General features: G+C 29.6%; 4 protein-coding genes and 1 long non-coding RNA gene across 6 annotated transcripts in view; 3 read left to right on the top strand and 2 right to left on the bottom strand.

The window, feature by feature from the left end:
- The first annotated feature begins 18152 nt into the window (after nucleotides 1–18152).
- Nucleotides 18153–26419, top strand: Vago (vago). Its single transcript, XM_075301027.1, has 3 exons — nucleotides 18153–18417; nucleotides 18598–18730; nucleotides 26060–26419. Exons 1-3 carry the CDS (start codon nucleotides 18324–18326, stop codon nucleotides 26400–26402), a joined length of 570 nt encoding a protein of 189 aa, XP_075157142.1. The 5' UTR covers nucleotides 18153–18323; the 3' UTR covers nucleotides 26403–26419.
- Nucleotides 26420–40109: 13690 nt separating this feature from the next.
- On the top strand, nucleotides 40110–50594 carry Ran (RAN, member RAS oncogene family). The gene is made up of 3 exons (XM_075298706.1): nucleotides 40110–40267; nucleotides 49405–49904; nucleotides 49976–50594. Exons 2-3 carry the CDS (start codon nucleotides 49470–49472, stop codon nucleotides 50189–50191), a joined length of 651 nt encoding a protein of 216 aa, XP_075154821.1. The 5' UTR covers nucleotides 40110–40267; nucleotides 49405–49469; the 3' UTR covers nucleotides 50192–50594.
- LOC142228316 (uncharacterized) lies at nucleotides 45564–46334 on the bottom strand. The gene is made up of 2 exons (XR_012720135.1): nucleotides 46011–46334; nucleotides 45564–45897 (listed from the first exon to the last, which is right to left on the bottom strand). It is a non-coding gene; the product is annotated as an uncharacterized LOC142228316 (long non-coding RNA).
- Nucleotides 50595–55695: 5101 nt separating the features above from the next.
- Nucleotides 55696–61760, top strand: LOC142228314 (microfibril-associated glycoprotein 4-like). Of its 2 annotated transcripts, none has more exons than XM_075298705.1 (4): nucleotides 55696–55831; nucleotides 60429–60544; nucleotides 60892–61527; nucleotides 61593–61760. In XM_075298705.1, exons 1-4 carry the CDS (start codon nucleotides 55757–55759, stop codon nucleotides 61717–61719), a joined length of 954 nt encoding a protein of 317 aa, XP_075154820.1. In that variant the 5' UTR covers nucleotides 55696–55756; the 3' UTR covers nucleotides 61720–61760. The 2 variants fall into 2 exon arrangements, with proteins under 2 accessions (XP_075154820.1, XP_075154819.1); XM_075298704.1 differs by having other exon boundaries at nucleotides 61578–61760.
- A 5228-nt stretch (nucleotides 61761–66988) lies between these two features.
- The window catches only part of LOC142228876 (uncharacterized), a 6834-nt gene continuing 1733 nt past the window's right edge, over nucleotides 66989–72089 (bottom strand). The window contains exons 2-3 of the mRNA XM_075299411.1: nucleotides 67248–67422; nucleotides 66989–67176 (exon numbers count right to left, since the gene is read on the bottom strand). Coding sequence (XP_075155526.1) covers nucleotides 67098–67176; nucleotides 67248–67422 — 254 coding nt within the window. The 3' untranslated portion in view covers nucleotides 66989–67097. The remainder of the gene's footprint in view (nucleotides 67177–67247; nucleotides 67423–72089) is intronic.

Below are 72089 nucleotides of genomic sequence, written 5' to 3'. Positions count from 1 at the left end.
GTAATGGAGATTTAAATAAAGAAAATATGGAAAATTACAAAGAAGAAATTTAAAAGAAAAATTAAGTAAAACGAAAATATTTTAGAACTTAAGTTTTAATTTTTTGCTAGGGAGGGATTTGAACTCTGCAGGGGAAGAATCCCAACAGACAAATAAGGCGGTCCTAAGGATGGCATATGGCTGGGCAAGACCCATGGGGCCTCAAATTCCCCAAGATATCGAACCGAGTTTCTCGAAAAATATTCCTCTCCAAAAATTTCCTATAGAAACAAAGTTTTGACAACATTTTCTATATAAATAAAATTTTAATAAAATTTTCTATAAAAATAAAATTTTGTCAACATTTTCTTTAGAAATAAAGTTTTGACAACAATTTCTATAGGCAGACAATTTTGACAAAGTTTTCTATTGACATAAAATTTTGACAAAATTTTCTATAGAAATAGAATTTTGACAAAATTTTCTATAGAAATAGAATTTTGACAAAATTTTTATAGAAATAAAATTTATATAAAATTTTCTATAGAAACTAAATTTTGACAAAATTTTCCATAGAAATAAAATTTTGACAAAATTTTCTATAGAAATAATATTTTGACAAAATTTTCAATAAAAATAAAATTTTCACAAATTTTTTCTATAGAAATAAAAATTTGGCAAAATTTTCTATAGAAATAAAAATTTGACAAAATTTTCTATAGAAATTAAATTTTGACAAAATTTTCTATAGAAATAAAATACCAATATTGACAAAATTTTCAATAGAAATAATATTTTCACACGATTTTCTATACAATAAAAATGACGACAAAATTTTCAATAGAAACAATATTTTCACACAATTTTCTATACAATAAAAATGTTGACAAAATTTTCCATAGAAATAAAGTTTTGACAAAATTTTCCATAGAAATAAAATTCTGACAAAATTTTCCATAGAAATAAAATTTTGAAAAAGATTTCCATACAAATAAAAATTTGACAAAATTTTCCATAGAAATAAAATTTTGACAAAATTTTCCATAGAAATAAAATTTTGACAAAATTTTCTATTAAAATAAAATTTTGACAAAATTTTCAATAGAAATAACATTTTCACACAATTTTCTATACAATAAACATGTTGACACAATTTTCCATAGAAATAAAATTTTGACAAAATTTTCTATAGAAATAGAATGTTGACAAAATTTTCTATAGAAATGAAATTTTGACAAAATTTTCTATCGAAATAAAATTTTGGAAAACAATTTCTATAGAAATAGAATTTTGACAAAATTTTCTATAGAAATAAAATTTTGGAAAAAAACTCCTATAGAAATAAAATTTTGACAAAATTTTCTATAGAAATAAAAATTTTCTACATAAATAAAATTTTGTCAAAATTTTCTATAGAAATATAATTTTGTCAATATTTTCTTTAGACATAAAATTTTGATAAAAATTTCCATAGAAATAAAAATTTGACCAAATTTTCTATCGAAATAAAAATTTTGACAAAATTTTCTATAGAAATAAAAATTTGAAATAAAATATAAATTTTGACAAAATTTTCAATAGAAATAAAATATAAATATTGACAAAATTTTCAATAGAAACAAAAATTTTGACAAAATTTTCTATTGGAATAAAATGTTGACAAATTTTTCTATAGAGATAAAATTTTTACAAAATCTTCTATAGAAATAAATTTTGACAAAATTTTCTATAGCAATAAGATTTTGACAAAATTCTCTATAGAAATAAAATTTTGACAAAATTTTCTCTAGAAATAAAACTTCGACAAAATTTTCTATAGAAATAAAATTGTGTCAAAATTGTCTATAGAAATAAACTTGTGACAAAATTTTCTATAGAAATAAAATTTTGACAAAATTTTCTATAGAAATAAAATTTATACAAAATTTTCTATAGAAACTAAATTTTGACAAAATTTTCCATAGAAATAAAATTTTGACCAAATTTTCCTTAGAAATAAAATTTTGACAAAATTTTCAATAGAAATAACATTTTCACACAATTTTCTATACAAAAAACATGTTGACAAAATTTTCCATAGAAATAAAATTTTGACAAAATTTTCCATAGAAATAAAATTTTGACAAAATTTTCTATAGAAATGAAATTTTGACAAAATTTTCTATAGAAATAAAATTTTGACAAAATTTTCTATAGAAATGAAATTTTGACAAAATTGTCTATAGAAATAAAATTTTGACAAAATTGTCTATAGAAATAAAATTTTGACAAAATTGTCTATAGAAATAAAATTTTGACAAAATTGTCTATAGAAATAAAATTTTGACAAAATTTTCTATAGAAATAAAATTTTGACAAAATTTTCCATAGAAATAAAATTTTGACAAAATTTTCCATAGAAATAAAATTTTGACAAAATTTTCTATAGAAATAAATTTTGACAACATTTTCCATAGAAATAAAATTTTGACAAAATTTTCTATAGAAAATAAACTTTGACAAAATTACCTATAGAAATAAAATTTTCCATAGAAATAAAATTTAGACAAAATTTTCCATAGAAATAAAATTTTGACAAAATTTTCTATAGAAATATAATTTTGACAAAATTTTCTATAGAAATGAAATTTTGACAAAATTTCCTAAAGAAATAAATTTTGATAAAATTTTCACAAAATTTTTTTTTAAATAAAATTTCAACAAAATTTTCTATAGAATAAAAGTCTACAAAAAAAATTTTGTAAAAAAAATTTATTAAAATAAAATTTTGACAAAATTTTCAATAGAAATAACATTTTCACACAATTTTCTATACAATAAAAATGTTGACAGATTTTTCCATAGAAATAAAATCTTGACAAAATTTTCTATAGAAATAAAATTTTGACAAAATTTTCCATAGAAATAGAATTTTGACAAAATTTTCTATAGAAATAAAGTATAAATTTTGACAAAATTTTCTATAGAAATAAAACATAAATATTGAAAAAATTTTCTATCGAAATAACAATTTTGAAAAAAATTTTCTACAGAAATAAAATTTTGTCAAAATTTTCTATAGAAATAAACTGTGACAAAATTTTCTATAAAAATAAAATTTTGACAAAATTTTCTATAGAAATAAAATTTCGGCAAAATTTTATACAGAAATAAAAAGTTGATAAAATTTTCTATAGAAATAAAAATTTTGAAAAAATTTTCTACATAAATAAAATTTTGTCAACATTTTCTATAGAAATAAACTTGTGACAAAATTTTCTATAGAAATAAAATTTTCGCAAAATTTTCCTTAGAAATAAAATTTTGACAAAATTTTCTATAGAAATAAAATTTTCACAAAACTTTCTACAGAAATAAAATTTTAACAAAATTTTTTATAGAATAAAATTCTATAGAAATAAAATTTTATTTTGTAAAAAAAAAAATTATCTTAAAATAAAATTTTGACAAAATTTTCTATAGAAATAAAATACCAATATTGACAAAATTTTCTATAGAAATAAAATATAAATATTGAAAAATTTTTCTATAGAAATACAAATTTTGTCAAAATTTTCTATAGAAATAAACTTATGACAAAATTTTCTATAGAAATAAAATTTCGGCAAAATTTTATACAGAAATAAAAAGTTGACAAAATTTTCTATAAAAATAAAAAATTTGAAAAAATTTTCTACATAAATAAAATTTTGTCAATATTTTCTATAGAAATAAACTTAAGACAAAATTACCTATAGAAATAAAATTTTGACAAAAATTTCTATAGAAATAACATTTTGACAAAATTTTCTATAAAAATAAAATTTTCACAAGATTTTCTATAGAAATAAAATTTCAACAAAATTTTTTATAGAATAAAAGTCTACAGAAATAAAATTTTGTAAAAAAAAAATCTATTAATAAAAACTTTTGACAACATTTTCAATAGAAATAACATTTTCACACAATTTTCTATATAATAAAAATGTTGACAAAATTTTCCATAGAAATATAATTTTGACAAAATTTTCTATAGAAATAAAATTTTGACAAAATTTTCTATAGAAATAAAATTTTGACAAAATTTTCCATAGAAATAAAATTTTGACAAAATTTTCCATATAAATAAAATTTTGACAAAATTTTCTATAGAAAATAAATTTTGACAAAAATGTCTATAGAAATATAATTTTGAGAAAATTTTCAATAGAAATAACATTTTCACACAATTTTATATAGAATAAAAATGTTGACAACATTTTCTCTACGAATAAAATTTTGACAAAATTTCCATAGAAATAAAATTTTGACAAAATTTTCTATAGAAATAAAATTTTGACAAAATTGTCTATAGAAATAAAATTTTGTCAACATTTTTGATAGAAATAAAATTTTGACAAAATTTTCTGAAAATAAAATTAAATGCAATTGATTCAGCTCCCGCTATTGTTTAATTTAATCAATTTTAATTAGCCCGCATATAAAATATTTGAGTGGGCATTCATGCATCCCTTACTTGCGCCCTTATAAGAACGTATAAGAATTTTATAATGCTTTTTTGGAAGCATCTCAGCTGTTAGATATGTTATGGTCATGTTTACTGACCTTATATAAAGGAAGGCTTTGGCAAATCAAAATAAATAAAATATGAATTAGATGGCCAAAATCATTTCACAAAAAAAACGAACAGTAAAGTAGCTAACATTTTTTTTGTACAATGAAGTTAAAGCCCGAACCCTCCTCTGAATATCCATAAATTCATGTTAGCCTTTTTGGAAAACTTTTCCCATTATTATTGTAAGGCCATATTAATGAAAGGCTCAGAAAACAACGTTCAAATTGAATTGCTCGCAGTGAGGGGGAAGAGAGAATGTTGAATCAATAACTTTTTATTAGACTTTAATACAGTTTTTATTTGTTAACAAATTGTTTTTTATGGTTGTTGGATGTGAAAAGGGGGATAGAGATGGTGGCACCAAAAACAATGGCCAACCAATTTGCCCAAAACCTATAATTTTATAATTTTCTCTTGTCGTCCTTGGTTTGCTTGAAGAAAATCAAAGCTAAAATAACTAAAAGGAAATCATTACTTTCCTTGAATTTTGTCTTCAGATATTTGATAAAGTCTTTATTTGAAAATAGATAAAAATATTTTGTCCCCAAAATCCAGCATAACAATATCCAAGAAAATTAAATTAAATTTTGTTACCAGAAGGTTGCACCAATGCCAAAGGTTTCCTATATCTCTGTTTGTTCTGTGGTATTTGGTCTTGGTTCATTGTTTTTGTTTTCTTTTTTTGTTTTTGTAAATTTACATATTTTCCAAGTTAATTCTCATATTTTATTATATTAGGTGGCATATTCAATTGAATTTCATGCCCCCGAAAACATTTAAAACTTTACTGTGACCCAACACAACACCAACAGAAGTTCATAAATTTCTTCCATCTCATTTCTCTCCCACTCTCGCGTTTTCTCTTTGTAACTCTACTCTCTGTGTATTGAAAAAACCCAACAGCCTCAACAAACGGAAACGGAATAACTACAGTAGTGTGAGTGTGTATATGTGTTGGTGTAAAATGGGGAATTATATAAAGAAATATGCGAATTTAGACGACTTACAGTGTTTTAATGTGCTATAAAATTAGAAAAATTGATTAATGAGAAGTCAGGAATCGGTTAGCATAAATTGAAGTAATTTTATTTTTATTTAACCCTTTGACCATCGATATTCAGTACAAAAGACTTTAGAAAACGACCCCAAACTCTAAATTTTATTTTTATAGAAAATTTTGTCAATATTTTATTTCCATAGGAAATTTTGTCAAAATTTTATTTCTATAGAAAATTTGGTCAAAATTTTATTTCTATAGAAAATTTTTTCAAAATTTAATTCTATAAAAAATTTTGCCAAAAATTGTATTTCTTTGTAAAATTTTGTCAAAATTTTATTTCTATAGAAAATTTTCTCAACATTTTATTTCTATCGAAAATTTTCTCAAACTTTTTATTTCTTTGGAAATTTTTGTCAAATCTTTAATTCTATAGAAAACTTTAATTCTATAGAAAACTTTTATTTCTATAAAAAATTTTGTCGAAATTTTATTTCTATAGAAATTTTGTCAAAATTTTATTTCTATAGGAAATTTTGTGAAAATTTTATTTCGTTTTGTTTTGTTATTGTTGGTTTTGTTCTTTAATCATTGTTGTTGTTTTTTATTTCAGTTTAAAACCATGCATTGACTAAACTACAAGTGTAGCTTAACCAACAGAGGAAAAGAATGTTTGTCAAATTTATTTGGGCAAAGCCCTATAGACTGCAAGATGGTTGGATGGACGCACGTTTCGGAATTACCACATTCCTCATCAGCATCCTCTACTTGCAGCAAAACTATCAACCAATTATCAGAATAAATTCAGGCAGTTCATTAAACCCAACAATGAACCACACTTGAACCTTCCAAAAGAAGGTTTTACATGAAAAACATTATTTTCCTCTGTTGGTTGAGCTACACTTGTAGTTTAGTCAATGCATGGTTTTAAGCTGTAATCAAAAAAACAAAAACAAAATTTTATTTCTATAGAAAATTTTGTCAAAATTTTATTTCTATAGAACATTTTGTAAACATTTTATTTCTATAGAAAATTTTGTCAAAATTGTATTTGTTTGTAAAATTTTGTCATAATTTTATTTATATAGAAAATTTTGTCAAAATTTTATTTATATAGAAAATTTTGTCAAAATTTTATTTATATAGAAAATTTTGTCAAAATTTTATTTATATAGAAAATTTTGTAAAAGTTTAGTTTCTATAAAATATATAATTTTGCCAAAATTGTATTTCTTTAGAAAATTTTGACAAAATTTTATTTCTATAGAAAATTTTGGTAAAATTTTATTTCTATAGAAAATTTTGTCAAAATTTTTTTTTCTATAGAAAATTTTGTCAAAATTTTATTTCTATAAAAAGTTTTGCCGAAATTTTATTTCTATAGAAATTTTGTCAAAATTTTATTTCTATAGAAAAATTTTAAAAAAAATTTTTGTTTTATAGAAAATTTTGTCAAAATTTTATTTCTATAGATTTTTATACCCTCCACCATAGGATGGGGGTATATTAACTTTGTCATTCCGTTTGTAACACATCGAAATATTGCTCTAAGACCCCATAAAGGATATATATTCTGGGTCGTGGTGAAATTCTGAGTCGATCTGAGCATGTCCGTCCGTCCGTCCGTCTGTTGAAATCACGCTAACTTCCGAACGAAATAAGCTATCGACTTGAAACTTGGCACAATTAGTTGTTATTGATGTAGGTCGGATGGTATTGCAAATGGGCCATATCGGTCCACTTTTACATATAGCCCCCATATAAACGGACCCCCAAATTTGGCTTGCGATTGCTCTAAGAGAAGTAAATTTCATCCGATCCGGCTGAAATTTGGTACATGGTGTTAGTATATGGTCTCTAACAACCATGCAGTAATTGGTCCATATCGGTCCATAATTACATATAGCCCCCATATAAACCGATCCCCCGATGTGGCTTGCGGAGCCTCTAAGAGAAGCAAATTTCATCCGATCCGGCAGAAATTTGATACATGGTGTTAGTATATGGTCTCTAACAGCCATGCAAAATATTATATATAGCCCCCATATATACCGATCCCCAGATTTGAACTCCGGAGCCTCTTAGAGGAACAAAAGTCATCCGATCCGATTGAAATTTGGTACGTGGTGTTAGTATGTTGTCTCTAACAACCATGCCAAAATTGGTCCATATCGGTTCATAATTATATATAGCCGATCCCCAGATTTGTCCTCCGGAGCCTCTTGGAGGAGCAAAATTCATCCGATCCGGTTGAAATTTGGAACATGGTGTTAGAATGTGGTCTATAGCAAACACGCAAGAATTGGTCCATATCGGTCCATAATTATATATAGCCCCCATATAAACCGTTCACCAGATTTGATCTCCGGAGCCTCTTGGAGGAGCAAAATTCATCCGATCCGGTTGAAATTTGCAACGTGGTGTTAGTATAAGGCCGCTAATAACCATGACAAAATTGGTCCATATCGGTCTATAGTTATATATAGCCGATCCCCAATCACACAAAAATTGGTCCATATCGGTTCATAATCATGGTTGCCACTCGAGCCAAAAATAATATATCAAAATTTTATTTTTATAGAAAACATTGTCAAAATGTTATTTCTATAGAAAATTTTGTCAAAATTTTATTTCTATAGAAAATTTTGTCAAAATTTTATTTCTATAGAAAATTTTGTTAAAATTTTATTTCTATAGAAAATTTTGTCAACATTTTATTTCTATAGAAAATTTTTTCCAAATTTTGTTTCTATAGAATTTTTTTCCAAATTTTACTTCTATAGAAAACGTTGTCAAAATTTTATTTCTATAGAAACTTTAAACTTAATTATATACGTATTTAATCGGCCTTATTTAGTTTAATATATACCACGTGTGGACTATGTGGTATATATTACGGTGTTAGGAAGTTTTAAGATACCTTGCCATCGGCAAGTGTTGCCGCAACCCAAGTAATTCGATTGTGGATGACAGTCTTCAGTAGAAGTTTCTACGCAATCCATGGTGGAGGGTACATAAGCTTCGGCCTGGCCGAACTTACGGCCGTATATACTTGTTTTAATTTTCCTTTCTATAGAAAATTTTGTGAAAATTTTATTTCTATAGAAAATTTTATCAAAATTTTATTTCTACAGAAAATGTTACCAAAATTGTATTTCTATCGAAAATTTTAACAACATATTATTTCTTTAGAAAATTTTGTCAAAATTTAATTTCTATAGAAAACTTTGTCAAAATTTTATTTCCTTAAAAAATTTTGTCGAAATTTTATTTCTATAGAAATTTTGTCAAAATGTTATTAGTATACAAAATTTTCTCAAAATTTTATTTCTATAAAAAAAATTTCTCAAAATTCTATTTCAATGGAAAATTTTCTCAAAATTTTATTTATACAGAAAACTTTTTCAAAATTTTATTTCTATAGAAAATTTTCTCAAAGTTATATTTCTTTGAAAATGTTTGTCAAATCTTTAATTCTATAGAAAACTTTGTCAAAATTTTATTTCCTTAAAAAATTTTGTCGAAATTTTATTTCTATAGAAATTTCGTCAAAATTTCATTTCTATAGATTTTTTGTTTTTAAATTTTCGTTTTTATAGAAAATCTTTTCAAACTTTTATTTCTATAGATTTTTTTTAAAATTATCTTTTCTATAGAAAATTTTGTGAAAATTTTATTTCTATTGGAAATTTTTACAAAATTGTATTTCTTTGTAAAATATTGTCAAAATTTTATTTCTATAGAAAATTTTGTCAACATTCTATAGAAAAAATTTTCAAAATTTTATTTTGTCAATTTTATTTCTATAGAAAATTTTGTCAAAATTTTATTTCTATAGAAAATTTTGTGACAATTGTATTTGTTTATAAAATTTTGTCCAAATTTTATTTATATAGAAAATTTTGTAAAAGTTTTATTTCTATAAAATATATAATTTTGCCAAAATTGTATTTCTTTGGAAAATTTTGACAAAATTTTATTTCTATAGAAAATTTTGTCAAAATTTTATTTCTATACAAAAATTTCTCAAAATTCCATTTCTATAGAAAATTTTCTCAAAATTTGCTCAAAATTTTATTTGTTTGGAAATTTTTGTCAAAGTTTTCTTTTCAAAATTTTATATCTGTAGAAAATTTTATTTCTATAGACAATTTTGTCAAAATTTTTGCTGGGTATTTGTGACATAGTAGATTAACCACACTGTCCCATGAAAATATAGAATTGTCAAAATTTTCCTTTCTATAGAAAATGTTTTCAAAATTAATTGCTATAGAAAATTTTGTCAAAATTTTATTGCTATAAAAAATTTTGTCAAAATTTTATTTGTATAGAAAATTTTCTCAAAATTTATTTCTATAAAAAATTTTCTCAAAATTCTATTTCTATAGAAAATTCTATAGAAAATTTTCTTAAAATTTTATTTCTTTGGAAATTTTTGTTAAAATTTTCTTCTCTATAGAAAATTTTGTCAAAATTTTATTTCGATAGAAAATTTTGTCAAAAATTTATTTCCATTTGTTTTGTTTTGTTATTGTTGGTTTTGTTCTTTAAGCATTGTTGTCGTTTTTTTTTTTTTTTATTTCAGCTTAAAACCATACATTGACTAAACTACAAGAGTAGCTTAACCAACAGAGGAAAAGGTTTTAAGCTGAAATAAAAAAACGACAACAAAAATTTATTTCTATAGAAAATTGTGTCAAAATTTTATTTCTATAGAAAAATTTTTCAAAACTTTATTTCTATAGAAAATTTTCTCAAAATTTTATTTCTATAAAAAACTTTTTCTCAAAATTCGATTTCTATAGAAAATTTTCTCAAAATTTTATTTCTATAGAAAATTTTCTCAAAATTTTCTTTTCTATAGAAAATTTTGTCAATTTTTTTTTCCATAGAAAATTTTGCCAAAATTGTATATCTGTAGAAAATTTTCTAAAAATTTTATTTCTATAGAAAATTTTGTCAAAATTTTTGCTGGGTATTTATACCATAGTTTATTAACCACACTATCCCATGAAAATATAGAATTGTCAAAATTTTCTTTTCTATAGAAAATTTTGTCAAAATTAATTGCTATAGAAAATTTTGTCAAAATTAATTGCTATAGAAAATTTTGTCAAAATTTTATTTCTATAGAAAATTTTGTCAAAATTTTATTTTTATAGAAAATTTTGTCAAAACTTTATTTATTTCTATAGAAAATTTTCTCAAAATTTTATTTCTATAAAAAAATTTTTCAAAATTCTATTTCTATAGAAAATTTTCTCAAAATTTTATTTCTATAGAAAATTTTTTCAAAATTTTATTTTTTTTGAAATTTTTGGAATTGTTATTTTCTATAGATAATTTTGTCAAAATTTTATTTCGATAGAAAATTTTGTCAAAAATTTTTTTCTAAAGAAAATTTTGTCAAAATTTTATATCTGTAGAAATTTTTCTGAAGATTTTATTTCTATAGAAAATTTTTTCAAAATTTTTGCTGGGTATTTATGTCATAGTAGATTAACCACACTGTCCCATGAAAATATAGAATTGTATGTTTTTTCTGTCATATCCTCTCAATATGTTTATATTATTCAAACCGTAACAATGCTTGCGGGTTGTGTTTTTATTGTTTTTAACACTTAAGTGTTTTTATGTTTTAGTCTTTTGTCTGCTACTCTTATATATCAACGACTTGTTTGCCATATTAAAACATTATTAAATTTATTTTTGTGTCGGTTGTTTGGATGCTTTCTTATAATATGCTATAACAAGATCTAAATTTACATGCATATATGTATGAACATCCTAGTCATGATGATGATGATGGTTTCATATTGTATTTGAAATTTGCATATTTGAAAATAAAGTAAACATGCTTGCCTACTGGCAAAATTTGCTCTGGGCTAGAATATTTTCAAGGATATTGAATGAAATGAAATGAATCAGTTATATTACCATAGCTGGCCATCCTTGGGTAGATTTGCACATCATTTGATGGGGTTGAAATGTGTGCATTTGTGTGTGTGTGTGTGTGTGTGAAATATATCCTTACAACCATATACAAATAGATCCTAGGCAAATACTATTTCATATATGGTATGGACTTTAGTATATTTTGTATCGAGAATTCAATTTAAATTTTGCAAACAATTACAAAAGTTATGGATACTTTATGGATATTTTATGGTTACCCCCTAGGGGATTTTATCTGTAACATATTTGCAAAATCCCTAAGCCCATAATAACAATGATCAGTTTGCCCGAGCAATTAAATCAATTAGACTGTATGATGACATTGTTCATCAGATTATTTTAAAATTTACTTTTGGTTATAGGATTAGAGAAATATGGAAGTTCGATTTCTTGATATTATGGTAGCAGCCTTAATTCTTGTAACATTACACTCAAAAAATTAAAGCAAATTTTTACTTTATTTTAGTCCATGGAAATGATTAAAATTTAGTTAAAATTTCCCCGAAAGGCAACATGAAATAAGTCCCCATGAAATAACTCCCGGCTATCAATGTAAAGCCTTTTTTCGGAGGGTTCAAGTGTGGTTTATTGTTGGGTTTAATGAACTGCCTGAATTTATTCTGATAATTGGTTGATAGTTTTGCTGCAAGTAGAGGATGCTGATGAGGAATGTGGTAATTCCGAAACGTGCGTCCATCCAACCATCTTGCAGTCTATAGAGCTTTGCCCAAATAAATTTGACAAACATTCTTTTCCTCTGTTGGTTAAGCTACACTTGTCACGACAAATAATAACTAGATATCGAGAAACAGGCTTTAAAGTACACTTTAGCACTGTATTAATGTTGGAAACACTTTTCAATTCTGAAATCACTTTTCAATACTACGTCATAGATTTTTGTCCAATACTATACATTCATCCATTCCATTTGCCCCATATCGAAAATGACAATAAATTTTCAAAGCGTACAAGACTTCCCGGCTTCTGATGAGTATGAGTTTCATTTACAATCACCATACTATGGCTCGATATGACTACATTGTGTCTATACAATCAGCTATTTATGACGATGAAGATGATGATCGTTGGACAATGGTCCCTTTGCCATAGGGATGTCATTTCAGTAGTTTTTGGGATATAAACCAAGAACCCCAGGAACATGGAATTACTTAGAATGATAACTAACACTGATAACTAACACATTTACAGTCTAAGGGTTATGATGAGAATCAAAAAGTTGACGTTTTTCATAGTTTTATCAAAATTTTATTCTTAGAGAACATTTTGTCAAACTTTTATTTCTATAGAAAATTTTGTCAAAATTTTATTTTTATAGGAAATTTTGTCAAAATTTTATTTTTATAGGGAATTTTGTCAAAATGTTATTTCTATAGGTAATTTTGTCAAAATTTTATTTCTATAGAAAATTTAGTCAACATTTTATTTCTATAAGATTTTTTGTCAAAATTTTATTTCTATAGAAAATTTTGTCAAAATTTTATTTCTATAGGTAATTTTGTCAATATTTTGTTTCTATTTTTTTTTCATAGTTTTATCAAAATTTTATTCTTAGAGAACATTTTGTCAAACTTTTTATAGAAAATTTTGGCAAAATTTTATTTTTATAGAGAATTTTGTCAAATTTTTATTTTTATAGGGAATTTGTCAAAATTTTATTTCTGTAGAATATTTTTTAAATTTTATTTCTATAGAACATTTTGTCAAAATTTAATTTCTAAATAAAATTTTGTAAAAATTTTATTTTTTGTTGAAAATTTTGTCAACATTTTATTTCTATAGAAGATTTTGTCAACATTTTATTTCTATAAGAATTTTTGTCAAAATTTTATTTCTCTAGGTAATTTTGTCAATATTTTGTTTCCATAGGTAATTTTGTCAATATTTTATTTCTATAGAAAATTTTGACAATATGTTATTTCTATAGAAAATTTTGTGAAAATTTTATTTCTATAGAAAATTTTGTGAAAATTTTATTTCTATAGAAAATTTTGTTAAAAATTTTATTTCTATAGAAAATTTTGTCAAAATTTTATTTCTGTAGAATATTTTGTCAAAATTTTATTTCTATAGAAAATTTTATCAAAATTTTATTCCTAGAGAAAATTTTATCAAAATTTTATTCCTAGAGAAAATTGTGTCAACATTTTATTTCTATAGAAAATTTTGTCAAAATTTTATTTCTGTAGAATATTTTGTCAATATTTTGTTTCCATAGGTAATTTTATCAAAATTTTATTCCTAGAGAAAATTTTATCAAAATTTTATTCCTAGAGAAAATTGTGTCAACATTTTATTTCTATAGAACATTTTGTCAAAATTTTATTTCTATAGAATTTTTTGCCAAAATTTTATTCCTAGAGAAAATTGTGTCAAAATTTTGTTCCTAGAGAAAATTGTGTCAACATTTTATTTCTATAGAAAACTTGGTCAATATTTTATTTCTATAGAAAATTTTGCCAACATTATATTTCTATAGAAAAGTTTGTCAAAATGTTATTTCTATAGAAAATTTTGTCAAAATTTTATTTTTATAGACAATTTTGTCAAAATTTTATTTCTATAAGAATTTTTGTCAACATTTTATTTCTATAGGTAATTTTGTCAATATTTTGTTTCTATAGAAAATTTTGTCAAAATTTTATTTCTATAGAAAATTTTGACAAAATTTTTTTCTATAGAATATTTGATCAACATTTTATTTCTATAAAAAATTGTGTGAAAATTTTATTTCTATAGAAAATTTTGTCAAAATGTTATTTCTCTAGAAAATTTTGTCAAAATTTATTCCCAGAGAAAATTGTGTCAACATTTTATTTCTATAGAAAATTTTGTCAAAATTTTATTTCTATAGATTATTTTGACAAAATTTTATTTTTATAGACAATTTTGTCAAAATTTTATTTCTATAGAAAATTTAGTCAACTTTTTATTTCTATAAGAATTTTTGTCAAAATTTTATTTCTATAGGTAATTTTGTCAATATTTTGTTTCTATTTTTTTTTGTTTCATAGTTTTATCAAAATTTTATTCTTAGAGAACATTTTGTCAAACTTTTTATAGAAAATTTTGGCTAAATTTTATTTTTATAGGGAATTTTGTCAAAATTTTATTTTTATAGGGAATTTTGTCAAAATTTTATTTCTGTAGAATATTTTTTTAATTTTATTTCTATAGAACATTTTGTCAAAATTTAATTTCTAAATAAAATTTTGTGAAAATTTTATTTCTGTAGAAAATTTTGTCAACATTTTATTTCTATAGAAGATTTTGTCAACATTTTATTTCTATAAGAATTTTTGTCAAAATTTTATTTCTCTAGGTAATTTTGTCAATATTTTGTTTCCATAGGTAATTTTGTCAATATTTTATTTCTATAGAAAATTTTGTGAAAATTTTATTTCTATAGAAAATTTTGTGTCCACATTTTATTTCTATAGAAAATTTTGTCAACATTTTATTTCTATAGAAAATGTTGTCATAATGTTATTTCTATAGAACATTTTGTCAAAATGTCATTTCTATAGAAAATTTTATCAAAATTTTATTTTAAAAGACAATTTTGTCAAAATTTTATTTCTATAGAAAATTTTGTCAAGATTTTATTTCAGTAAAAAATTTTGTCAAAATTTTATTTCAGTAAAAATTTTTTTGAAAATTTTATTTCTATAGAAAATGTTGTCAAAATTTTATTTCTAAATAAAATTTTGTAAAAGTCTTATTTCTGTAGAATATTTTGTCAAAATTTTATTCCTATAGCAAATTTTGTCAACATTTTATTCCTAGAGAAAATTGTGGCAACATTTTATTTCTATAGAACATTTTTTCAAAATTTGATTTCTATAGAATATTTTGTTAAAATTTTATTTCTATAAAAAATTTTGTCAAGATTTTATTTCTATAGAAAATTTTGTCAAAATTTAATTTCTATAGAAAATTTTGTCAAAATTTTATTTCTATAGAACATTTTTTCAAAATTTTATTTCTATAGAATATTTTGTCGAAATTTTATTCCTAGAAAAATTTGTGTCAACATTTTATTTCTGTAGAACATTTTTTTTTTTATTTTATTTCTGTAGAATATTTTGTCAAAATTTTATTTCTAGAAAAAAAATTTTCAAAATTTTATTTCTATAAGAATTTTTGTCAAAATTTTATTTCTATAGAAAATTTTGTCAAAATTTTATTTCTATAGAAAATTTGGTCAAGATTTTATTTCTATAGAAAATTTTGTCAACATTTTATTTCTATAGAAAATTTTGTCAACATTTTATTTCTATAGAAAATTTTGTCAAAATGTTATTTCTATAGAAAATTTTGTCAAAATTTTACCTTTAAAGACAAATTTGTCAAAATTTTATTTCTATCATACATTTACTGCATGATTAAAATAAACAATAAATAATAAATAAATAATTTTATTTCTATAGAAAATTTTGTCAAAATTTTACTTTTATAGACAATTTTGTAAAAATTTTATTTCTATAGAAAATGTTGTCAAAATTTTATTTGTAAATAAAATTTTGTAAAAGTCTTATTTCTGTAGAATATTTTGTCAAAATTTTATTTCTATAGCAAATTTTGTCAAAATTTTATTCCTAGAGAAAATTGTATCAACATTTTATTTCTATAAAAATTTTTGTCAAAATTTTATTTATATAGAAAATTTGGTCAAAATTTTATTTCTATAGAAAATATTGTCAAAATATTATTTCTATTTAAAATTTTGTCAAAATTTTATTTTTATAGACAATTTTGTCAAAATTTAACTTTATAGACAATTTTGTCAATTTTTTATTTCAAGAATTTTTTTTTTCAAAAGTTTATTTCTATAGAAAATTTTGTCAAAATTTTATTTCTATAAGAATTTTTGTCACAATTTTATTTCTATCGAAAATTTTGTCAAAATTTTATTTCTATTGAAAATTTTGTCAAAATTTTATATCTATAGAAAATTTTGACAAAAATTTTGTCAAAATTTTGTTTCTATAGAAAATTTTGTCAAAATTTTATTTCTATAGAAAATTTTATTTCTATAGAAACTTTTATCAAAATTTTATTTCTGTAGAAAATTTTGTGAACATTTTATTTCTATAGGAAATTTTGTCCAAAATTTTATTTCTATAGGAAATTTTGTCAAAATTTTATTTCTATAGGAAATTTTGTCCAATTTTTTTTTCTATAGAAAGTTTTGTCAACATTTTATTTCTATAGAAAATTTTGTCAAAATTTTATTTCTATGGAAAATTTTGTCAAAATTTTATTTCTATGGAAAATTTTGTCAAAATTTTATTTCTATAGAAAATTTTGTCAAAATTTTATTTCTATAGAAAATTTTGTCAAAATTTTATCAACATTTTTTTGATAGAAAATTTTTTCAAAATTTCATTTCTATAGAATATTTGGTCAAAATTTTATTTCTAGAAATAATTTTTTCAAAATTTTATTTCTAGAAATAATTTTTTCAAAATTTTATTCCTAGAGAAAATTTTGTCAAAATTTTATTCCTAGAGAAAATTGTGTCAAAATTTTATTCTATAGAAAAATTTTTCAAAATTTTATTCCTAGAAAAAATTGTGTCAACATTTTATATCTATAGAAAATTTTTTCAAAATTTTATTTCTAGAGAATATTTTGTCAAAATTTTATTTCTAGAAAAATTGTACTTAAAATTTTATTTCTATAGAAAATTTTGTCAAAATTTTATCAACATTTTTTTTTTTCTATAGAAAATTTTTCAAAATTTTATTTCTATAGAATATTTTTTCAAAATTTTATTTCTGGAAAAAATTTTTCAAAATTTTATTTCTATAGAAAATTTTGTCAAAATTTTATTCCTAGAGATAATTTTGTCAAAATTTTATTCCTAGAGAAAATTGTGTCAAAATTTTATTTTTATAGGAAATTTTGGTAAAATTTTATTTTTATAGAAAATATTGTCAACATTTTGGTTTCTATAGCAAATTTGGTAAAATTTTATTTCTATATTGTGTCAAAATTTTATTCCTAGAGAAAATTGTGTCAACATTTAATTTCTATAGAAAAAATTTTCAAAATTTTATTTTTAGAAAAAATTGTGTCAACATTTTATTTCTATAGAAAATTTTTCCAAAATTTTATTTCTAGAGAATATTTTGTCAAAATTTTATTTCTAGAAAAATTTTTCTTAAAATTTTATTTCTTTAGAAAATTTTGTGAAAAATGTATTCCTAGAGAAAATTATGTCAAAATTGTATTTCTGGAGAAAATGTTGTCAAAATTTTATTGCTAGAAGAAATTTTGTTAAGATTTTATTTCTAGAGAAAACATTTTCTCTGTTTGGGATTAAATAAATCACATCTCTTAATGGCATCCCTATGTCATCTTATCTGTTGCAAATATTTTGAAATTCAACAGAAGTTTTGTATGTAAACACTAGCGACCCGGGAATGGCCTGTAGCCGAGAGAGATGAGAGATGAAAAAGATCACAACAATAATAATAATAGCAAATGACCGCCGCGGATGAATGATAAGGAATCACACACATTGTTTTTGCAAACACATAAACTTTTTAATCTCGAGACTGGAACGCGTTTCAATTTCAAATGGCCAAACACCTCGACAAAATTCAAAAACATTTCAGTTGAAGATCACTGATTAAGAAGAGACAAAGCACGCTAACGTTCGAAATTGGAGAAATTCGTATTTCACAAAAAAAATCGAAAACAGGGCAAAAAAAATCCCCCAACAATAAAATCGAAAGTCTTAAAGCCTAAAGGGAAAAATCTCTATCAGCATTAATGCATCTACTTATCCTAACCTCTCTGCTACTTTTAAATGTCATCTCATGGACATATGGCCTTCCACCAAGGTCATCATCAACATATGAACGAGGTACGTATTGGATTAATCGAATGGTCCCGGGGGGGCATGCGGGACCAATGGATGATTAAATAGAATCTGCGTTTTAATGGAAGCATATTTATTTTTATATCGCTTGCATCATGATTGCCGCCGCTGCCTCTGTTATTGATGATGGTGCTGATGTTGTTGTTATCATCCGTTGACATTCAGATCGTTTCCTAGCAAATTCAAGATGTGTTGATAGTGAGACAGGTCGTGAACTCTATGTGGGTGATTCATTTACCAGATCTGGCCGTTGTATTAATGTTCAATGTTTGGACACACTCCAGCTGTGGGAGGATAGGTAAGTGTACCAAAAGTTATTTAAATAGAATAATAGAAATGAAGGTAGAGAGATCTCGAACGAATTCCCTAAATTCGAATGAAAGGTGAAAACTTATAGCCACTTTCTCATATCCGTAACGAACGCTTTCGTTGAACTCCACTGTCAAAAACAGCTGATTTTCTTTGATACCGTCAGCTGTTTTGGGCATCCTAGTCGAACGAAAGTATACGTTTCGGATAAGAGAAATTTACTATTAATGCCTCTTCGTGGAATTTTCGTTCGCCTCGAGACGAACGAATCAAAAATCACTTATTGATATCTCGTGAACCAGAGTCTGTCGAATCACAATTGTTTCGGTGTTCGATATTTAATAATAAAAGATGAGTTCATGTCATTGGATCATCTGGACTAGATATCGCTTTAACGATATTGCACATAAACAACCCAACAGTTTGTAGTTCTAAAATAGATAAAGAGGATGACGAACCATAGCTCCTAGATTAGTGACAATCCAATACAGTTGAACAATCAGTCCATTTCAATACACGCTTAGCCCACTTAGCTTTAAAATCTTGAGCCGAATTTCAATACTGCTAAAAAATTCAACCAAAAAGTTGTACTGAGCTTTCTGCGTACTTGGCGGGGCATGTGAATAGGTGAGAGGATTCAGATAGGTTAGGTTAGATTAGGTTAGGTTGTAGAGGATGACACTAATTCCTGAACCGAATTGATGTCCATTAAGATCACTAACGATCTATTTGTGATTCCTTGAGGTGATTTCCTCACATTCTTCTTCGTTAGGTGGTCTTCTTTAAAGTTGCTCAAGAAATTCGCCTTCATAAGGGCCTCTAACCAGAGATCCTCTTCGAGCTATCTTTTTCACCATCTTCTTTGTGAGATGGTCTTCCTTAAAGTTGTTCAAGAACTTCTCTGGGTGGAATCCCTGATGAAGGCGAACTGTGCTCCCTAAGCTATACCCCCACAGATCGGTGAGGTTAGGTTAGGTGGCAGCCCGATGTATCAGGCTCACTTAGACTATTCAGTCCATTGTGATACCACATTGGTGAACTTCTCTCTTATCACTGAGTGCTGCCCGATTCCATGTTAAGCTCAATGACAAGGGACCTCATTTTTATAGCCGAGTCCAAACGGCGTTCCAAATTGCAGTGAAACCACTTAGAGAAGCTTTGAAACCCGCAGAAATATCACCAGCATTACTGAGGTGGGATAATCCACTAAAAAACTTTTTGGTGTTCGGTCGAAGCAGGAATCGAAACCACGACCTTGTGTATGCAAGGCGGGCATGCTAACCATTGCACCACGGTGGCTCCCAGAGAGAACCTGAAAGAAAAAAGAATCCAGTATCTTGTTTCTTCTAAACGATAATACTGAACCCTGTCACAGTCTTCCGTAACTTTCGAGTCCAGACATCACCTGCAAATGTCCTCATCTTTAAGGTCTACTCTTATGATATGTTTCTCAAATGCGTTATGCCCGGTTATAAATCCAATTAAAGCCCTCAATTACTGTCTGTTGATCGTCATCAGATGAAACGTTCTTTCCATCCCATATCAATTTCGTTGGCTCGCAATCTTCCGAGGAGTCCCACGTTTTCGCCATAGTTCCTCATATTTGACAAAAATCCTATAAAGATATAAAGACAGCGGAAGAAAAACGACATTATTCGTTCCACGAGTGCCCTCCTTAGCCAGCACATCTGCTTCGTAATTTTCCATTAACCGACAGTACCCAGGTACCCAGCACAGAGTTACCTAACCCTCTACAACAGTGGCAGACTACCTTAGGCACAGGAAGTGGCACGAGTCTTCCGTAACTATCTTTCTCGCCTTCTTTGTGAGATGGTCTTCTTTAAACTTGTTCAAGAACTTCTCTGGGTGGAATCCCTGATGAAGGCGAATTGTGCTCCCTAAGCTATACCACCACAGATCGGTGAGAACCTGTAAGAAAAAGGAGTCCAGTATCTTGTTTCTTCTAAAGGATAACACTGGACCCTGTCACATCTGCAAATGTCCTCATCTTTAAGGTCTATTCCTTTGATATGTTTCTCAAATGCGTTATGCCCGGTTATAAAGCCAATTAAAGCCCTCAATTATTGTCTATTGATCGCCGTCAGACGAACCGTTCTTTTCATCCCATATCAATTTCGTTGGCTCGCAATCTTCCGAGGAGTCCCACGTTTTCGCCATAGTTCCTCATATTTGACAAGAATCCTATAAAGATATGAAGACAGCGGAAGAAAAACGACATTATTCGTTCCACGAGTGCCCTCTTTAGCCAGCACATCTGCTTCTTCATTTCCCATTAACCCACAGTACCCAGGTACCCAGAACAGAGTTACATAACCCTAAGCTCTCTACAACAGTGGCTGACTACTTTAGGCACAGGAAGTGGCACGAGTCTTCCGTAACTTCCGGGTCCAGACACCATCTGCAAATATCCTCATCTTTAAAGTGTATTCTTATCATACGTTTCCCAAATGTGTTATGTCCAGTTATAAAGCCAATTAAAGCCCTCAATTCGTGTCTGTTGATCGCCATCAAATTTTCGCAATTCCTACGGTTCTTTCCGTCCCATATCAACTTGGTTGGCGCGCGACTTTCAATTTAGACCAATATAAGTCCATTGCAATTCCTCGAGGTAATTTTATCATTTTCTTCGTTATGTGGCCTTCTTTAAATTTGCTCAAGAATTTCCATGTATCCGTCTTCTTTAAAGTTGCTTAAAACATCCAATCAGACGCTCTAATAAAAACGGCGATTGTACACCCTAAGTTACATCCCCGCAGATCGGTGAGAGCTTCAAAGAAAAAGGACTCATGTATCTTGTTTCTTCGAAAGGATAGTGCTGGACACTGGCACAGGAAATGATACGAGTCTTCCGTAACTTTCAAGTCCAGACATCGCCTGCAAATATTATGATTTTTAAGGTCTATTCTTACCAAATGTTTCCCAGGTGTGTTAAGTTCAGTTATAGAGGTGCGTGTGGGGCCAACCAAGTAGAGCCCATGATGAAAGGCGAGTTGACAACCGGAAAGAAACAAACACCCTCGTATCTTGTGTTTTGCTTTTTAAAGGATAATACTGGACACTGTTACAGGAAGTGGCACGAGTCTTCTCTAACTTTCGGGTCGAGATACCATCTGCAAAGGCCTCAATTCCTGTATGTTTATCGCCATCAAGTTTTCGCAATTCCTACCGTACTTTTCGTCCTATATCAACTTGTTGGACTCGCAAACTTACGAAGAAACCCAACGCTCTTGCCATAGTTCCTGATATTTGACATGAAGTCGGCGGAGGAAAAACATCCGAAAGGACATTATTCATTCCACGAGTGTCCTCCTTAGCCAGCACATCTGCTTATTCATGTCCAATTAACCCACAATGCTCAGGTACCCAGCACAGAGTTACATTATGCTGATCAGTGAGAACCCTAAGCTCTCTATGACAGTGTCTGTCTATCTTAGACCTTATATTTGCATTGCCAAAGGCCTCTAAAGCTGCTTGACTGTCGATGAAAAAGCTGATATCCCTTTTGAATAACGACCTCAACAACAGTGACTCAGCAGCTTTTGTGATTGTAGAAAATTCTACCGGAAAGATATTCCCATCGCTATCTAACGTATGCCACTCCACTGCAGTAAATGCCGCTATCAGTTCGTTCGCCCATTTAAGATCCATCTGTATAGACATTCTGAGTTCCGAAAGTTCACATAGGTAAGGTTAGGTTAAGTTGAAAAAGCGATTCAGGTTACCCTGTCCCATGTCGGTTGACATACACCTAAGCCAGGATTCGGCTTGTTGTTCCTCTTACTTCCCCTTTCCATCGTACCTTGAACTTTGTGTTCCTATCGAATTCCCTAATTTGTTTCCAGTTTCTGTTTCCAAGCTAGCACAAGTCCCGAATCTGGTTAAAGGCATGGCAATGACAAAGGTAGCGTTCCAAGTTCCCATCATTCTCAAAACACGTCTCACATGCATCATCCTGTGCCGCTCCAATTTGGCGCAGATTTGCTCTGAATTTCTAGATGCCCGATTATTATTGATATAGCCCTCCTCACTGTCGCCCTACACTCTTTGAGTAGTTCTCCAGTCTTTTTTCTTGGTTCCCCATAACATTTATTTTTGGGTTCCCCATAACATTTATTTCGCCCTTCCGACCGTACATTGGTCCACATCGCATTACGTGTCTATCGTGCCAATTCATCTAACTCGGCTCTCATTGTCTCCAATGGCTTTGCGATCTCTAAGTTAACTTCCCTGGCTGTTATCCCCAGTTCATTTGCCTTTACGTTTCCTATTATTTTGGCATGTCATGACTCTCATATGCTGCGGATCCTGTTGTATTCTGAGTTTTCATTGATCATACTGTGGCATTCCAATAGGATTCGGGCTCAAGCCGTAATGTCTGCTATTGCCTTCATAGCCCTTTGATAATCTGTGGGAATCTGAACGTTTTATGGGCTCGCGTTATTTTCCAGCCATTTACCGGTAATTAGAATTGGATCACAGTGTCTGGGCCCTTAACATATACACTCAGTCCCGTCCTCTCACCCATCTTCGATACATTGGTGTGGTAGCTGTTTTCCTATGGTATCCCTTTCGGGATCTCATTTTCCCAGTAAGATGGTCTACTGACACCAGAATGTTAAACTCGGCACGATTGACATGATGCTTGATTGTAGGAGAAGCGTAGAAATTTGCAGTTTCTCCGATACTAAGAAACGAGATGGGACTCCAAGAATTAGACTTTGTGTTGTGGCCTTTAGGACCTGTAGGTGTCATCTATTTAAATATGTTCACTTATCAGCCTTAGCAATCTGCCTATGTGAGGTGAATCCAGAATGCATGCGGTGTCAGGACAGATGATTAGCGAGATAAAATATTGAATTGACTGAAATTAATTAATGGCTACATTGGGGTTCGAGTTGAGCTGACATAATCGGCGGCTTCATTCTCTGGTCAGGAGGATGTAGTGTTCCTTCAGTGAAGCCATGGCTACTTGTGCTTGGTGTTCTTCTGCTATCTTCTCATGACATCCGATTGCTAATTGCAGAACATTCGTGTGTGCTGTCGTAGATCCAGCCACAGGGTGCAACTCAGGTACGTAGAGGTAGAGGGAGAGGGGCTCACACCCAGAGTTCAGAGAAAATGTTGCCAAACATCACCCAAGGTCATTGGATTCTTGGACTTTGGATTATTTTCTTTGTGGATCTGCGCACCATTTCTTTAGTCCAAGACGTGAATTTTTCCGTTTTGTCTCAAAATAAATACTAGGAAAACACCAACCATATGGTCTAAGGAAGTAATGTGTGGAAATCCAGAAGATATGCAAAAACTGGTAAAGGGTGATACGGTCAAAATTTGGTCAATATAAACTTGACGTATTTCTTTCAATTTTGCATTTAAAAAACCTGAACACCCCTCATGTGTAGAATTTTGCTCCTATTTTGATTTTGGAATTCACTCTTCAGTTGTCAAAATGTCGCCCAAGCAAGAAGAGCAGCGTATCAAAATTTTGCTCGCGCATCCCGAAAATCCGAGCTACTCGCACGCAAAACTGGCAAAATCGCTAAAAGTTGCCAAATCAACCGTTACAAATGTAATTAAAGTGTTTGGGGAACGTTTGTCGACAGTCTGGATCGGGGGGAAATCGAAAACCGGAAGCCGCTGAGACAACAAAGAGAGTTGCTGGTAGTTTCAAGCGAAACCCTAACCTCTCTCTACGAGATGCCGCAAATAAGCTGGGTGTATCGTCTACAACCGTGCATCGAGCCAAAAAACGAGCCGGACTATCGACTTACAAGAAGGTAGTGACTCCAAATCGCGATGATAAACAAAATACGACGGCCAAAGCGCGATCCCGAAGGCTGTACACGACGATGCTGACGAAGTTTGACTGCGTGGTAATGAACGACGAAACCTACGACAAAGCCGACTACAAGCAGCTTCCGGGACAGGAGTTTTATACGGCAAAAGGAAGGGGAAAGGTAGCAGATATTTTCAAGCACATAAAACTGTCAAAGTTCGCAAAGAAATATCTGGTTTGGCAAGCCATCTGTACCTGTGGCTTGAAAAGCAGCATTTTCATAGCTTCCGGGACTGTCAACCAAGAAATTTACGTGAAAGAGTGTTTGAATAAACGTCTGCTGCCTGTCCTGAAGAAACACGGTTGTTCCGTACTGTTTTGGCCGGATTTGGCATCTTGCCATTACGGTAAAAAGGCCATGGAGTGGTACGCCGCCAACAACGTGCAGGTGGTTCCCAAGGACAAGAACCCTCCCAACACGCCAGAGCTCCGCCCAATTGAGAAATACTGGGCTATTGTCAAGCGGAACCTAAAGAAGACCAAAAAACTGCTAAGGACGAGCAGCAGTTCAAGGCAAACTGGCTTTATGCGGCGAAGAAGGTGGACAAGGTGGCTGTACAAAATTTGATGGCAGGTGTCAAGCGTGAGGCCCGGCAATTCGGATTTGGAAAAGCGAAAGCCTAACTGAATATTTTTCCTGAATTTTATACTAATTTTATACTACTTGAAAAAGAAATTTAATTTGATTTTTTAAATAAACGGTATCACCGATTTACACACGTTTTCCCTTGACCATATTTTGACCGTATCACCCTTTAAGTCCACAAGAACAATCATCACAAATATATGAGGACACTGAAAAAGTTTTCACACCACTCCTGGACTGAATTATCACTACTCCGAAAGATCGTCCTGGCTCGTCAAGGCTTAAAATGTCTTAGTATTCCAATGTTCAGTCGGTCCAATGAGATTTATAAAATTACCTAAACTCTCAGCCGTTTTGGTAGTCTTAAGGAAGGAATACGTTGAAATCTTGCAGATATGAATCAGAAGGAGTATTTTAGAAAACTGATGAAATCTTCACACCACTTCTGTACTATAGAAAGCTCGTCCTGGACTTCAATGTTAAAAAATAATATATTAGTATTCTCTCAGTCCTGGAATTTGTTTAAGCAGAGCACTATGTCACTCGACAACGTCCAGTGAGTAGACTATATAGACACTTTTGGGGAAACATTATTATGGAAATTGGATGACCAAAACACTAAAATTCAGAACTCGCCATTGAATTAAAACATAATCCCGAATCCTGTTGGGGCTCTAGGAGCTTTACTTAAGTAGGGTCCAATATTCTGAATTAACAAACTTTCACAATTCGGGCTAACCGAATGTTGCCAATCTTTAGCTTATGTGTGGAGGCTACAAAAAACAAATACATTTACCTAAGCTTAAATTTATTAAACCGATTAGGTTTGAATTGATTATACAAAAAAAAAATATTTTGTTATTTTCCATTTTCAGGTGTCAAGTGCCCCAATTGGAAGGTAATTGTACCCGTGTTCCAGTTGCCAATGAGTTTCTGGATTATCCACGATGTTGTCCCACATACGAATGCACCAGCTTAAAGGCTGATGACAACAGTATCACCTATGAGACGAGAACATATGACCGTTACGGTCGTTTACTAACTGAGCGTATCATGCAAAGGGTACGTGTATTAGTGCAACCCGTGCATTCACATCAACAAACAGGAAACGGATATTCGGAATGGAAATGTAATGAAAACGGAAGAGATTGCACGAGAACAGTATATCCAATCGGTGGAGGAACGAGAAGAGACAATGTTTTAGAAATAAAAATATAATTAACTTAATTTATAAATTTGAAGGTGTTTTTTTTTTATTATTTTTTGGGTGGTCGGTAATAGTATCAATTAATAATAATTAGCAGCTGAAATATATTGGCCATCAATTCATGTAGATCATTTAGGGGGAAAATGAAAATTTAACTAAATTGGAATCTACTTTTTTCCAATTTGAGATTTCCATTATACGTTGTTAAATTAAAGAGGTTTTAGTATATTTTTTTTCTTGTCATGAAAGCAAAACTAAAAAGCGATCATTAGAATATTAATCACGCCAGAACATTCTTACAATTTTTGGTTTGTTGAATTGTAAAAAATGGAATCTTCTCTGCATATGATACATTGATCTTAGTAAGTTTTACTGATTTCGTGCATGATTTCCAAACAAAAAAAAATTCATTCGTCTCCTTTACAAATTAAAAACAAGTAAGTACAGTAGAAAGTCGGGCGGGGCCGACTATATCATACCCTAAACCACCCTTACTGAATTAGTAATCATAAGCATTTGTGGGGTAACATTGATATAGGTCTGGGAGATAAACCACAGTTGCATATTTAAGAAAATTAAGGGGCACATGTTTATGGGTGCTTTGTCTCAATCTGACTATAGCTCATATTACAAATTATGTTGAGTGAAAATGTCCCTACATTGTGGCCCTACATCCCTACAATACGTTAAATATTAGAAAAAAACCTACATATAGGGAATTTCCCTTACTTCTAGCAACAGTGGCTGTAGTTCATATTGCACCTACGGAGTTAGTATGCCACTAGTATTGAGCCCATTATAAAACAAGTAAGGAAAGTCTAAAGTCGGGCGGGGCCGACTATATTATACCCTGCACCACTTTGTAGATCTAAATTTTCGATACCATATCACATCCTTCAAATGTGTTGGGGCCTATATAAAGGTTTGTCACAAATACATACATTTAAATATCACTCGATCTGGACAGAATTTGATAGACTTCTACAAAATCTATAGACTCAAAGTTTAAGTCGGCTAATGCAGTAAGGCGGAACACAATGTTAGTACAAAAATATGGGAAACATTTAAATCTGAAGCAATTTTAAGGGAACTTCGCAAAAGTTTATTTATGATTTATCGCTCGATATATATGTAAATATTTTTATAGATTTGGTTGGCTTTTATTTGAATAAAATTTTAATTTATTGAATTAGATCCGATTGCAACAAAAGGTTTCTAGAGAGTGAAAAAGTATACATACTATTTCAAAAACAAACTATAAAGGGAAAAACCCAAGGCTTGCTATTCTAAAATTATATACATTTGAAATATCAATGATTGCTTTTCTCCAACACCCCTTCTCAATCATACAAATTTAATTGTTTACAAAACTTAGAAAAAGTTGCACAGTCCAAAGATTTTGTACATATATCAGCCAATTGATCGCTTGTTGAAATTGGTTCCAGTTTGATAATGCCTTTTTCTACAAAATCTCGAATAAAGTGATGCTTTATATCAATGTGCTTTGATTTCTTTGTTTCGCTATTTGAAGCCATGTAGATACAGCCGCGATTGTCTTCATAAATTGTTACTGGATCGTTTGAAATTATTTTCAAATCTTGAAGTAAGCCCCTGATCCAAATTGCTTCCACTACGGCTGCTCCCAATGCTATGTATTCTGCTTCACTTGAAGAAATAGCAACTGTTTGTTGTTTTTTGCTTGCCCAAGAAACGGTGCACCCAAAAACTTTAAAGACGTAGCCACTGACTGATTTTCTATCTGTTTCATCACTTGCCCAGTCAGCATCGGCATAGCCAACGAGTGGATATTGATTATCATTCTTTTCATACACTAATTTTGTAGTTAGTGACCCTTTCAGATATCGCAGAATTCTTTTTATTGCTTGCCAATGTTCATCAGATGGATGTTCTTGGAATCTACCCAAGTATCCCACATGATAACAAATATCCGGTCTACAACATACCATAACATACATAAAGCTTCCTAACAATTCTCTGTACGGTTTGTTGATGGTTGCTTTGTTTTTATCTAATGAAAGTTTTAATCCTTTTTCCATGGGAGTCTTTACATGGTTACAATCTTGCATTGAAAATTTGTCTAATATTCTTGTGATAGTGGCTTCTTGTGACAAGGATATGTGGGTTTTATTGCATTCTATCTTGATTCCCAAAAAATGTTTAAGTGGTCCATGTTGCGATAACTCAAATTTCTTCTCCAATTGTTTAATAAATTTCTCAATCAGTTTCATTTCACTTGCAGCAATTATTAAATCATCTACGTATAAAATAACGTACATTATTCCGTCTTCATCGAGTTTTACGTAGAGACAATAGTCGTGTTTGGATCTGTCGAATCCCAATACGATTAAATATTGATTTAGAGTTTCGTTCCAACACCTTGGAGCTTGCTTTAATCCGTACAACGATTTTAAAAGCCGACAGGCTAATCCTCTCTGTACATCAAACCCTTCTGGCGCCATCATATATAAATTTTCTTTTAATTCTCCATGCAGGAACGCAGTTTTTACGTCCAACTGGTAAAGTATTAAGTTCTTGTTGATTGCAATTGCTAATATCACCCGAATTGAAGAAAGTTTTGCGACGGGTGCATATACTTCACTGTAATCTACCCCCTTGCGTTGAAGGTAACCCTTGACGACTAAGCGAGCTTTGTATCTAATTGGATTCCCATCTTCGTCATGCTTTATTTTGAAAATCCACCTTGATTTTAGTAACTTCGCATTTTGTGGTGGTTTCTCAAGATTCCAAACATTGTTTATTTTCATTGATTCCAATTCTTCTTTAATAGCTTGCTGCCATTTCTCAGCATCTGGTCTTTTAGGTATTTCACAATAACTTTCGGGCGGTTTTAACTCAGTATAGTCGACATTGTACGCTGCGTATCCCATCATAAATCCCAGAAACCTATTTGGTGGATTTCGTTTTCTATCACTTCTTCTGAGAGTTTCTGATGTATTTTGGTCATTAATATCTTGAATGATAGCATTTGTATCATTTGTGGCATTTTCATTTGGTTCTTCAAAAAACTCATCACTTTGGTCGTCGCTGCCATAATCAGTATTTTGAATTTGCTCGTTTTCATTTTGGTTATTTGTAACAGGCACAGATTCATCTTCCTCTTCTTGCATGTTACTTGTGATAACCACAGTAGATTTTTCGATCTTCTTATTTTTAAATGGAAAACTTCTCTCATCAAACTTAACATCTCTGGACATGAAGATTTTTTCCGATTCGATGTCCCATAGTTTGTAACCATTTGGTACATAACCAACCATAACTAGCTTTTTACTCTTAGCATCGAGTTTCAGCCGCTTTTGTTTTGGCAGCCAAGCATAGGCTTTGCATCCAAAAACTTTGAGTTTGCTGACGTCCGGTTTTGTTCCAAACCATATCTCAGCTGGCGTTATGTCTTTAGATATTGCTTTTGATGGACTACGATTAATCAGGTACACTCCAGTCAAGGCAGCTTCATTCCACATATTCTTAGGCATATTTGACTCTAAAAGCATTGTTCTTACCTTTTCAATCAAGGTTCTATTAAACCTTTCGGCAACACTGTTTTGTTGTGGGGAGTAGGCAATCGTTTCCTCCACTTGAATGCCCTTTGTTTTGTACCATTCCTTTTGTTCTCTAGACCCGTATTCACCACCTTGGTCAACTCTTAGTTTAGAAATTGAAGTGCCGAATTTTGCTGTTGCCATTGCTTCATACTCTTTGAATTTTTTAAATACATCTGACTTCTTTTCTATCGTATAAATAACTGAAAAATGGGAAAAATCGTCAATGAACGATACAAAATACTTAGAGCCGTCCCAAGAAACTGGATATATTGGTCCGCATACATCTGAGTGTATTGTCTCTAATGGACGTGTTGATTTTTCACGGGTTTTATTGAAAGGATCACGGCAGTGTTTTCCCTTAACACAAATGTCACAAAATTCTCCTTTTTGTGGTTTTGCATCTAGGCCGACAACCATATTTTTATGTAGTAAGTCGTTGAACAAAGACGAACCTATATGCCCATATCGTTTATGCCACAACTGGTTCCTCTCAACGCTGGATAGATGGGCAACTCCTTGATCAACACAAAAACTTATTTCATAGAGACTTCCTTTCAAAAATGCTGTACCGATTTGATCATTTCCCTTCATAATAAAGGCCTTGTCTTTGCAGAACATAACTTTAATACCTGCAGCTGTCATCTTTTTAACAGACAACAAATTATCCCTTAGCTGTGGCACATACAGGACGTCCTTCAAAGTGATATCGAAATTTTTATCACTTCGTCCTTTTATAACTCCAAACTTTTCCGCAACGCTCGATGGCTTGCCTGCATCTGCCATGAAACATACAGAGTTTGTTTTTGAAGTTTGTTCAGATTTCCCATTCTTTGTTGCACTACGGGCTTCACTTTGTCGGCATTCGTTTGCTTTGTGACCAATTTTGTTGCACTTATAACAGCGACCTTGAAATTTCTTTTTGAGGTTCTTTTTTCCTGCAAAGGCTGTTTTCACCGGCATTTCTTCCTCCTCAGCTCGATTTTGAAATTTAGTTTCCTCCAGTAACAACCTTTCCTTGACCATGTTGTAATTTATGGACGATTCATCCATGTTTTGAAGTGCTGTAATTAACGGATCAAATTTTTCAGGCAGTGTCATAAATAATTGTGTTAAAACATCGCTTTCTGGAACCTCAGCCCCAGCCATCTTCAAATTTCTTACAAGATTTTCATATTTCATAAGATGCTCAGCTACTGACTCGCCTTCCTTTAGACGAAGATGCATTATTTGCTTTCTTACCAAGATTTGATTTACTACGGATTTCTTCGCAAATACATTCTTCAGGCTCTCCCACATATCTTTAGCCGTTTGCTTTTCGCGAATATATCCCAAGCAGTCATTGCTCACGAATGATACCAATTTGTCTCTCGCCAGTCGGTCCTTCTTCATGAAAACATTTTTAGCAACTTCTTCAGATGGTGGTAAATCTGTTAAAACTTCCACCAAATTCAAATTTTCAAAATGAATTTTTACGCGAAATTGCCATTCATCATAACCGCGACCGTTAAATTGCGGAATGCCAACGTTATCTTTTTGTTCGCCCATAACCTTTTATAGATTTGGTTGGCTTTTATTTGAATAAAATTTTAATTTATTGAATTAGATCCGATTGCAACAAAAGGTTTCTAGAGAGTGAAAAAGTATACATACTATTTCAAAAAAAAACTATAAAGGGAAAAACCCAAGGCTTGCTATTCTAAAATTATATACATTTGAAATATCAATGATTGCTTTTCTCCAACAAATATTAGAAGTTTAGGAAAATTAGAGTCATTTTTACAACTTTTCGACTAAGCAGTGGCGATTTTACAAGGAAAATATTGGTATTTTGACCATTTTTGTCGAAATCAGAAAAACATATATATGGGAGCTATATCTAAATCTGAACCGATTTCAACCAAATTTGGCACGCATAGCTACAGTGCTAATTCTACTCCCTGTGCAAAATTTCAATTAAATCGGGGTAAAAGATTGGCCACTGTGGTCATGTGAGTGTAAATCGGGCGAACGATATACATGGGAGCTATATCTAAATCTGAACCGATTTCAATAAAATTTGGCACACTTGACCACACTGTTAATTGTACTCCTAGTGCAAAATTTCAACCAAATTGGGGTAAAACTCTGGCTTCTGGAACCGTATTAGTCCATATCGGGCGAAAGATATATATGGGAGCTACATCTAAATCTGAACCGATTTCAATAAAATTTGGCACACTTGACTATAGTACTAATTGTTCTTCTTGTGCAAAATTTTAAGCAAATTAGGGTAAAACTCTGGCTTCTGGGGCCATATAAGTCCATATCGGGCGAAATATATATATATGGGAGCTATATCTAAATCTGAACCGATTTCTTCCAAAATCAATAGGGATCTATTCTGAGCCAAAACACATACTTGTGCCAAATTTCAAGTCGATTGGTCTAAAACTGCGACCTAGACTTTGATTACAAAAATGTGTTCACGGACAGACGGACATGGCTATATCGACTCAGGAGCCCACCCTGAGCATTTTTGCCAAAGACACCATGTGTCTATCTCGTCTCCTTCTGGGTATTGCAAACATATGCACTAACTTATAATACCCTGTTCCACAGTGTGGCGCAGGGTATAAAAAAGAGAAAATCGTTCAATTAGTGTGGGTAACAAATTTGTAAAAATCTAACAATATTCTTATGTAAGAGCTACAAGTACGTATAAATACGATCGGCTAGTACATCAAAATTTGAAATTTGAGTAACATTGGTTAATAAATAAGAGTATTATGGCCAAATTTGGGAAAATAGAGCGATGCATATATATGGAAGCTATATGTAAATCTGAACCAATTTGCATAATATTTTGCGGGTTTGATTAATACAACAAAAGGTTACCTTGTGCAAAATTTGGGTAAGATCAGTTAAGAAATGAGGCCTCTATGGTCAAACATAAGGTCCCTAATAACGAAATTTTTCAAAATCGGGCGATACATATATGGGAGCTATACTACATCTGAACCGATTTGGATGAAATTTTGCACATACCGTTAGTACTATAGAGGACTGGATCTTGCCAACTTTGAGTGAGATCGGTTAATAAATAAGGGTTCTATGGCTAAATTTGGGAAAATGGGGCTATACATACCCAGCAAAAAAAGCGTCGCCAAAAAAGTAGTGAAAATGTTCTTTTTGGATCCTGAAGTGGTGCAAAATTGGCGCAGAAGCGATGAATTTAACATGGGCTTGTCATAGGACGGATGTCCACCATTTCAACAGCCGTTGCACTGAATTTGCATCACTTCTTAAGGTGTTTTGCGAATTTAGTGTTTTGGATGTGAATTAAGCAATTTTGCGATATTTTGACAAATAAATAAATTTTAATTTTTTTTTATAATTTTTAATGCATTCTAATGTTTGTCTGAAATGTTTCACATCAAGTATTTTCAAAAACTCGCAAGCTTTCGAGAATGGATTTAACATTTTTTTTTTTGGCAAAATTTAAGTAATTTGTATCATTTTATAAATCCTTGGTCTGTTTTTAATCAATTTGAAATAAAAAATTTAAATTTCCAATTAAAAATATTAAAAAAGCGGGTTTTAAAAAATTGACTCAAATGAACTTCCTGTGCAGTTAAAATAAAGAACTTCTTTAGGAGAACATTTCTGGAAGTGCTTTTAAAGTTGTGCCTTTAGAAGAACTTCCACATTTTTTTGCTTGGATATATATGGGAGCTATATCTCAATCTGAACCGATTTCGATGAAATTTTGTACATACAGTTAGTGCTATAGAAGATTACATTTAGCCAATTTTGATTAGGATCGGTTGATAAATAAGGGTTTTATGGCCAAATTTAGAAAAATCGGGCGGTACATATATATGGGAGCTATAGCTAAATCTGTACCGATTGAGATGATTTTTTGCACATATAGTTAGTGCTATAGCAGATTCTAGTTAGCCAACTTTGAGTAAGATCGGTTGATAAATAAGGGTTTTATGGCCAAATTTAGAAAAATCGGGCGGTACATATATATGGGAGCTATAGCTAAATCTGAACCGATTTCGATGATGTTATGCACATATAGTTAGTGCTATAGCAGATTCTAGTTAGCCAACTTTGAGTAAGATCGGTTAATAAATAAGGGTTTTGTGGCCAAATTTGGGAAAATCGGGCAATACATATATATGAGAGCTATATCTAAATCTGAACCGATTATGATGAAATTTTGCAGACATGAATGGCGATGAAAAAGATTATTTTTTGCCAAATTTGGTGACGATCCGTTTGTAAAAAAGCGCAACGTAACCCCGTTTGTCGAAATCGAGCGATACATATATTGGGAGCTATATCTAAATTTGATCCGATTTCTTCAAAATTCAATAGCGTTCGTCCTTGTGCCCAAATTTCATCAAAATCGGTTAATAATTGCGACCGGAATCCTGTGAACAACAAATACATGGACAGACGGACGGACGGACACCAAGGTTAGGTTAGGTTAGGTTAAAATTACACTTTTGTTATATTTTTATAATGAAAAAAAATATTTTTTTCTATAAATATAATTCTTGTTTGTGTGCAAAAAAGATTTTTTCTATGTATTAAAATTTCCTCTTTGACTCCTATACTTTTTAAAAAATATACCCTTATCTTATTGTTATTCACGGCTTCGATAAATGAGCAAAGACACACACCGATTTACGCTACCTCTTCGTTTGTAGGAATTTAACTAAAAACCGTCAAGTGTGAAGACCCTTAGCTCTTTATGTTTATTGAATTCATCCACCATTGGTAATTGATTTTCTGTATTCGAAAAAATTTACGATAAATCGTAGGAGTGGAATTTTAACTACAAAGAAAAATAACTATGATTCACAATAATAATTGTAAATCATATGATTCACAATAATAATATTGTTATATTGCCCCAATATAAACTAATCCCCAGATTTGACTATCGGACACTCTTGGAAGAGCAAAGTTCATCCTATCTCGTTGAAGTCTTGTACATGGTGTCAATATATGTTTTCTAGAAACCATGCAAAAATTGGTCGATATCGCTCCAAGATTTGACTTCTGAAGCCTCATGTATGATCAAATTTAATCCGATCCGGTTGAAATTTGTTACGTGGTGTTAGTATATGATGTCTAAAAACCATGCAAAATTTTGGTCGGTCTATACTTAAATATAGCCCTCAAATAAACTGATCCCCAATCATACAAAAATTAGCCCATATCGGGTCATAATTGTAAATAGCACCCATATTGTATATGGGTGCTATTTCAATTCTGGTTCTAGAGATGAAACACAAAATCGAATCGGGGCGAATCGTTCTAGATTGAAACTAAAGTAAATTTAGATCTATTTGCTAGAAAATAATTAAATTTGTCATGAACTCATTATTTTTGATTTACTATCGAACACCGAAACAATTGGTATTCCACAGTCACTGGTTTTCGGGATATCAATATGGGATTTTTGACCAATCGTTCGTCTCGAGACGAACGAAAATTCCACGAACAGGCAGTTAATTTGCCTTTTTGTGTCACGTATGGACTAACTTAGAATTCAGAAGACGATGTTAAAACTTTTAAGATACCTTAGGTTAGGTGGCAGCCCGAAGTATCAGGCATGATACATCGGGCTGCCACATAACCTAACCTAACCTATGGTGTGAGGGTAGATAAGATTCGGCCGATCCTGGCCGTCGTATATACTTGTTTTAATGCAAATTGACTCATTTGTACGGTAATTCTCATTTTCCAAAAAGAAATTGATTCATTTGACTGCGAAATTATGTGCGTTGACAGCGCAATGTAAATAAACAAAATCATTGTGTATACATTTATCGGTCTATATGCGCTTTACAGAATATCAGTTATTCCGGACGACAGTGCTCGTGTCGAATATATCCCATATATTGTGCACAATATAAGTTAAGTCCGAAGGCATAATCGATACTGCTGCATGTTTATGGGATCGATAACACATTTACCGATTATTTAGTCATCGCCGACAAGTCGTATCGATCCGACACTCTGTAAAGCGGACCTTAGACGGTCGGATAAACACTACGACAGAGGTTCGCCTATTTGTTGTGTGTTCGTTCAAGTTTTACCCTCACACTGCACGAACAATTATGACAACAACATGAAGAAATAAGAAGAAGCATAAACACAAACAATGAAGATGGACGAAAAGTTAGGTTTAAAGCCATTTTTTCAGTAAAAATGGAAGAAACAATAAAAATTCCAAGCTGAATTAGCGATCCCTCATTAATTTCATTGCATAAATGCTTGTTTTAATTATGAAAATAAATTTGTTTGTGCTAATGTTTGGCGAACATCCCCTTACACGTGAAGATTTGTGCCTCCCAACCGGAAAAAAATCAAAGTTGTTTTGATTTTATGCCAACACGTCCCCGCAACACGCGAACATGGCCTTATACTAGCGGATTTGTCGCCGCAACGTGTTGTGTCGTAGGGTTTATCCGACCGTATAAGGTGCCCTTAAGATTCTTTACAAACACCGACATTCCGTCCGGAATAACTGATAGTCTGTAAAGCGCATTAGATAGTTTTCCAAATTACTTACTGCCATCAATAAGAAAAGGATTCAGTTTTTGCAAATTAATAATATTTAAAGTTTCTATAGCATTCTTATGTTAAGAAATCTTTACAAGCGATGTAAATATATAATGTTTGCTATAGCAAATATACTAAACTATAGAAAATGCCCCTATAGTTAATGCTATGTTCCCACCTTTTCGTTTTTCCAAAACATTTCCTCATTCGTTTTTCCAAAACATTTCACCGTTCACACCGGGTTGAGATGTTTTAGTTTGACAGTTACCATGGAAACTAGAAATTCACATTTACTCGAAATTCACATCTATGCAACCTATGTCCAAACAATTACCCCGAGCGCGAAGGGAAACAGTTTTTTATGTTATTTCCACATGTCCATGTTCTTAAAAGCCTTTTATTCTTTTTTTCTATGAAACTTATTTCAATATTTTGACATATCCCAATAAACACAGGATGAGCGTTTTTCAAATGCAACAACTTTTCAGTTTGAGGGTAAATATAATTTTCAACATAAATTCAACTTGACTTGAAATAGCCCATCTTCAATACATCTTCAAATTGTTTGCGAATTACTTCCAATTTGCCAAAATGTTGACGAAATCTTTGAAAAGGTGTTGAAAATAATATGAGAAAACTTTGACAAAACACTACCCTAAAATGCAACGAAAAAACCATGTGGTTTTCAATACTTATTTGTGCAACGAAGTTCGTGGTCAATTGCAAGAAATTAAAAAATGGAAAATTTTAGACAAATAACCAAATAGTTTATAAAAATAGGTAAGTGAAAATAATAAATGAAATAAAACTTTAAGGAAGTCACTAAATGTATATCTCTTTGCAGAAAACTAAAATTATGGATTCTACGTTCTTGAAAACATTAAAAAGTTGACCGATGAAAAAATGGTGGACAATTAACTGGAACTGCTTCAAATAGTTTATAATAATTGGTACGTCAATATGAAAAATTAAATCAACACTTTAGAGAAGTCACTAAATTTAAATCTCTTTGCAGAAAACTAAAATCTTTGGATGCTACATTCTTGCAAACATTAAGAAGCTGACCAATGAAAAATGAGTGGCTTATCGACAAGAAAAAGTTTCCAGAAACATTACAAGTAAAACCAATTAAAATTGTTAAAAACAACAAATTGTTGAAATCAACAACTTCTGGATGAAAATGTGCATCACATTGTCAGTTTAATTCATATGCTATTATCAGTTTAAAATGGATATTTTGTGAATTTCTTCTGCTGGGAATCAATTCTAACACGCGGTCCAGTACGTTCCTAATTTCAAATTGCCCGCATGTTAATAAATTTTAATGCTGTTTTATGACACCAAAAGGAAGGAAATCGAATTATCAATGCAAACGTGTTTACTAATAATGTTTAAGATATTTAAAGTTTTGTTTTTTTTTTGTTCTTATTTGTTGATATGTTTAATAAGATTATTATATATCAATTGGTATTGTAGTGTATTATGTAGTGTAGTGTATTTTTATATATTTTATTTTGAAGAAAATGAATAAATAATACAAAATGCATAGAATTTTCGGTTTGACTTTCAATTTGATGTGGGGATATCATTCATACAAATTTAGGTTGAAAAGTATTTGCAACGATGTTAAATTTGAATTTGACTCGCATCGAAAATTGTTTAACAAATTATTGAGTAGCGATGCATTTCAATTTGAGGATAACACTTGAGATTTTATTGCTAATGTGTTGAATTTCACTGTTGAGGGTAATGTCTGTTTTTTGTTGAGAACGCGATTTTCTCAACAATTTCTCAACTTGAATATTACCCTAATCCTTTGAAAAAATGTTTGAAAAATTGTTGAAATTTAGCATTTTTTAAACGTTTGTGTTTATTGGGATATTTTGAATAGGGTATGTTATTCGTGGTATATTCCAAATTAGGTGGGTTCACATTCTAAAATTGACGTGTTTTGGAAGAAAACTTGTGTTTTGAACTTGTTTTTTAGTATGGCGAAAACGACTCGTTTTGAAGTGCTTATACCCTGCCAACATTTTTTGAATTTGGGGGCGCTTCTGAGAATCCCCACTACGTCGAAAACAGTCGTATACTATATCCAAAACTCCTCGGAAAAGCGCCGTCACTATTGAGAAGTTGTACCACGCCAAGTTACTACAAAAAAGTATCGCATGAGTGCAATTATTAGGAGCCCTTCTGGATACATTTAGAAGGACGCCAATAAGAGCCCTTTCAAACAATCAGACAAAGTGCATTTTAAGATAGTTGTAAAAGAATCATTGTGGTCAAGTAAAACACGATTGCTTAGATGTTTATTAATGTTATGAAACATTTATAAATTCTCATAAATATAACATTTATACGACTATCACATCACATTTAACACATTTTTAATCATTAATAAGAGATTGATGTTGAGTTACAAGTTGTAAGTTAATGCTATGTTCCCACCGACTCGTTTTCCTCATTCGTTTTTCCAAAACATTTCACCGTTCACACCGGGTTGAGATGTTTTAGTTTGACAGTTACCAAGGAAACTAGAAATTCACATTTACTCGAAATTCACATATATGCAACCTATGTCCAAATAATTACCGCGAGCACAAAGGGAAAAAATTTTTATGTTATTTTCACACGTCCATGTTCTTAAAAGCCTTTGTTTATTCTTTTTTTCTATGAAACTAATTTCAATATTTTGACATATATTTTGAATAGGGTATGTTATTCGGGGTATATTCCAAATTAGGTGGGTTCACATTCTAAAATTTACGTGTTTTGGAGGAAAACTTGTGTTTTGAACTTGTTTTTTAGTATGGCGAAAACGACTCGTTTTAAAGTGCTTATAAAGGGAAAACATTTCAAACCCCAAAACATGCTTGGTGAGAACACTGTATAAATGTTGTAGCGTCTATCAGCCAGTACTTTTATTCCAAATGGAGGCAGCGTGTCTGAAAAATATTTGAAAAACTATCACTTTATTCCATTTGGAAAGTCAAAAATTGTTCACCAATTTACTTTTCACAATTTTAAGCGTAATAACTATGTTTTCAGCACTTTATTTTCGTTTTCATTGAAATAAATTATAATAAGCCAGTTGCGCTTGGTGTTTCACAAAATATAAAATGGCTCTTGTAACAATAGTGATGGCAAAATACAGTTGGCGATTGTTGCAGTGTCACTTGGCGATTGTTGCAGTGTCACTTACGAGTCTGTGGTAGCGATGAGGATGAAATGGAACATTGAAATGCTGGCAGGGATAAAGGGAAAACATCAAACCCCAAAACATGCTTGGTGAGAATACCGTATAAGGTAGAATTACATACGCACAATGCGTCCGATGATTGAAGAGTTGAAATTTCTCTTTGAAATCAAAAGCTCGAATAATCTGCCCCAAACAGGAAAAAATCAACCCTTCCATCAACGCACGAATTGACTCATGGTGTGTAATTCAACCATTATTGTGAATTACGCCAACGCTTAGTGCTTAATTTAAATACATATCGCTGACACGAAGAACACAATAATCGATAAATACCAACTATCGAGTCGATTACCGATTATCAAGATACAAGCTTTTTGCACATTTCCAACTTGTTAGCGGCGTTATTTCATCCCTGAATTTACAAGTCAGCCAACCAAAAGCAACGGCAGTGTCCAATAAGGAATTTTGTGAAATTTGTTTGCGGAAAATAAGACGAGGATATCACAACCTAGAAGAAGCTGGTGGATTTAAAAAAGTATGTGTTTTGTGAAAGAAGTTTTTAAGTATATATTTAACTAAAGAGTAAAAAAAGAATTAAATCATCTTTTGAAACGATAATGGCATGGAGTTCTTAGTGTATATGTGAGTGTGTGTGAAATTATGCGCTAATAAATGGGGAAATGGAAAAAGTGCCGAGCTGCGTGTGCCAAAATCAATTTTTTTTGTAGAATATTCTATGAATCAACGGAATCAAAATATGAATGCAAATGACGCATGTAGTCTAAATTTTTGTAATTAAATTTACAAAATATGATGAAATATCTAAGAATATACAGGTTGTCCATGAACTTGGTCAGTTTTTTTTTTTTTTGTTGAAGTAGAAGTTGGCGGGGACGCCTTGTATATCATTTTAGCGTCATTCATCTCTGCTAGCGCCGAAGCCATCGTTTTCGTTTAAATGCTTTTTTTCGCACATGAGGTAAACATGTGTTCTACGCTATTCAAAGACTATGCATTGATGCAATTTTCTTGATATTATTTAAGTAAGCCATGATTTTACCAGGCAAAGTTATTAGAAAAACCACATAGTTTTCAATTGGTAGATGGTTTGTCATTTCTCCTAATTCCAAAATTCTGTTTAGCCATAATTCTCAAGTTTGAGGTTAGGTTAGCCTGGCATTCGGTTTTTTATGCGGCCTTCTTCTTCCGTCAACTGTCATTTCGATGAATTTTGGCAGTATTGGTTTCTTCGTTGTGCTCTGTTATTTAACAGTCCAAATTCCCATACACTGTTAACGCAAAGCCAATTGAAATTGCGAAATTTTTAGTGTATATTGTAATTTATTTGTATTGACTGGTATTGTGATGTTTACTCGAAATGTTATTTACCTATATTACGTTCAGTACTACATCTTTACAAGACCCTTTGTCTATGAAATGTATAGGGGTAGTGGTTTCTTTGCACTTTTTTTGGCGCCAGAATCTTCGCTGTAATTGCCATGTTTTTCTGTCTCCATTCGTAAACTCCAGACCATACAAACGCACAAACATACACTATGCCTATATGCTAGACATTCATTGTGCTGATGATTCATAATTTATATATTATAAGTTTATGGAATAATGTGGCTATATTATAATGGTTACAAAAAAAGTATCATTTTTGTAATTATGAAATTGAATTTTGTTTTGGTAAATGTGGATACTATGTGAGTTTAGCCACTCGAATCAAAACTAAATCAATAACGAAACTATAAAATTATACCTCTTTGATGCAAATTGTATTAAAACTTAATGGGGAATAGCCCATAGTAACTTTTCCTAAAGTTTATATTTTTTAAAATGGATTATTAAAGAAAAGTAATCGTGAAAAAATTGTGACTTTAGCGGCTAAACTCGAATTTAATACCCACCTTAAAGCGGTGGTCTTATTGTGACCTACATCAATATATCATCATATAATATTGACCGGCGTAAAATTTATTCTACATAAAAATAGCTCCTTCATGTGTCAAGAAGCCATATATCCAGATTAGCTCTTCCGTTCCGTCCATTTTATATTGCCTTATATACATTTTCATAATATAAGCCATTGGATAAAGAATTTGAGTAAGACAATAGGTACAGCTTCATATCTGATTTCGAAATTCCATTTTAAAACATCCCTATGGGAAATGGGTCAATCACAGAACCGGTACAGAACTAGTCCCTGTTGTGTATGGACCAGTCCCAGTTTTGGTCAAAACGTATGGAAAAAGGACCGTTCACTTTGACATGGGTTTGTCATTGAAGCTGTAAATTTACACTTGGACACGTCTTGGACTCATTCCAAAGACCACGTCCTGGGACAATTTAGTAACATCACCCCATAGACAGGTTCTCATGAACAAGCCTAGGAAAAACTCTTCGTAATCTATTTCATATTGGGCATCCGAATCGCACAACAAATGAAAATTTTTTTAAATATATTGAACAATACGTTATTCTGATAATTCAATTTCCCTAAATGTTCAGAACCAATAAGATTTTTATATCAAGCGAGTATGAAAATTAATAAATTATGACTATTAAAAAAATGTGGCAAACTGGAGCAACGGTACCAGTTCGTCAGTGGAAATTTGCACCAATTTCCCGTAGGGATTCGTTTGTTTCTCGGATTTAGGTTAGGTTAGGTTATGTGGCAGCCCGATGTATCAGGCTCACTTAGACTATTCAGTCCATTGTGATACCACAGTGGTGAACTTCTCTCTTATCACTGAGTGCTGCCCGATTCCATGTTAAGCTCAATGACAAGGGACCTCCTTTTTATAGCCGAGTCCGAACGGCGTTCCACATTGCAGTGAAACCACTTAGAGAAGCTTTGTAACCCTCAGAAATGTCACCAGCATTACTGAGGTGGGATAATCCACCGCTGAAAAACTTTTTGGTGTTCGGTCGTAGCAGGAATCGAACCCACGACCTTGTGTATGCAAGGCGGGCATGCTAACCATTGCACCACGGTGGCTCCCGGATTTGGTGCCATTTTTTTATATTGAGGTCGATTGCATGAAGTTAGAGTCCTATTCAGAACTTTGGTCTGGGGGACAGCTGTCGTCGGTGGAGTTCAAAGTGGGCTAACGAGAGCCAGAAGGGGTATATGTGGCCTGCCTTGCCGGGTTTAGGTCTTTCTTCTATTGACAGAGTTCAAAGTGGGCTAACAGGAGCCGAAAGGGGTATAAGTGGTCTGCCTTTGGCCGGATTTTGAGACTTTCTTCTATGGACAGAGTTAAAATTAAGCTTGGAATTGTCATCGGTATCAAGTTCATGTTTCACAGGTGAATATTAAAAATATCACGTTTATTTTTCTTTACTGTTATTTTAATTTAAAAAAATCTACATGCATAATATGGACCATTTTATGTTAGGTTTTGGAAAAAAAGCCGAGTGTTGCTATTTTGTGCTTCCAATTTTGATTTCCTCAATTGAGCCGCGTTTCAGCCTTTAGAGTGTATCATCCTTATATACATTTCAAGCGTGTATCACAATCAAGTAAAGACTCGTTCTAAGTTCCTATTTCACGTGTGAAAATCAAAAATTTTTTCACGGTTCCAACTTATTTAATTGATGATTTGGATGGTTCATAATTAAAGTTAAAATTCAATGTTCATAATTAAAGTTATAAGCGCAACAAAGATGTAGGGTGAATGGGGGATGCCCCAAAAAAGGAATATGTAATGGGCCTTTGGGCAGGAATTAGGACTTTCCCTTATGGATATAGTCTAAAGTGAACTAACGCGTATCCATAAGGTTGTAGGTGGCCAGCCTTCGGCCAGGGTTTGAAACTTTCCACCAATGGGCAGAGTCCAAAGTGGGCTAACGGGGACCGACCATTCACTGAATTTCGAGACTTCTATGGACAGAGATCAGAGTTCAAAGTGAGCTAACGGGAGCCAAAAGGGGTATAAATGGCCTGCCTTTGGCCGGGTTTTGAGACTTTCGCCTATAGTCAGAGTTCAAAGTGGGCTAACGGGAGCCAAAAGGGGTATAAGTGGCCTGCCTTTGGCCGGGTTTTGAGGCTTTCTTCTATTGACAAGGTTCAAAGTGGGCTAACAGGAGCCGAAAGGGGTATAGGTGATGTCCTTTGTCCGGGTTTTGAGACTTTCTTCTATGGACAGAGTTCGAAGTGGGCTAAAGCGAGCCCAATGTGGGAAAGGTGGCCGGCCGCGGTTCTTGAGACTTTCTTCTATGGACAGAGTTAAAATTAAGTTAACGGTAGCCAAAAGGGGTATAAGTAGTCTGCCTTTGGCCGGATTTTGAGACTTTCTTCTATGGACAGAGTTAAAATTAAGCTAACGGTAGCCAAAAGGGGTATAAGTTGTCTGCCTTTGGCCGGATTTTGAAACTTTCTTCTATGGACAGAGTTCAAAGTGGGCTAACGCCAGCCAAAAGCGGTATAATTGGCCATCCTTCGGTCGGGCTTCGAGCACGGTTGCCACAGTTGGTAGAATTCTACCAAAAATTTTAGATTTTTAACTGTTTGGTAGATTAGTCGAATTGTTGATGGTTTGGTAGATTTTGAAAAATATTCCTCTCCAAATAAGAAGTACTTCACAAATTTTCTATACACAAAATTTTCTATAAAAATATAAAATTTTGACAAAATTTTCTTAAGAAATAAAAGTTTGACAAAATAGATTAAAATGTTGACAAAATTTTCTATAGAAATACAATTTTGACAAAATTTCCTATAGCAATGAAATTTTGACAAAATTTCCTATAGAAATAAAATTTTGTCAAAATTTTCTAGAATAAATAAAATTTAGACAAATAAAATTTTGACAAAATTTTCTATAGAAATAAAATTTTGACAGAATTTTCTATAGAAATAAAATTTTGACAAAATTTTCTATAGAAATAAAATTTTGACAAAATTTTCTATAGAAATAAAATTTTGACAAAATTTTCTATAGAAATAAAATTTTGACAAAATTTTCTATAGAAATAAAATTTTGACAAAATTTTCTATAGAAATAAAATTTTGACAAAATTTTCTATAGAAAAAAAAATTGACAAAATTTTCTATAGAAATAAAATTTTGACAAAATTGTCTATAGAAATAAAATTTTGACAAAATTGTCTATAGAAATAAAATTTTGACAAAATTTTCTATAGAAATAAAATTTTGACAAAATTTCCTATAGAAATAAAATTTTGGACAAAATTTTCTATAGAAATAAGACACAAGAAACAATTTTCTATAGAAATAAAATTTTGACAAAATTTCCTATAGAAATAAAATTTTGGATAAAACACAACTTTCTATAGAAATATGACACAAGATGCAATTTTCTATAGAAATAAAACTTTGACAAAATTTCCTATATAAATAAAAAATTTGGACATAATTTTTTGGTAGTTTTTAGTATAATTTTCTTCAAACTTTGGTAGATTATTTTTGGCTCGAGTGGCTACCTTGGTTTCGAGACTCTCCTATGGACAGTGGCCAAAGTGAGCTAACACAAACCTCAAGTTGTATGTATCCATTATAATAATTAAATATATAAAGTTTTTATGAACCCTTTAAAGGGCTATATCTCTATATCCCAAAAGCGGATTTACAATCTATCGAGGTGTATCTTCGTATGGTTGTAATATTGAAAATTCTAAATTAAATAGTGAATATTTGCCTAAACTCTTACAGAGAACTGATATGCATCATACATCCGTCAGAATAAGCTTGAATACACATCTTCAATTTCTGTTTAGTAGATCAATGCCTTCCAGAGAAAATTCTTTCTTATATTCCATTTTCTAACGATTTCAAAATATACCAAACACCAAGTACATGCATATTTAAAGTTTAAGTTTTGGTTTTTAATTCTATCAATATATAAATTTACATGTATCTTTATCTTCAAACAATCGTTAATTTTAATAATATTAATTTTAATGTTAATTTTATAGGTAATCTTCTGGTATAGATTTATCAGCTAAAACCCTCAATAACTGTCAAATCATATACCACAAAAATAAATTTCAATATTTTTACTATCGTTGTTGTGAAATAAAATATTTCGTGGCCTCTCTCTGTCTTTCACAACGTGCATTAACATCTGCTGGCCCCTGCCGTTTTTAGGATTTCGCCTTAATTCATGTCATATGCTGTGGTAGTTTTCTTTTCTTCTACTGGAATTAACGTAGAAAAAGGAAATAGGAAATAACATTGAAAACCATCTTGAAAAGAATTTCAACTTTTGTTACTGTGAAATTGCCTTTAAGGATCAATTGTGAGCTCATACCCTTTTTAACGCAATACTCTATTCTTGCACACAGCCTTACATCTGTTTTCTACCCCTAAAAATGTGAGATCCTTCGACGACTTAACTGCAGTTTATTATTTAGCATTTTGTAAGCAGGTATAGGGGTGTGTGTCTGTGTGCATTCACTTCTTCTAAATTCCTTTACTCATTCTTCCTGTTCTCATTTCTTCTCTCCTCATATATATATATTTGTAGTTATTGTAGTATTGTTATCATGTATTTAGCTTCGTTTTAAGGGTTCCTTAATATAGGCTTTAAGTCTGTGTCATCAGTCATCACTCGTCCTTATTAAAGAAAGGATCTTCACTGGAAAAAATTTAAAAAAAAATAAAGTTAAATAGTTAATATAAATTGTTGTGGTTAAGAACTAGAAAAACATAATTTTTTCTTGTTGAAATCCTGTTTAAGAATAGTAGCCAATAAAAGAATATAGGTTTTGTAGGGAAAAACATCGCTCAACATCGCTTGGAAAGGACAAAAAACAGAAGCCAATCGTTGAAATATTTACCGGGAATTGGATAAGGGATAATAGTAAGTGGAAGAATACAATAATGTGATATCTGTCGAAAATAAAGTCATCGCAGGTGTGTTTGTGGTGATTTTTATATATTTTCCTTGAGAAATTAAAATTTTGTTTAAATGGTGAATACATTTATAGAAGATATAAAAATATTATTTTTAAAATTAGGACCTTTTAGATATTGTATTTAAACATTTCAAAATGTGTTGAGGGAAAACAAAGTTTTAACGAGACCAGTTTTGTACTGGGAGTGAAAATTAAAAATGGGTAATTTTTTATTCCGAAAAAATTGCAACAGACTGCTCAATCGAAGTATTTTCCATCGTTAGCCACTGTTTTCTCATCTTTCTGGCATGATACGAATACGGCGACGAGAACCCCACTCGTTTTTTGACTCAATTCGCAAATCAACCCAATTTTTGGCTTGTGTTCATAAAAACAAAAAATGCTGATCAGCCTGGTCATGCGTCTGCGTCGTCAGAAGGAGCAATACCTAGGCTATACTGTGGCTGGTGAAGGACTTTCCATTTAAGTGTTTTCAAATAAATTTTTACGTGTTTTCTAAAACATTTAACACAGCGTCATCGTACTGCTGCAAAATCACCTTGTCGTGTCTTTCCAAAAATTGTGACCGCGTTTATCACGCAATAATCGGCTCAAACGCATCAATTGAGCTCAATACAAAGCTCCAGCTGATCGTTTCAGCAGCAGCAGCTCATAGTACACCACACCAAGCTGGTCCCGCCAAATACACAGCATATGCTTCTCTCAATGGATCAAAGGCTTTGCCATATATGTTAAGGCATGACCGCAGTAACCATTAGATTCTTCCCTTAAGATTGTCACCAGTAACGAAGCGATGCAAAAAAAAAAAAAAAAAAAACATTTCCTTTTTTGCCCTTTTGGAGCAGCTGTTCGCAAAATTCCCGAAAATGCTGTTTTGGGGGCTCGAAACTAGACAAAAAAAATTTGTTTTTTTACACTCAGCTGTTCGCAAAATTTCTGCAAATGCTGTTTTGTGGGCTTGTCTTGTCTAAAAACTTTGTTTTTACACTCCTGGCAAATGACACAAATTGAACACGAAAGCTTTGAAATTTTGTTATGATATGAATATTGTTTCAATATTTTATAATGCGTATATCCCAAACTACGCCATCTGTTGGCACTCCCGAATAACTAATTTGCGAGCCCAATATAAAAAAAGGAAAACGGGAAGTAAAAGTGAAGCTACAGTTTCTGGATATTTTCTTTCTGCAGAAAAGAGGATCCAGGTAATCCTGTCTCATATCCAGTTTATACTGCTACAAGCTGAGTGAAGTACGGAATAAAGTATTGCCCGATATGGTCATATAGAGCAACCGATACGGTGGCTCTATATCTCCTACTCAAAACACGCCATAAATACACCATCACCCACTGCTCCTATTCGGCACGGATATACCATCAACTTTAGTTGCCCGGTCTTGTTCGCACGGGTCTTCTGACTGTCGTCCAACTCTCTTTCAGTAGGTCTCCTGTCTGTTTCTTGCTTGGGTCATCCTACCGACCGTTGTATTTCCTTCCGTACCCATTCGTACAACTCGGTCTGCTTAAACTCTTTGGCGTTGCCTTCTCTCAGTTCACTGCCCTTTCTTGTCATTGGTTCAGCCCGTTCTTTTGGGCTCGCTTAGACTGTTCAGTCCATTGTGCTACCACCCTGGTGCACTTCTCTCAGAATTACTGAGAAGGGATAATCTGTCCTGGAAAACTTTTTGGTGTACGGTCAAAATTGGGTTTGGACCCATCACCCTTTTAGTGGAAGATCGGTGTGCTGACCATTGCAAATCGGTTGATCTCTTGACGTATCTCGTAACGCCAGTTTATTTAGGTTAACATTTCCTCTCATATTGGCATGCCGCTACACCCATAAGATGCGGATCCTGCCGTAGTCCATTTGCACTCTCATACCGTAATGACTGCTATTGTTTTCATATACCTCCACCTAATCCTTAAAATATTCATGTTCTCTGACCCCTTGTTTATTTCTGAGTCATTCAACACATCTTGCTAGCGCCAGCAAGCTCTGCTTTGGTATCTGTTTTGACATCCCATTCTCCCAGGATTTTTTTTTTCTTGCGGTCAGGTCCTTCAGCTATTTCCTAGAATATTCAAATTGTCTGGCTCATTTCGTTTCTAAGCCATTCAAAACTTTCCGTTTTCGCCAAATGGACATTGCTGGTGTGTCCACCCTGTGCACTGTAACAATTATACTGCTTCGGTATCGGTTCTGACACTATTTGCTCTCAGGACCGTTTTTTGGATGTTAGGACCACCACAAGTATAGAACATGAATTATTGCGCCATCAGCCACTTCTATACCATCTCCAATGTTTCGAGTTTCTCTCCATTCTCCCTACATTTTAAATATCACCTCAGCATCGTTCCCAAATCTCTAGTGGGCGTATTGTCTTAAATTCATTGATTAGACCAATTGCAAAATTCTTACGTTGCATTGCCTCTTTATCGATGTCCACCAGACTATAAACTATAAATGTATCCAGTATATTATCCGTGGATTCCGACCCCATTTCGAGCACAACGTTGTTTTGACATAGTGCCCAGCATCTATAATCCTTCTCAATTCTGTCGCGGATGTGGTAATTCCTAAGTTTCCTGTCCACTGCCTAAGTGCCAAACCTTATCAAACCGAAACTTTCGATATAGCCCAATATAAACCAATATTTCAAACTGATTCCTTGTGAGACCAGAAGATAACAACCAAATGATCTGGTCAGAAATGTTTCATTTGATCATTTCCTAGTACCTAAATACTCTGACTAACCAATCTAATTATTTGTTTGTCTGTCTTTGCAGCGTATTTTTTTATTATAGCCATATTATATAAACACATAATTAAATAAACAAAACACAAGGCAACAATGGCACAACAGGAGCAAGATATCCCCACATTCAAATGCGTTTTGGTTGGCGATGGTGGTACCGGCAAGACGACATTCGTCAAACGCCACATGACCGGTGAATTTGAAAAGAAATATGTTGCCACTCTTGGTGTCGAGGTGCATCCATTGATTTTCCATACGAATCGTGGTGCCATCCGTTTCAATGTCTGGGACACAGCCGGTCAAGAGAAATTCGGTGGCTTGCGTGATGGCTACTACATTCAGGGACAGTGTGCTGTTATCATGTTCGATGTCACATCACGTGTAACCTACAAGAACGTACCAAATTGGCATAGAGATTTGGTGCGTGTGTGCGAGAACATCCCAATTGTATTGTGTGGCAACAAAGTCGATATCAAGGATCGTAAGGTCAAGGCCAAGAGTATTGTATTCCACAGGAAGAAGAATTTACAGGTAATGAACAATGAAATTGGGGAAAAGTATTAAACTTTACTTACAATTTTTTTCTTTTGTTGTTTTTTTAGTACTACGACATCTCAGCCAAATCAAATTACAACTTTGAAAAGCCCTTCCTCTGGTTGGCCCGTAAATTGGTTGGTGATCCCAATTTGGAATTTGTTGCTATGCCAGCCTTGTTGCCCCCAGAAGTCAAGATGGACAAGGATTGGCAATTACAAATCGAAAGAGATTTACAAGAAGCCCAAGAGACTGCCTTGCCCGACGAGGATGAAGATTTGTAAATCAACTGTACAACCACACACACACACTCCCTCTCTCAAACATCCACGTTCAAGTCTGCTGCTAATTATTATTTGTTGATGAATGAGTACAAGAAGAATTGTAAAACCGGCCTAACTTCATATTGCAGTTTCGTTGAGTTTGGAAATATTAAAGCAAAGCATGGAAGCAGATATCGAAGAAATGGATTTGAGAATAATTTAATTTACTTTAATCTAAACAAACAAACAAAAAATGAAACAACAACAAAATACAGAATTATAGGGATCTAAGAACTCTTTAACAACAGAAGAAATAAATGCTTCGCAAACATTGCAAGAAAATAAAAACAAAAACAGAATTCAAAACGGAAAACTATTTTAAAAATAAAATTCAATAAAAACAAGTTTAAAAATTACACTCAAATTGATGTATGATTTAGAACCAAAAAACATAATTGTTGTCTTCATATTCGTTTCTGGCTAATGACACATTTCATTTCAATTTGTTTTTGCTGTTTCTTCTTCTATATTACCACAAAAAAAAAACTTGGGAAAAAAATATTCTGGTTTTCTGAACTATTGTAACAACATATCCTAGTTCTTTGTTCGATTTGTTTACAATTCACCCTCTAAGACTATTATCTAGCTCTAGCTACTATTCTACTTCGCTTTAGTTTGTACATTACCTTTTTTATAACAATTTATTCTTGATTTTGTAATTTATTTTGTAATGCTATCAAAATAATAATGAAATTGAATTTGAAAAACCTAAACAAAAAAAATTTTTGGACAATTTCAAAATTACTTGAATGAGGCTAAATAGACCATCTCGTCTTACAAGACTTCCAAACATTATGGTTAATTACATTTTTCTTCTTAAATTTCCTTCACCTTTCAAGTGTCTTCCCCCTTGATTTTTCCATAGGAACTTTGGTCTTCCCCTGAACCGCTCGAATTCATAGGAGTTTTTCGCTGGAGATTTTTCATTCATTCTCATGGAAATGTATTTTGTATCTACTTTGTCCATAATGACCCTCAAAAATCCTTCCCCATCGGGACTACGTCCGGGTTAATCCCATCGTATTTGTGTAATGTCCCCTCAAGTTTGCCTAGGTGCTCCACCACTCCTCAGACTGCAGTTTCGCAAATCGCTAATAGCCTGAAAGAATTAAGAATCTACACACAAAAAAATTTTTTTCTGGTTCAATCACGAAATTAATTGATCCAATTAATTTTTTAATTGAAATGTCTTCAATCACAGAAATGATAGTATCAATTAAAAAATTAATTGAAGGTCAATTAAAAAATTAATTGATCCAATTAAAAAATTAATTGATACTATTAATTTTTGTGATTGATTTTTGTTTCAATTAAAAAATTTGTTGAATCAATTAAATTTTTAATTGAATATTTTTTAAAACTCAATTAAAATTTTAATTGGAAAAATTTTCGTGAAATTTCTTTCTGTGTAGTATCGTTTTTTTCTATAGAAATAAAATTTTGGCCAACATTTTCTATAGAAAGAAAATTTTGACAAACATTTTATTTTGAAATAAAATTTTGACAAAAATTTTATTTTGAAATAAAATTTTGACAAAATTTTTTTTTTTCATTTTATTCATTTATTTGCAATCTATTTTCAACAAAACCATAAGCAAATGTTGTAACTATTCACATTGACTGTGCATCGAGTTCCAGCAAACTCGACAAAGTACTCGATGATATCTTAACTAATTATTTTGTGTATGGTAAATCAAGAATATGATGTCTCTTCAGCCTCTTCACCTCGTCAGTGTCATCAAGTAACATAGAGTTATAGCAAGAATGATGGAATGATTACTCAGACGAGCTAAGTATCGCGAACTGTAACGTTTTACTTCATCGTCCAACAATGGAATTCCAAAAAGCTTGTTTTACATCCACAAATACAGCAGCACAGTATAACTTCCTCTCAAGCGAATCTCGTATAAAATCGGCAACTCGGTGGCATTGCTCTAGAGTTCCATGATGGTTCCGAAATCCAAATTGATGTTCAGCAATTAAGTCTAATTTTTCTAGTATAGATGTTAATCGCTTTCTAAAAAGGTTTTCAAATAATTTGGAGAATATAGGCAACAGACTGGCAACAGACGGCCTGTAAGAAGATATTTCATGATCAGATTTATTAGGCTTACAAATCATTATAATTTTCGCATATTTCCATTGTGCGGGGTAGTGACTCGTCCTTAGGATAGAGTTAAAAATTGTTGTTAGGAATACAAATCGCTAATAGCCTGAAAGAAATAAGAACCCAGTATCGTTTTTTTTCTATAGAAATAAAACTTTGACAAAATTTTCTATAGAAATAAAATTTGGACAAAATTTTCTATAGAAAAAAATTTTGACAAAATTTTCTATAGAAATAAAATTTGGACAAAATTTTCTATAGAAATACAATTTTGATTAAATTTTCTATACAAATAAAATTTTGACAAACATTTCTATAGAAATAAAATTTTGACAAAATTTTCTATAAAAATAAAACGTTGACAAAATTTTCCATAGATACAAAATTTTGACAAAATTTTCTATAGAAATAAAATTTTTTGCAAAATTTTTAGAAAAAAAATTTCTATAGAAATACAATTTTGCAACAATTTTGTATAGAAATAAAATTTTGCAAACATTTTCTATAGAAATAAAATTTTGAGAATATTTTCAGAAAATTTTCTATAGAAATAAATTTTTGATAACATTTTCTATAGAAATAAAATTTTGATAACATTTTCTATAGAAATAAAATTTTGACAAAATTTTCTATAGAAATAAAATGTTGACAACATTTTCTATAGAAATAAAATTTTGACAAAATTTTCTATAGAAATGAAATGTTGACAAAATTTTCTATAGAAATAAAATTTTGACAACATTGTACAGAAATAAAATTCTGACAAAATTTTCTATAGAAATACAATTTTAATTAAATTTTCTATAGAAATAAAATTGTGACAAAATTTACTACAGGAATAAAATTTTGACAAAATTTTGTATAGAAATACAATTTTGATAAAATTTTCTATAGAAATAAAATTGTGACAAAATTTTCTATAGAGATAAAATTTTGACAAAATTTTCTATAGAAATTAAATTTTAACAAAATTTTCTATAGAAATAAAAGTATTGACAAAATTTTCTATAAAAATAAAATTTTCCATAGAAATAAAATTTGGACAAAATTTTTTATAGAAATAAAATTTTTGCAAAATTTTTAGAAAAAAAATGTAAAAAATTTTCTATAGAAATACAATTTTGCAAAAATTTTGTATAGAAATAACATTTTGCAAATATTCTCTATAGAAATAAAATGTTGAGAAAATTATTTATAGAAATAAAATTTTCTACAGAAATAAGATTTTGAGAATATTTTCAGAAAATTTTCTATAGAAATAAAATTTTGACAAACTTTTCTATAGAAATAAAATTTTGACAAAATTTTCTATAGAAATAAAATTATGAGAAAATTTTTTATAGAAATAAAATTTTCTACAGAAATAAAATTTTGAGAATATTTTCAGAAAATCTTCTATAGAAATAAAATTTTGATAACATTTTCTATAGAAATAAAATTTTGACAAAATTTTCTAAGAAATGAAATTTTGACAAAATTTTCTTTAGAAAACATTTGACAAAATTTACTATACAAATAAAATATTGACAAAATTTTTATAGAAATAAAATGTTGACAAAATTTTCTATATAAATAAAATTTTGACAAAAGTTTCTTTAGAAAACATTTTGACAAAATTTACTATACAAATAAAATTTTGAGAAAATTTTCTATAGAAGTAAAATGTGGACAAAATTTTCTATAGAAATAAACTTTTGACAAAATTTTCTATAGAAATAAAATTTTGACAAAAATTCTTGTAGAAATAAAATTTTCTATAGAAGTAAAATTTTGATCAAATTTTCTATACAAATAAAATTTTGACAAAATGTTCTATAGAAATAAATGTTGACAAAATTTTCTATAGAAATAAAATTTTTACAAAATTATAGAAATAAATTTTTGACAAAATTTTTTATAAAAATAAAAGTTTGGCAAAATTTTGGGTGCGATAAATATGCTATTAGTACCATCTCTTACTAATAGAATTTATTCTTTGAGTTTAACAATTTATTATTAACTAAACTCTAAAAGGTGTACCTTGCTTTGTACCTAAATCTTATAGATGAAACACCGACCTTTAGTTTGTCGGTATGGCATTGAAATCATAAAAATATTTCTATATTTTCGCAAATCTTAATGTTTTGTCTAATTTCTTTAAATAAACACAAATGTACATAATAACAATGATGCAAAACTCCCCAGAATATGAGAAAGATTTATGTGGTTTGCTAAAGAATGTATAACTTGATGCAATAGATAAGAAATAAGAAGATTCACACATAATATCAGCTCTTATCATAATTGCAAATAAACTATACGGCATCTATATAGGTAGAGGGTCACAATAGCCGGCAATGGTAGAAATGGGTAGAAAAAATATAAGAATCGTTTGAAGTAAATTGGTTAGGTTAGGTTAGGTTATGTGGCAGCCCAATGTATCAGGCTCACTTAGACTATTCAGTCCATTGTGATACCACAGTGGTGAACTTCTCTCTTATCACTGAGTGCTGCCCGATTCCATGTTAAGCTCAATGACAAGGGACCTCCTTTTTTATAGCCGAGTCCGAACGGCGTTCCACATTCCAGTGAAACCACTTAGAGAAGCTTTGAAACCCTCAGAAATGTCACCAGCATTACTGAGGTGGGATAATCCACCGCTGAAAAACTTTTTGGTGTTCGGTCGTAGCAGGAATCGAACCCACGACCTTGTGTATGCAAGGCGGGCATGCTAACCATTGCACCACGGTGGCTCCCGTGGTTAAGTTGGGATTATTTGGTGAATAAATCATGGTCTGAGAATATTTGCAAAAAATAAATGCAGTTTACTTAATGAGAAGAAAACATAATTTGCCTGCTAATTTTTTCAAATTGGTCTTTCACACCACGGTGAGCAACCTCATTAATGCTGGTGACATTTCTGAGTGTTTCAAAGCTTCTCTAAGTGGTTTCACTGCAATATGGAAAGCCGTTCGGACTCGGCTATAAAAAGGAGGTCCCTTGTCATTGAGCTTAACATGGAATCGGGCAGCACTCAGTGATAAGAGAGAAGTTCACCAATGTGGTATCACAATGGACTGAATAGTCTAAGTGAGCCTGATACATCGGGCTGCCACCTAACCTACACTATGTGGTACAATATTATAACAGCAAAAATCGACTGCTTTTGTTAGCAGATTTTTTCTATGAGTATACCTAAAATTGGATTTTTACCATTAACTTTTCATATTAAGCAAAAAATATTTAGTTGCTTGTATTCAAATTTGGTGGTTTATGATGTAAACAATTTTAGTTCATATGTCGGTCGACCCATGCCATTACTCATAGTATATTTTATCATTTATTTACTAATTTTTTAGTTTCTAGAAGATATAAAAACCATGGAGTTGACATGAAAATTCTTAGTATAATTTGAATTTGTGAAACATAAACCAGTAGATATGAAAGTCCTTTGGTTATTTTTATTAGTAGTTTTTTCTACAACGAAAGCAGTGCATTATGCTGTGGATCCAAATGTAAGTTAAATAGCCGAATTCAGAATGGAGTGTTACCAATTCAAAGAACCACAATTTGTTTTTTTTTTGTTGTTGCAAAAATGTTTGTTTTTTGATCAAATATAAAAAGTGTACAAAGATAAATTGTATAATTCATTCAATATTGCTTAAAATAACTATTGCTCTTAGTCGGTCAAAAAACGATGCAAGCTGCTTGTATGTAAAGGGTGATTCTTTTGAGGTTAGGATTTTCATGCATTAGTATTTGACAGATCACGTGGGATTTCAGACATGGTGTCAAAGAGAAAGATGCTCAGTATGCTTTGACATTTCATCATGAATAGACTTACTAACGAGCCACAACGTCGAATTTTCAGTGAATGGGCCCTAGAAAAGTTGGCAGAAAATCCGCTTTTTTATCGACAAATTTTGTTCAACGATGAGGCTCATTTCTGGTTGAATGGCTACGTAAATAAGCAAAATTGCCGCATTTGGAGTGAAGAGCAACCAGAAGCCGTTCAAGAACTGCCCATGCATCCCGAAAAATGCACTGTTTGGTGTGGTTTGTACGCTGGTGGAATCATTGGACCGTATTTTTTCAAAGATGCTGTTGGACGCAACGTTACGGTGAATGGCGATCGCTATCGTTCGATGCTAACAAACTTTTTGTTGCCAAAAATGGAAGAACTGAACTTGGTTGACATGTGGTTTCAACAAGATGGCGCTACATGCCACACAGCTCGCGATTCTATGGCCATTTTGAGGGAAAACTTCGGAGAACAATTCATCTCAAGAAATGGACCGGTAAGTTGGCCACCAAGATCATGCGATTTGACGCCTTTAGACTATTTTTTGTGGGGCTACGTCAAGTCTAAAGTCTACAGAAATAAGCCAGCAACTATTCCAGCTTTGGAAGACAACATTTCCGAAGAAATTCGGGCTATTCCGGCCGAAATGCTCGAAAAAGTTGCCCAAAATTGGACTTTCCGAATGGACCACCTAAGACGCAGCCGCGGTCAACATTTAAATGAAATTATCTTCAAAAAGTAAATGTCATGGACCAATCTAACGTTTCAAATAAAGAACCGATGAGATTTTGCAAATTTTATGCGTTTTTTTTTTTTAAAGTTATCAAGCTCTTAACAAATCACCCTTTAGTTTGGTATTTGCTGAGAGGCAATCCTCAGCTGCATAAAAATTGTCAAAATGATATTTCTATAGAAAATTTTCTGAAAATTTTATTTCTATAGAAAATTTTTGGAAAATTTTATTTCTATAGAAAATTTTCTTAAAATTTTATTTCTACAGAAAATTTTCTGAAAATTTTATTTCTATAGAAAATTTTCGGAAAATTTTATTTCTATAGTAAATTTTCGGAAAATTTTATTTCTATAGAAAATTTTCTGAAAAGTTTATTTTCGGAAAATTTTATTTCTATAGAATTTTTCTGAAAAGTTGAATTCCATAGAAAATTTTATTTCTATAGAATATTTTCTGAAAAATTTATTTTTATAGAACATTTTCTGAAAATTTTATTTCTATAGAATTTTGTTGTGAAAAATTTTGTAAAATTTTGTTATATTTATTTTTTGCAAAATTTTGATTTCTATAGAAAATTTTCCGAAAATTTTATTTCTATAGAAACTTTTCTGAAAATTATATTTCTATAGAAAAATTTCTTAAAATTTATTTCTATAGAAAATTTTCTTAAAATTTTATTTTTATAGAAAATTTTCTTAAAATTTTATTTCTATAGAAAATTTTCGGAAAATTTTATTTTTATAGAAAATTTTATGAAAATTTTAATTCTACAGAAAGTTTTCTGAAAATTTTATTTCTATAGAAAATTTTCTGAAGATATTATTTCTGTAGACAATTTTCTGAAAATTTTATTTCTGTTCAAACTTTTCTGAAAATTATATTTCTATAGAAAAATTTCTTAAAATTTTGTTTCTATAGAAAATTTTATGAACATTTTAATTCTACAGAAAATTTTCTTAAAATTTTATTTCTGTAGACAATTTTCTGAAAATTTTATTTCTGTACAAACTTTTCTGAAAATTATATTTCTATAGAAAAATTTCTTAAAATTTTGTTTCTATAGAAAATTTTCTTAAAATTTTATTTCTATAGAAAATTTTCGGAAAATTTTATTTCTATAGAAACTTTTCTGAAAATTATATTTCTATAGAAAATTTTCTTAAAATTTTATTTCTATAGAAAATTTTCTTAAAATTTTATTTCTGTAGAAAATTTTCGGAAAATTTTATTTCTATAGAAAATTTTCCGAAAATTTTATTTCTATAGAAACTTTTCTGAAAATTATATTTCTATAGAAAATTTTCTTAAAATTGTATTTCTATAGAAAAGTTTTTTAAAATTTTATTTCTATAGAAAATTTTCGGAAAATTTTATTTCTATAGAATTTTGTTATGAAAAATTTTAATTCTATAGAAAATTTATTTCTATCTGAAAATTTTTATTCTATAGAAAAATTTTGTAAAGTTTTATTCTATTTATTTTTTGCAAAATTTTGATTTCTATAGAAAATTTTCCGAAAATTGTATCTCTATAGAAACTTTTCTGAAAATTATATTTCTGTAGAAAATTTTCTTAAAATTTATTTCTATAGAAAATTTTCTGAAAATTTTATTTCTATAGAAACTTTTCTGAAAATTATATTTCTATAGAAAATTTTCTTAAAATTTTATTTCTATAGAAAATTTTCTTAAAATTTTATTTCTATAGAAAATTTTCGGAAAATTTTATTTCTATAGAAAATTTTCGGAAATTTTTATTTCTATAGAAACTTTTCTGAAAATAATATTTCTATAGAAAATTTTCTTAAAATTTTATTTCTATAGAAAATTTTCGGGCTGTGGTATTTCGGGCTGTGGTATATCGGGCTATAGAAAATTTTGTCAATATTTTATATCTATGGCACCTCTAAGTGGTTTCACTGCAATATGAAACGCCGTTCGGACTCGGCTATAAAAAAGAAGTCCCTTGTCATTGAGCTTAACATGGAATCGGGCAGCACTCAGAGATAAGAGAGAAGTTCACCACTGTGGTATCACAATGGACTGAATAGTCAAAGTGAGCCTGATATTAGGTTAGGTTAGCCTGATATATCGGGCTGCCACAGCCCGATATATCAGGCTAACCTAACCTATATCTATGACACATTTTGTCAAAATTTTATTTCTATATAAAATTTTGTCAAAATTTCATTTCTGAAAAATTTTATTTCTATAGCAAACTATCTGAAAACTGTTATTCTATAAAAAAAATTTATAATATTTAATTCTATATATTTTTTGCAAAAGTTTTAATTTCTATCGAAAATTTTCTGAAAATTTAATTCCTACAGAAAATTTTGTCAAAATTTTATTTCTATAGACAATTTTGTCAAAATTTTATTTATACAGAAAATTGTGCCAAAATTTTATTTCTGTAGAAAAATATCTGAAAATTGTTATTCTATAAAAAATTTTTATAAAATTTAATTCTATATATTTTTGCAAAGGTTTTAATTTCTATGGAACATTTTCTGAAAGTTTAATTTCTACAGAAAATTTTGTCAAAATTTTATTTCTATAGAATATTTTTTCAAAATTTTATTTCTGTAGAAAAATGTCTGAAAATTGTTATTCTATAAAAAAAATGCATAAAATTTAATTCTATATATTTTTTTTTAAAGTTTTAATTTCTATAGAAAATTTTCTGAAAATTTAATTTCTACAGAAAATTTTGTCAAAATTTTATTTCTATAGAAAATTTTATCAAAATTTTATTTATACAGAAAATTGTGCCAAAATTTTATTTATACAGAAAAATATCTGAAAATTGTTATTCTACAAAAAAATTTTATAAAATTTAATTCTATATATTTTTTTGCAAAAGTTTTAATTTCTATAGAAAATTTTCTGAAAATTTAATTACTACAGAAAATTGTGCAAACATTTTTTCAAAATTTTATTTATACAGAAAATTGTGCCAAAATTTTATTTCTATAGAAAATTGTGCCAAAATTTTATTTCTATAGAAAATTTTGTCCAAATTTTATTTCTATAGAAATTTTCTCAAAATTTTATTTCGATAGAAAATTTTGTATATTTCATGTTAGCCTGATACGAAACAGGCAATTGACGTCCAAATGCATTATATCTAATTATACAATTATTTTTCGAGCTTTATGGACAGATTTGTTTAAATTTTATTTCTATAGAAAATTTTCTCAAAATTTTATTTCTATAGAAAATTTTGTCCAATTTTTATTTTATAGAAAATTTTGTCCAAATTGTCTTTCTGTAGTAAATTTTGTCCAAATTTTATTTCTATAAAATTTTTTTGGAAAATTTTCCTAGAAAAAAATTCGGAAGGTTTTATTTTTGCTAAACTTTATTTCTATAGATAATTTTTGCAAAATTTTATTTCTATTGAAAATTTTAAAAAATTTTATTTCGATAGAAATTTGTTTTATTTCTATTGAAAAATTTCTGATTTTTTCCTAAAGAAATTTTTCTGAAAATATTATTTCTATAGAAAATAGAGATTAATATCATTCGCAAATTTTTTCATATTCATTCCTCTATATTTATATTTTTCTTCTCCAAAGGATCCAACACCTGAGGATAATGACGCGGAAATGTGGAGAGTATTATATTCAAAATTAAACAGACTATTGGATGAATCAAATACGCTTAAGGAAACCTTGATGGATATTAAACAAAGGTAAATTTAAATGTCTGCTTTCCTATATTCTTCACCGAAGGATGGGTTCATACTAACTTTTTAAGTGAGTCATAAAGGCAACCTCTCCTAATAACATCAATAGTTGAGGAATAGGTTAGGTTTAAGTGTCAGCTCTCTTTATTTCAGGCTCACTTAGACAATTCAGTCTGTTGAGAGGCACTTCTAGTTTTTAACGTTGGACCCATCTGATTATTTTCTTATGCTGAGCCGTTACGTGTCATTCCCATTTAATTTAAAAATGGAATGGATCCACGCCTAGGCTGAAATTTCATCATCATAAATTGCCCTCTTATTAATATTGATTTCTAAAATTACATTTCTTCCAGTCAAAATCATCAGGGTCATGAAATAGTCCAACTTCTACAAAATGCTGCAGCACAAAATTGTGTACCACAGCATTTAGAAGTTCAAACTCCACATGCTCCCGAACACAATAGGCATTTGGAAGTTCAAACTCCGCATGTTCCCGTCGACAATAGGCATTTGGAAGTTCAAACTCCACATGTTCCCGAACACAATAGGCATTTGGAATTTCAAACTCCACATGCTCCCGAACACAATAGACGAGGACAGTGGACAGTGATTTTGCGTCGTATGGATGGTTCTGTTGATTTTCAACGTAACTGGACTGATTACAAAAATGGCTTTGGCAATCCAGAGGGAGAATTTTTTATAGGTTTGGAGAAATTACATAGAACGACCACCTACGATGGACCCCAGGAGCTTTTGATAACTTTGGGTGATTGGGAAAATGAAAGAAGATATGCAAAATATGATCTCTTTCAAATTGGCAGTGAAGCTGAACAGTATGTCATAAAGGAATTGGGTGAATATAGTGGAGATGCTGGTGATGCTCTCACCTACCATAGAGGTATGAAATTCTCTACACTGGATAATTCCAATTCGGGTCTTTGTCCACGTAACTATGGTGGTGGCTGGTGGTTTAATGAATGTGAAGATAGGTAGGAGATATATTGTTTTTTTGACGATTATTTTTATTAATATCTAAAAGGTCTCTTGATTTTAGTAACTTGAATTCGGTCTACAGAAAGCCTGGTGAAATGGTGGATCTACATAAAATTCTTTGGAGCACTTGGAAGGGGTTTGATTACTCCTTAAAATTTGCTGAAATGAAAATACGCCCTAAAATATAATTATTATGTATTAAAACAATAATAAATTAATATGAATAATATTTTTGATTTTTGTTTTATTTTTCTGGGATTATAAAAATTTTTATCCAGGCTACAGGAGCACGGTTGCCACAGTTGGTAGAATTCTACCAAAAATGGTAGATTTTTTTACTGTTTGGTAGATTGGTAAAATTCTTGATGTTGTGGTAGATTTTGCAAAATATTCTTCCCCAATTCAATTTTGACGAAATTTACTATAGAAATAAAATTTTGTCAAAATTTTTAGATATAAAATTTTTTCAACATTTTTAGATATAAAATTTGTATTTGACAAAATTTTCTATTGAAATAAAATTTTGAGAAAATTTTCTATTGAAGTAAAATTTTGAGAAAATTTTCTATAGAAATACAATTTTGACAAAATTTTCTATAAAAATAAAATTTTGACAAAATGTTCTATAGAAAAGATAATTTTGACAACATTTTCTATAGAAATGATAGGTTAGGTTAGGTTATGTGGCAGCCCGATGTATCAGGCTCACTTAGACTATTCAGTCCATTGTGATACCACAGTGGTGAACTTCTCTCTTATCACTGAGTGCTGCCCGATTCCATGTTTAGCTCAATGACAAGGGACCTCCTTTTTATAGCCGAGTCCGAACGGCGTTCCACATTGCAGTGAAACCACTTAGAGAAGCTTTGTAACCCTCAGAAATGTCACCAGCATTACTGAGGTGGGATAATCCACCGCTGAAAAACTTTTTGGTGTTCGGTCGTAGCAGGAATCGAACCCACGACATTGTGTATGCAAGGCGGGCATGCTAACCATTGCACCACGGTGGCTGATAATTTTGACAACATTTTCTATAGAATTAAAATTTCCTATAAAATTTTGAAAAAATGTTCTATAGAAATAAAATTTTGACAAAATTTTGTATATAAATAAAATTTTGAAAAAATTTTCTATAGAAATAACATTTTTAAAAAAATGTTCTATTTTTGTTTTATTTTTCTGGGATTATAAAAATTTTTATCCAGGCTACAGGAGCACGGTTGCCACAGTTGGTAGAATTCTACCAAAAATGGTAGATTTTTTTACTGTTTGGTAGATTGGTAAAATTCTTGATGTTGTGGTAGATTTTGCAAAATATTCTTCCCCAATTCAATTTTGACGAAATTTACTATAGAAATAAAATTTTGTCAAAATTTTTAGATATAAAATTTTTTCAACATTTTTAGATATAAAATTTGTATTTGACAAAATTTTCTATTGAAATAAAATTTTGAGAAAATTTTCTATTGAAGTAAAATTTTGAGAAAATTTTCTATAGAAATACAATTTTGACAAAATTTTCTATAAAAATAAAATTTTGACAAAATGTTCTATAGAAAAGATAATTTTGACAACATTTTCTATAGAAATGATAGGTTAGGTTAGGTTAGGTTATGTGGCAGCCCGATGTATCAGGCTCACTTAGACTATTCAGTCCATTGTGATACCACAGTGGTGAACTTCTCTCTTATCACTGAGTGCTGCCCGATTCCATGTTTAGCTCAATGACAAGGGACCTCCTTTTTATAGCCGAGTCCGAACGGCGTTCCACATTGCAGTGAAACCACTTAGAGAAGCTTTGTAACCCTCAGAAATGTCACCAGCATTACTGAGGTGGGATAATCCACCGCTGAAAAACTTTTTGGTGTTCGGTCGTAGCAGGAATCGAACCCACGACATTGTGTATGCAAGGCGGGCATGCTAACCATTGCACCACGGTGGCTGATAATTTTGACAACATTTTCTATAGAATTAAAATTTCCTATAAAATTTTGAAAAAATGTTCTATAGAAATAAAATTTTGACAAAATTTTGTATATAAATAAAATTTTGAAAAAATTTTCTATAGAAATAACATTTTTAAAAAAATGTTCTATTTTTGTTTTATTTTTCTGGGATTATAAAAATTTTTATCCAGGCTACAGGAGCACGGTTGCCACAGTTGGTAGAATTCTACCAAAAATGGTAGATTTTTTTACTGTTTGGTAGATTGGTAAAATTCTTGATGTTGTGGTAGATTTTGCAAAATATTCTTCCCCAATTCAATTTTGACGAAATTTACTATAGAAATAAAATTTTGTCAAAATTTTTAGATATAAAATTTTTTCAACATTTTTAGATATAAAATTTGTATTTGACAAAATTTTCTATTGAAATAAAATTTTGAGAAAATTTTCTATTGAAGTAAAATTTTGAGAAAATTTTCTATAGAAATACAATTTTGACAAAATTTTCTATAAAAATAAAATTTTGACAAAATGTTCTATAGAAAAGATAATTTTGACAACATTTTCTATAGAAATGATAGGTTAGGTTAGGTTAGGTTATGTGGCAGCCCGATGTATCAGGCTCACTTAGACTATTCAGTCCATTGTGATACCACAGTGGTGAACTTCTCTCTTATCACTGAGTGCTGCCCGATTCCATGTTTAGCTCAATGACAAGGGACCTCCTTTTTATAGCCGAGTCCGAACGGCGTTCCACATTGCAGTGAAACCACTTAGAGAAGCTTTGTAACCCTCAGAAATGTCACCAGCATTACTGAGGTGGGATAATCCACCGCTGAAAAACTTTTTGGTGTTCGGTCGTAGCAGGAATCGAACCCACGACATTGTGTATGCAAGGCGGGCATGCTAACCATTGCACCACGGTGGCTGATAATTTTGACAACATTTTCTATAGAATTAAAATTTCCTATAAAATTTTGAAAAAATGTTCTATAGAAATAAAATTTTGACAAAATTTTGTATATAAATAAAATTTTGAAAAAATTTTCTATAGAAATAACATTTTTAAAAAAATGTTCTATTTTTGTTTTATTTTTCTGGGATTATAAAAATTTTTATCCAAGCTCCAGGAGCACGGTTGCCACAGTTGGTAGAATTCTACCAAAAATGGTAGATTTTTTTACTGTTTGGTAGATTGGTAAAATTCTTTATGTTTTGGTAGATTTTGCAAAATATTCTTCTCCAATTCAATTTTGACGAAATTTACTATAAAAATAAAATTTTGAAAAAGTTTTCTATAGATATAAAATTTTGACAAAATTTTCTATTGAAATAAAATTTTGAGAAAATTTCCTATAGAAGTAAAATTTTGTGAAAATTTTCTATAGAAATAAAATTTTCACAAAATTTTCTATAAAAATAAAATTTTGACAAAATCTTCTATAGGAAAGATAATTTTGACAAAATTTTCTATAGAATTAAAATTTCCTATAAAATTTTGAAAAAATGTTCTATAGAAATAAAATTTTGACAAAATTTTGTATATAAATAAAATTTTGAAAAATTTTTCTATAGAAATAACATTTTTGAAAAAATGTTCTATAGAAATAAATTTTCTATAGAAATAACATTTTTGAAAAAATGTTATATAGAAATAAATTTTCTATAGAAATAACATTTTGAAAACATTTTCTATGGAAATAAAATTTCCTATACAAACAATATTTTGACAAAATTTTCTATAGAAATAAAATTTTCACAAAATTTTCTATTGAAATAAAATTTTCACAAAATTTTCTATTGAAATAAAATTTTGACAAAACTGCCTATAGATATAAAAAAATGTTCTATAGAAATAAAATTTTGACAAAATTTTCTATAGATACAAACTTTTGACAAAATTTTCAATAGAAATAAAATTTTGACAAAATTTTCTATAGAAATAAAATTTACTATTGAAATAAAATTTTGAAAAAATTTTCTATTGGAATAAAATTTTTACAAAATTTTTTATAAGAATAAAATTTTTACAAAATTTTTATAAGAATAAAATTTCGACAAAATTTTCTAGGGAAATAAAATTTTGACAATATTTTCCATAGAAAAGAAAATTTTGATAAAATTTTCTATAAAAATAAAATTTCCTATAGATATAAAATTTTGACAAAATTTTCTATTGGAATAAAATTTTGACAAAATTTTCTATAGAAATAAAATTTTGTCAAAATTTTCTATAGAAATAAAATTTTGAAAAAAAAAATCTATAGAAATAAAATTAAACATAATAAAATTTTAACTAAATTTTCTTTATAGTCAGTATTAAAATAAAATAATAAAACCTAAGAACCCTTTTTTTCATAGTAACCGCAAAAATTTTATCATACACTGCAAACTAAGATTTTTTAAAAAAATTTCTAGAGAAATAAAATTTTGACAACATTTTCCATAGAAAAGAAAATTTTGATAAAATTTTCTATAAAAGTAAAATTTCCTATAGATATAAAATTTTGACAAAATTTTCTATTGGAATAAAATTTTGACAAAATTTTCTATAGAAATAAAATTTTGTCAAAATTTTCTATAGAAATAAAATTTTGAAAAAAAAAATTATAGAAATAAAATTTTGAAAAAAAATTCTATAGAAATAAAATTTAAACATAATAAAATTTTAACTAAATTTTCTTTATAGTCAGTATTAAAATAAAATAATAAAAACTAAGAACCCCTTTTTTCATAATAACCACAAAAAGTCTATGAAGTCGGTTTATATGGGTGCTATATAGAATTACGGACAGATATGGATCAATTTTTGCATGATTGTTAGAAGGCGTATGCTAACATTGCTTATCAAATTTCCGATCGGATAAGATTTGTTCCTCTAAATAGCTCCAGAATTAAATCTGGGGTTCGGTTTTTATGGGGGCTATATACAATTATGGACCGATATAAACCAATTTTTTCAAGGTTGTTAGAAATAATATCTTAACATCACGCACTAAATTTCAATGATATCGTATGGAATTTAGTCCTCCAAGAGGCTCCGGAAGACAAAAACAAATTTACTTCATTCAAAAAACAATAGGACAAAATTAAAAATATAAATTCTTTCTTAGCTTTTTCTACTTTTACCTCTATGCAGAAAAAGAAATGAAAATTAAATCCATCTCTAGAACAACATTTTTGGATATACTTTAACTTGAAAATGACTTGGGAAGACCTTTCAGTTTTTTTTTTTTTTGCTGGGAAGGTCCTTCCCTATATCCCCTCAGATGATTTCATGATCGTGATGAGATTTTATATGATCATGGTGGAAATGTTTCTAGCCAATTATAATTCTTCTCTGCCTGTATAAAATATCCTTTGCTGTCAGCTGATCACAGCTGATTTTTGAAAAATACATCGAAATGTCAAATACACACAAACAAGGGTTGTCCTATGTTAAAAAATTATAGTAAAAAAGGAACCCTATTTTTTGGCCTTAGTGGCAGACAGTTTCATTACCTTTTTATGTGTCATTATTTAGATATTTTAAAAATTTTTTATATTACGAATCCATGTATATTTAAAAAAAAAAATTATATAGAGAACAAAACGAAACAATTCACACTACAGAGTCACTATTAACATTTGACACAGCAGGCCGGGAATACACCATTATAACGTCTCTTATTAGTACATGTTACTGGGAATTGTTTGCATCTGTAAATTTATTTATTTTGTTATTAATATTCATAAGATGAAACTTCAAATATATTTTCAAAAATACTTACTCGTCCACTTCGAGTTTAAAAGTATCCGAACATGTGACCTTCTTGACACACTTGCCATCAGTACCAAAATCCACATATTCCTCACCACGTTTGGCCAAGGGTAAATATTTCAAAAATATCGTATCATCTTGTATGGTTTTGTAGGCACAAACGGGTTCAGTGGCTGCCGAAATTACTGTGTCAATGAAAAAATATATGTGGAAAACTATAATTATCAAAATTTCATAATGATAGAATAATTGATTTAAAGACCCTTCGGGAGTAAGTAAATATATCCACCACTAACAGTAAACTTTTGACAACATTTTTTATAGAAAAAAAAATTTGACAAAATTTTCTATAGAAATAAAATTTTGACAAAATTTTCTATAGAAATAAAATTTTGACAAAATTTTCTATAGAAATAAAATTTTGACAAAATTTTCTATAGAAATAAAATTATGACAAAATTTTCTGTACGAATAAATTTTTGACAAATTTTCTGTAGAAATAAAATTTTGAAAAAATTTTCTGTACATCCAAAAAAAGTGAACCCACCGGGGAAGAAAATGTAGGTTTATTTTAGAAAATTTTAACTAAAATAGTTTTCTAATTGCAACATGTTACAAATAAGTTCATAATTTTTGTCAAATTGAAGAAAATTTATTAAAAATAATTAATTTTTTTCTCTTGTTTAAGAAAATTTCATATGTTGAAAGAAAAAATTGGATTTAAAAATTGTTAAAATGTCTTTAGCGCTATACGAAGTTCATGACAGGTACAATTTTAGTAAAATTTACTCATTTGAGAGACTTATGAACACAATTTAAGCCAACTACTGCCATTTTAGGAAAATATGAACTATTTTATTTTCTAGTAAAATTGTGCACTATATTTGTATACAACTTTTTTTCTTATTTTTGTTCACGTCATTAAAGTTAGCAAAAACTTATTCAAATAAGGAACATTTACTCATATTGTGCAAAATTTAACTAAAATCAACTAATCTTCATGAACTAAAATAAAGTTCAGTTGGCATTAGAGCCCCTTTTTTCTTGGTGTAGGAATAAAATTTTGACAAAATTTTCTGTAGGAATAAAATTTTTATCGTTGTTTTTGATCTCAGCTTAAAGCCTAAACTACAAGTGTAGCTTAACCAACAGAGGAAAAGTATGCTTGTCAAATTTATTTGGTTGGATGTACACGTTGGGTTGAGTGAATTACCCGAATTTATTCTGATAATTGGTTGATAGTTTTGCTACAAGTAGAGGATGCTGATGAGGAATGTGGTAATTCCGAAACAGCTGTACATCCAACCATCTTGCAGTCTATAGGGCTTTGCCCAAATAAATTTGACAAGCATACTTTTCCTCTGTTGGTTAAGCTACACTTGTAGTTTAGTCAATGCATGGCTTTAAGCTGAGATCAAAAACAACGATAACGATTGAAGAGAAGCCAACAATAACAAACAAAAGGAATACAATTTTGACAAAATTTTCTGTAGGAATAAATTTTTGACAAAATTTTCTGTAGAAATAAAATTTTGACAAAATGTTCTGTAGGAATAAAATTTTGATAAAATTTTTTGTAGGAATAAATTTTTGACAAAATTTTCTATAGGAATAAAATTTTAACAAAATTTTCTATAGAAATAAAATTGTAACAAAATTTTCTATAGAAATAAAATTTTGCCAAATTGTCTATAGAAATAAAATTTTGCCAAATTGTCTATAGAAATACAATTTTAACAAAATTTTTTATAGAAATAAATTTTGTCAAAATTTTCCATAGAAATAACATTTTGACAAAATTTTCTATAGAAATAAAATTTTGACAAAATTTTTTATAGAAATAAAATTTTGACAAAATTTTCTATAGAAATAAAATTTTGACAAAATTTTCTATAGACATAAAATTTTGACAAAATTTTCTATAGAAATAAAATTTTGATAAAATTTTCTACATAAATAAAATTTTAACAAAATTTTCTATAGAAATAAAATTTTGACAAAATTTTCTATAGAAGTCAAATTTTGACATTTTTATAGAAATAAAATGTTGACAAAATTGTCTATAGAAATAAAATTTTGACGAAATTTTCTTTAGAAATAAAATTTCGACAAAATTGTCTATAGAAATAAAATTTTGGCAAAATTTTTTATAGGAATAAAATTTTGACAAAATTACCTACAGAAATAAAATTTAGGAATAAAAATTTCTATAGAAATAAAATTTTAACAAAATTTTGACACAATTTATTTCTATAGAAATGTTGTCCAAATTTTCTATAGAAATAAAATTTTGACAAAATTTTCTATAGAAATAAAATTTTGACAAAATTTTCCATAAAAAAAATTTTAACAAAATAAAATTTTGTCAATATTTTCTATAGAAAAAAAAATTGGACAAAATTTTCTATAGAAATATAATTTTGCCAAATTGTCTATACAAACAAAATTTTGGCAATTTGTCTAGAAATAAAATTTTAACAAAATTTTCTATAGAAATAAAATTTTGACAAAATGTTCTATATAAATAAAATTTTAACACAATTTCCTATAGAAATAAAATTTTGACAAAATTTTCTATAGAAAAAAATTTTGACAAAATTTTCTATAGAAATAAAATTTTGACAAAATTTTCTATAGAATTTAAATTTTGCCAAATTGTCTATAGAAATAAAATTTTAACAAAATTTTCTATAGAAATAAAATTTTGTCAAAATTTTCTGAGAAATAAAATATTGTGAAAATTTTCTGAGAAATAAAATTTTGATAAAATTTTCTATAGAAATAAAATTTTGCCAAAATTTTCTATAGAAATAAAATTTTGACAAAATTTTCTATTGAAATAAAATTTTGACAAAATTTTCTATTGAAATACAATTGTGACAAAATTTTCTATATAAATAAAATTTTAACAAAATTTCCTATAGAAATAAAATTTTGACAAAATTTTCTATAGAAAAAAATGTTGACAAAATTTTCTATAGAAATAAAATTTTGACAAAATTTTCTATAGAAATAAAATTTTGACAAAATTTTCTATAGAATTTAAATTTTGCCAAATTGTCTATAGAAATAAAATTTTAACAAAATTTTCTATAGAAATAAAATTTTGTCAAAATTTTCTGAGAAATAAAATATTGTGAAACTTTTCTGAGAAATAAAATTTTGATAAAATTTTCTATATAAATAAAATTTTGACAAAATTTTCTATAGAAATAAAAGTTTGACAAAATTTTCTATAGATATAAAATTTTGCCAAATTGTCTATAGAAATAACATTTTTGCCAAATTGTCTATAGAAATAAAATATTTAACAACATTTTCTATAGAAATAAAATTTTGACAAAATTTTCTATAGAAATAAAATTTTGACAAAATTTTCTATAGAATTTAAATTTTGCCAAATTGTCTATAGAAATAAAATTTTGACGAAATTTTCTTTAGAAATAAAATTTTGACAAAATTTTCTGAGAAATAAAATATTGTGAAAATTTTCTGAGAAATAAAATTTTGATAAAATTTTCTATAGAAATAAAATTTTGCCAACATTTTCTATAGAAATAAAATTTTGACAAAATTTTCTATTGAAATAAAATTTTGACAAAATTTTCTATAGAAATACAGTTTTGACAAAATTTTCTATATAAATAAAATTTTAACAAAATTTCCTATAGAAATAAAATTTTGACAAAATTTTCTAGAAAAAAAATGTTGACAAAATTTTCTATAGAAATAAAATTTTGACAAAATTTTCTATAGAATTTAAATTTTACCAAATTGTCTATAGAAATAAAATTTTAACAAAATTTTCTATAGAAATAAAATTTTGTCAAAATTTTCTGAGAAATAAAATATTGTGAAACTTTTCTGAGAAATAAAATTTTCTATATAAATAAAATTTTGACAAAATTTTCTATAGAAATAAAATTTTGACAAAATTTTCTATAGATATAAAATTTTGCCAAATTGTCTATAGAAATAACATTTTTGCCAAATTGTCTATAGAAATAAAATATTTAACAACATTTTCTATAGAAATAAAATTTTGAAAAAAATTTCTATAGAAATACAATTTTTGACAAAATTTTCTGTAGAAATAAATTTTTGACAAAATTTTCTGTAGAAATAATCTTCAGAAAAATTCTATAGAAATAAAGTTTTGGGAAAATTTTCTATAACTTAAAAAAATATTGTCGTGAGGTCAAAGATTTCATGTCTTTAATATACGAATGCAAATTTTGCTTAGCATAGAGGACGCATATTTCTAATATAAAGGTTTTTAAAAGAGAATTGTGTCTTAAAAGTATCTTTACTTCTACTCTACGCTTCTTTGGCTCGGAATCAATACCAAATTTTTTTAAAGTAAGACAAAATCATTGGAACCGGGCATGCTTTTTTTCAGTGTAGAAATAAAATTTTCAGAAAACTCAGAAAAAAATTTTCAAAATTTTCTATAGAAATAAAATTTTGTCAATACTTTCTATAGAAGTAAAATTTTGACAACATTTTCTATAGAAATAAATTTTGTCAAAATTTTCTATAGAAATGATATTTTGATAGGTCAAAAACCTTCGTTGTTAGCACGTAATCCTTTTATATTTATATAATTTGTTGTGATTGTAAATTTTGTAATAAATAAATAAAAAAAATTGACAAAATTTTCTATAGAAATGACAATTTTTGGTTGGATTTCATCCGATCCGGTTGAAATTTGATAGTTTATGTTAGTATTTGCCCTCCAACCAGCGTGAAAAAATTGGTGCATATATGTCTATAATTGTACGTGATGTTAGTAGCCACCGTGGTGCAATAGTTAGCATGCCCGCCTTGCATACACAAGGCCGTGGGTTCGATT

The sequence above is a fragment of the Haematobia irritans genome, chromosome 3 (assembly GCF_050003625.1).
Source record: "Haematobia irritans isolate KBUSLIRL chromosome 3, ASM5000362v1, whole genome shotgun sequence".
Taxonomy (NCBI): Eukaryota; Metazoa; Arthropoda; class Insecta; order Diptera; family Muscidae; genus Haematobia; species Haematobia irritans.
This window is presented reverse-complemented; position numbering and strand designations above follow the sequence as displayed.

Excerpts from the sequence above, each read along its gene's own strand:
- LOC142228314 (XM_075298704.1), top strand. The coding sequence starts at position 55,757 with ATGAAAGTCCTTTGGTTATTTTTATTAGTAGTTTTTTCTACAACGAAA. Across the intron at positions 55,832-60,428 it reads ATTATGCTGTGGATCCAAAT|GATCCAACACCTGAGGATAA; the intron begins GTAAGTTAAATA and ends TCTTCTCCAAAG. Across the intron at positions 60,545-60,891 it reads TTGATGGATATTAAACAAAG|TCAAAATCATCAGGGTCATG; the intron begins GTAAATTTAAAT and ends CATTTCTTCCAG.
- Ran (XM_075298706.1), top strand. The coding sequence starts at position 49,470 with ATGGCACAACAGGAGCAAGATATCCCCACATTCAAATGCGTTTTGGTT. Across the intron at positions 49,905-49,975 it reads ACAGGAAGAAGAATTTACAG|TACTACGACATCTCAGCCAA; the intron begins GTAATGAACAAT and ends TTGTTTTTTTAG.
- Vago (XM_075301027.1), top strand. The coding sequence starts at position 18,324 with ATGCATCTACTTATCCTAACCTCTCTGCTACTTTTAAATGTCATCTCA. Across the intron at positions 18,418-18,597 it reads ATCATCAACATATGAACGAG|ATCGTTTCCTAGCAAATTCA; the intron begins GTACGTATTGGA and ends GTTGACATTCAG. Across the intron at positions 18,731-26,059 it reads CTCCAGCTGTGGGAGGATAG|GTGTCAAGTGCCCCAATTGG; the intron begins GTAAGTGTACCA and ends TTCCATTTTCAG.